Raw genomic sequence first — 72,089 nt, 5'->3', positions numbered from 1 at the left:
AGTATTAAAGATCTCAAGACTTCAGACCAAACGTTGACAAGAAAACCTCATGTTAGTTACCCTCTTATAGCCTTGTTTAACTGATAAGCTTTCTCCTATATTGCTTACAATTTATGGTAAACAACAGGGTGTACAATGCATTGACCAAGCTAACTGACTATGAAGAGACATAGCTGACTGACTGGACCTGAGGCATACGACAGGTGAACCAACACAAGGGCTTAACCAAGTTCACCTTCTCCTCACCAATCAATTTGGAACACTCAGCTTCAAAGTAAATTGCAGCCTTGAGCATGTTGCTGCAGTTAGTGCTGCTGGTTCACAACTCCAGGGACCCAGGTCAAATCCAGACCTCAAGCACTGTCCCTGTAGAGTTTGTTCATCCTCCTGTGACCACGTAGGTTTCTTCTGGGTACTCCAGTATCCTCCCACATTCCAAAGATGTGCTGGCAGGTTAATCCCCTGGAATAAATTGAAACTAGAGAACATAGATTTAAGGTGAGAGGGGAAAGGTATCAATCTAAGGGGAAACATTTTCACTTAGCGAGTGATGGGTATATGGAACGAGCTGCCAGAGGAAGCTATAGAGGCAGGTACTATTACAATGTTTAAAAGACATTTAGATTGGTTTGTGGATAGAAAAGGTTTAGATGGTCACGGGCCAAGCACAGGCAAGTGGGACTAACTTGGATAGGTGATCGGCATGGACAAGTTGGGCCGAAGGGCGTGTTTCCGCACTGTATAACTCGATGACTCCATGAAGACAAAACTAATCAAAGGGGAGTTGATGGCCATGTGTGAGCATGAATAAGTTACAAGGTTACAGGGAAATAAGGAGAGTGGGTTGGTGTGTGATGGATCTAAAATGATTGCTCCCTAGGAGCCAGCATGGATCTGATGAGCCAAATGGCCTCCTCTAGTTTTGCTATAAGATAAGGTAAATACAGGCACAAAAGCTGAATTCCAATGGTGAGGCAAGATAATGATCAATCTATATTGGCCTCTACTGTTCCTGATGTTTCACCATGTAAAAGCAACAGCCACTATACCTGGCCTATTTAGACGTTTATTAACTAAGAAGGATTCTGAAGAAGCTTCAAATCTGCCTGCCACGTAAATTCCCTCCACTCTACATGACTGAATGCAAGCTATGATTCTAATCAATAGATCCATCACGGATCCAATCCCGACGGAGGTCAAGCATGGCTGTGTCACTGCTTCAACGCTTTCCACAGTCATTCCCAGTGGAACAATATTTCCCTGGGGTGGAATTAATGGGAACTTGTTCAATCTCCATCACTTCCACTCCAAAACCAAGATCACTCTAACTTCAGTCAATAATTACAGTATGCACTTGATGTCATTTGTGTGCACACTTGGATCTCCAAACTGTTTTTGATTGCTATATTGAAGTATATAAGAGAATGGTCATTGCACCAGGCATCTACAAAACAAAGGTTTGCACGACACCATCCACCAACAATAAAGGTCGAAATACTCACGGAAAACTTGGATTTATTCCAACACTAAAGCAGCAATCTCTCAATAAAGGCATACAACAATAATGAAATTCACCATACACCTTTATGCCCTTTGGTCACCTGAGGGAAAAAAGTGTTCTAAGTTCAAAACCTGGAATTGCTATGCTATGTTAGTGCCAGAAGAGTGGCGACACTTGCGGGCTGCCCCCAGCACACTTTACGCAAAGGATGCATTTCACTGTGTGTTTTAATGTACATGTGACTAATAAAGAAATCTTATCTTATCTTATAAAAATTGGAATTGGAATTGGTTTGATATTGGTTTATTATGATCACTTGTACCGAGGTACAGTGAAAAACTTGTCTTGCACACAGTTCAAACAGATCAATTCATTACACAGTGCATTAAGGTAACACAAGGTAAAACAATACAGAATGCAGAGTAAAGTGTCACAGCTACAGAGAAAGTGCAGTGCAGGTAAACAATAAAGTGCAAAGTCATGTTGTGAGGTCAAGACTCCATCTTATCGTACTAGGGAACCATTCAATAGTCTTATAACAGTGGGATAGAAGCTGTACTTGAGCCTGGTGGTACATGCTTTCAGGCTTTTAGATCTTCTGCCTGATGGGAGAGGGGAGAAGAGAGAATGTCCAGGGTGGGTGAGGTCTTTGGTTATGCTGGCTGCTTTACCAAGGCAGTGAGAAGTATAGACAGAGTCCATGGAGGGGAGGCTGGTTTCAGCGATGTGCTGGGCTGTGTCCACAACTCTCTGCAGTTTCATGTGGTCCCTAGCAAAGCAGTTGCCATACCAAGCTACGATGCATCTGGATAGGATGTTTTCTATGGTGCATTGATAAAAGTTGTTGTGTGGCTGTGTCATCTACATGGTTGGACCAGGACAGGCTATTGGTGATGATCATTCCTAGGAACTTACACCAAGTTCATGGTCTATAGGACAGTGGTGATCTCTGTCCTCCGCCATACTTTGGATGCCAGGACTACCTGTAGTAGTTACCTTAAAGTACTAGAGAAGCACCGCCAATATAGTCTCTGCAAAATCCTCCAAATCCATTGGCGGGATAAGCACACCAATGTCAGTGTCCTTCCCCAGGCCAACATCCCAACATCAAGGTCCTAATTACACTCAGTCATCTCTGGTCAGCAGATCACGTCACTCACATGACCATCACCAAACTCCAGAAACAAGTACTTTACTCCAAATTCCATTACGGAATGAAATTACCACCAGGACAAAGAAAATACTCAAGGACCTTAATATAACATTATCCTGGAAATCCCTGACCCATAATCGACTAAAGTGAACAAAGTAACTGAGAACCTCTCGTACTAATTGTTGGGCGCATATAGAAGCCCAGATTAGACAGCAGAAGGAGCACATCACTTACCATACCATCCACTCATCTGCCCCTTCAAGCACCTCCTGTGGCAGAGTCTGCAGATCATCCGCGTCAGAAACCCTCAAATCGGGATTCAAAGCAAGTCATCCTTGACCCCAAGGGACATAAGTCAGAGTCCTAGACAATTGACCCAGAGGTATGAATCTGTGGCAGCTGGGCAATTTCAATTTGAATAATTAAATAAATCAATGATTTCTTGGAATAAAAAGTCAAATGGTGACAATACTTTTATTATGAATAAACATCTAGTTTACTAATTTTCCTCAGGGAATGAAATCTGCTATCCTAATGCAGCGTACACCAATGTTCAGGTTATGGAAATTCACCCTTATGGAAGTCACAAATCACTCGCAAAAAATTGTGATGTGGAAGAAAAGTTCACTTAAACAGAATTTATGTAAGAAGAAAAACGAAATAAACACAAAATGCAAAATAATAATGATCTTCATCAATTTTTTGTCAAGGGATTGCGTTACAGAAAATTGCAATATGATGGTTTTCTAGCAATGTCTCCCCTCCATAATGTGGGGTACAAAAATCCATACCAATGTAAATGTCTGAGGACCCAGCACCATTTTTTAAAATTCTTTCACAAGATATGGGTATTGCTAGTAAGCCCAGTATTTGTTATTCATCCCAAGCAGAATGACGTATTAAGCTATTTCAAATGTCAGAGCCAATCCATATTGCTTGGATGAGGACAGAAAATTGAATTCCCTTAAGGACATTAGAGAACCAGATAAAACAATCCAACGGTTTTTTTAACTAGTTATTTATTCCACATTTTTAAAATTAACTAATTGAATTTGGCATCACAAGCTTTGTGGCATGGATTTAAATTCACAATGCCAGATTAATATCCCGAGCATTTTGAGTACCAATACAGGATTTTGCAAATGAATTGAAATTAGAATCGGACTTGGAATTGGTTTATTATTGTCACATGTCGGGAGGTACCATAAAGAACTTGTCTGGCATACCATTCATACAGATCAATTCATTACACAGTACATTGAGGCAGTACAAGGTAAAACAACAACAGAATGCAGAATAAAATGTAACAGCTACAGACAAAGTGCAATGCAGGTAGACAATAAGGTGCAAGGTCATACTGAGATAGATTGTGAGGTCAAGAATCCATCTCATTGTACTGGGGAATCATTGTATAGTCTTTTAACATCAGAATCAAAGCTATCCTTAAGCCTGGTGATACGTGCTTTCAGGCTTTTGTATCTTCTGCCCAATGGAAGAGGGGAGAAAAGAGAATGTCCTGGGTGGGCGGGGTCTTTGATTATGCTGGCTGCTTTATCGAGGCAGTGAGAAGTGTAGACAGAGTCCATGGAGGAGAGATTGGTTTCCGTGATGTGTTGAGCTGTGTCCACAACTCTCTGAAGTTTCTTATGGGGCTGGGCAGAGCAGTTGCCATACCAAGCTGTGATGCATCCAGATAAGCTGCTTTCTATGGTGCATCAATAAAAATTGGTGAGGGTCAGAGGCGACATGCTAAATTTCTTTAGCCTCCTGAGGAATTAGAGGAGCTGGTGTGCTTACTCAGCCATGGTGTCTACATGGTTGGCCTAGGACAGACCAATGACTGATGATGTTCACTCCAAGCAACTTGAAGCTCTTAATCCTCTCAACCTCAGCACCATTGATGTAGACAGGAGCATGTGCACTGCTCCCCCCTTCCTGAAGTCAATGATCAGCTCTTTTGTTTTGCTGACATTGAGGGAAAGGTTGTTGTCATGACACCATGTCACTAAGCTCTCTATCTCCTTCCTGTACTCCGACTCATCGTTATTTGAGATATGGCCTGCTATGGTGGTATCATCTGCAAACTTGCAGATGGAGTTAGAGCAGAATCTGGCCATGCAGTCACGAGTGTATAGGGAGTAGATTAGGAGTCTGAGGACACAGCCTTGTGATGCACTAGTGTTGAGAATAATCGTGTCGGAGGAGTTGCTGCCTATCTTTACTGATTGCGGTCTGTTGGCCAGGGTCTAGTTGCAAAGGAAGGTATTGAGTCCCAGGTCTTGGAGTTTGGTGATGAGTTTGCTTTGAGTTATAGTATTGAAGGCGGCACTGTCGTCAATAAACCATAGTCTAATGTCGGTGTCTTTACTGTCCAGATGCTTCACTGATGAGTGTGGAGCCAGGAAGATGGTGTCCACTGTAGACCTGTTTCAGCCGTAGTTGAATTGCAGTGGGTCGAGGTTGTCTGGGAGGCTGGAGTTACTCCCATTTGAACTGTACCCCTAACGGTACAGTTCAAATCATTCCTTTTAAATTCAGCTACAAAATTTAATGTCCCTACTCTTTGCCTTCCATTGCCTAACCAATCTCCTGACCAGGTCAATTACTTGCCTTGACTTTCATGAGCTTTCATTTCAGCTAATGCTTTTCAGAGTGCACATCAACCGATTAAATTTTCTCAAGCTTGAAATGCCAGCTCATTGAAAGTAAAAATCTCTGGGAGCTTAGTAATTTAACGGGAACTGTGTTCTTACAACTTTATGAAGCACTTAATAAATTTCCCACAGAATGGCTATCAATTAAGTTTGAGGAATTGGAATATCAGAGCAAAATTTGGCCATAGATAAAAACTTCCGCAAAGGGTTGAAAACGAGAAGTTCTGCTGAGAAGGATAATTTTAACATGGGGGAAAATAATATGTCCTGTAAGTCGGTATTCCACCTACATCCTTCCCAAGGGACCCAACAGGAATCCTTCGCCCTTTTCTAACTCATTTCAAATGGGTGGCAGCCATCTTCTGTTCATTTGTTCAAAGATCCATCCTATCCCCTCCAAACCACCCCATACCCCTGCACCCTTTTCCATGAGAAATGTAGGTCAGAAACATGTTCATGATGTTGTTATCTCCAGCATTTTGCAGTCACTGCCTAGAACCTAAACAAAGTTAAAATCAACCCTCAGAATCCTGCCAAATTACCAGCAATGTTACAGCAGTGTTGCAGCTATAAGAATCACTTCCAGCCGTTAATGGAGTGCACTTCTCGCTTGTGGAAGGTCTTGCTTTTATTCCTCATTGTTTTACTGTTTTAGCCAATTAGGAGAAGAAAAGCACTGAATCACTTTTCATTGTTCATAATTGGTAACTGGTTTATTATTGCCACATGTACCGAGATACAGTGAAAAACTTTTGTTTGCATGTCATTCAGACAGATCATTCCATTGATAAGTACATCAAGGTAGTTCAAAAGGAAAAAAAAGTAAATATAGCTTTACAGTTACAGAAAAGGTGCAGTGCAGGTCAACAAATACAGTGCAACGGCCATGACAAGGTAGAGTGAGAGATCAAGGGTTCATCTTTACCATACAAGAGGTCCATTCAGGAGTCTTATAACAGCTGTTAGGAGCTGCCCTTAAGCCTGGTGGTATGTATTGTCAAGCTTTTGAATCTTCTGCCGGTGGTCCTATCTATGAGGCATAACCTACATGTAGGGAGTGAAGAAGATGGAACATCTGTGATTGGATGAGGGTCGGTATGGTTGGGTGTTGGGGTGGTGGTTTATGGAGTATTTATGTGTGTGCGCATGTGTGTGTGTGTGTGTGTGTGTGTGTGTGTGTGTGTGTGTGTGTGTGTGTGTGTGTATACGCCACTCCCAAACAAGCTCTTCACTGGAAGAAAACTAATATACAGGAAGACTGTGAACCTGTTCAGTCTGTGTCACCTCCTCTCCAGAACCTCTGCTCTCAATCTACAGTAAGCCAACAAGGTTTCCTCATGTGAATATTTAGTGGTCCAGCTTGAAATCACCATTAATTGTTTCACTGGGGCATATGAGTGAATAGGCCTTATACCAAACATGTGGAAAATAAAGTTTTTCTACCCACCATCCCCCACCATATTATACCGTTACCCGGAAGTTAAAATCCCCAACCAGAACCTGGATGCTTAATATTACTTCCTATGTCTTGACAGCCACCTCTCAGGGAAGGTGGATGTCAATAATGAAATTCACTTCTAGTATGTACCAGCACAGCCTTTAGCCAACCAAGGAAGACTATGTGCAAAGACCAAGACATCACACGTGGAACCAAGCTCATGGACTATTTGGCATTAATGATTCCCACTTTCCCGTGCACTTCAGAGACATGACCTGTAGCAGACTCTAGCAAGCACCTGAAATTATAGGAGAGGTACTACCAATGCTACCTCTGAAAAACCCTCCTAATCCAGGGTAGATGAACCAAGTCAATGTCCTCTGTCAGAATCAACATCAGCAGGACTAAAGCTCTGATCACATGCAGTCTATTGAGCTGACCACTTCATCTGCACGTCTTACACCTGTCTTCAAAAACAAGCAGTCTACTCCAAACTCTGTGACAGTAAGAGATTTTCTGAAGGACAGAGAAAGCTCTTCAAGGATGTTCTCAGGTTCTCCTTGATAAAAAGTCACATCCTCGGCAAAATGTAGGAATCCCTAGCCCATGAACACTCACATTAATGAAGGAGCTTCTAGGAAGACACCGAGCATCTCAGCTCTGCACAATGGGAGAACTAAGAGACCACATAAAAACAGCAGAAGGAGTGCACAACCTCCCAAAGAACCTCCTGACCTGCCCCATCAAGCAGCACTTGTCCCACCTACTCAGTCACCATAAAGCACAGAGAAATGGAGTGGAAGCAAGTCATTCTCAACCCCAAGGGACTGCCTCAGAAGATGAAAGATAGGATGAGTGTGTTGGCATGAGAGAGCAGTACTTTCAGTGGTCCGACACCCACCTTAACATATCTTGTGAGATCATGACATTTCTTTCATTATTGTTCCATTGTCCAAGGACTTTCAATCCTGGAGGAGACAGTTCCAGCCACCTCTGCCAGGCTCTGCTTATTCTGGTCTTGATGAGTCTGTGACATGAAGGATCTCTCTCCTGGCATCTATCGCCTTCACTGGGACTTCGAACTCTCTCCTTTTCCCCTGCAGACCATATGTGTTTCTGCTGTGTGGCAGTCTTGGGAAGCATGTCTTTAAGATCTGACATCCTTCACTGATTAACACTTTGCTGGTTGGTAGTGACTGCACGGAACTTAGTGTTGTCCCACCAGGCATCATGCAGGATATTCCTTTTTTCTGGGTGTAAAACATGTTGACCCTTTTATACACTATCTTTAACTAACCTCGCCATTTTTTAAGAAGGACCTAATTTGGTGAGAACACTAAATGCAGTGATGCTTCAGCATACCAAAAACAGATACGAGCTAATTTCTAGACATCTTTCTTTTTAGTCTTACATATGGTGAGTGCACAAGATTTAGTTAGATTTATCGAAATAGTTAGATAAGTCTCCTGATTGTGCCCACACACTGCTGTTAGTGAAGGAGATTGGTTTTGCATTCATAATTTATATGTAACAATTCAGTGTATTTTTCCAGGAAGTTGCTGTAGTTTCTGTTTATGCCAAAAGAACATAAGAAATTGGAGCAGGTGTAAGTCACATAGACCCTGCTCTGCAAATCAATAAAATCATGGCTGATCTGATCTTGGCCACAGGACTAAAGAGCTGATTGTTGACTTCAGGAAGGGGAAGGAGGGCGAACATGCGCCAGTCTACATTGGGGGATCGGCAGTGGATGATGTCAGCAACCTTAAATGTCTGGCATTAACATATCAGATGACCTGTCCTGGGCCCAGCACATAGATGCAATCACAAGGAAGCTGCGCCAGCATCTTTACTCTCTGAGGAGGTTAAGGAGGTTTGGCTTGTCACCGAACACTCTGACAAACTTCTGCCAATTTACTATTGAAAGTATCCTGACTAGTTGCATCACGGTCTGGTACTGCAATCGAATGTGCAAGAACATAAGAAGCTGTAGAGAGTAGTGGACTCAGCCCAATACATCACAGGTACATCCCTCCCCACCATCGATAGTATCTACAGGAGGGGCTGCCTCAAGAAGGCAACATTCATCACCAAAGATCCCCACCATACGGGCCATGCCATCTTCAAGCCTGAAGTCCCACACACCAGCAGGTTCAAGAACAGCTACTTCCCTTCAACGATTCAGTTCTTGAATCAACCTGTACAACCCCAATCATTACAGTTGAGCAACGCTATGACCACTTTGCACTAAAATGGACCTTATAGAACCATAGAACCATAGAACAATACAGCACAATACAGGCCCTTCAGCCCACTATGTTGTGCCGACCTCAAAACCACACCTAAGACTATCTAACCCCTTCCTCCCACATATCCCCCTATTTTAAATTCCTCCATATGCTTATCTAACATTCTCTTGAACTTGACCAACATATCATCCTCCACCACCACCCCAGACAATGTATTCCATGCACCAACCACTCTCTGGGTGAAAAACCTCCCTCTGACATCTCCCTTGAACTTCCCACCCATTACCTTAAAGCCATGCCCTCTTGTATTGAGCATTGGTGCCCTGGGAAAGAGGCGCTGGCTGTCCACATCTATTCCTCTTAATATTTTGCATACCTCTATCATGTCTCCCCTCATCCTCCTTCTCTCCTGTTCTTTTTTGTTCCAATTGTGTTCTTTCTTGTAAAAATTGTGTATAATTTATGTTTAATTTATGTTTTTCTTGTGAATGCTGTTTATATGATGCTATGTGCCTGTGATGCTGCTGCAAGTAAGTTTTTCAATGCACCCGTGCATACACGTACTTGGCCATATGATAATAAATTTGACTTTGACTTTGAGTCTGACATATTCTGAAACTGTGTCCCTTATTTCTAGATACCCCCATTAGTGGAAACAACTTTTCAGAATCCACCCTGTCAATCTCCCTCAGAATCTTAAATGTTTCCGTAAGATTACCTCTCATTCGTCTGTACTCCAATATAAGTCCAACCTGCTCAACATCAAAGCCTTCATACCTAGTTGTAGACTCCACCCCTGAGGGGAAACAAGGTACACATGTTCAAGGGCTCTCCACTCACTGCCTTTTCCCTCTAGTATCCACCCTGTCAATCCACTTCAGAATCTCATATGTTTTCACAAAATCATTGCTTACAATTCTAAACTCTTATGAGAATGGAGCTATTTTTTAAACACTTGTAAATTGACTTGTTTGCTGTAGAGTAGATTGTTTGCAGTGACTCACATCCCTTGCCTCTTCTCCAACTCACTGGCAGTTGCAATGTTGTCAATAAACAATCTGTCGTATTTACTTCTAATTCTAAGCAGTGAAGGAATAAAGCCTACAGCAATCTTCAAACTGCCTCAAGATGCAAATGCCCTCAGGTCAACCTCAGCCGTGATTCCATTGATGAACTGAATCCACCATAGACTATTGATTTTTGTTGTCATTATACGGGCTGAGACTTAGCATTCAAGCAAGCCAAATAATATGGATTCATATTGCTGACCTATTTTTAGCAAAAAGTGGAAAAGTTGTGTCTAGAAACTTGAAATCTTTGTAGTACAGTTTCCAACTGTTAGAGCCATCCATTATGTGGCCATAATCTTGCAATCTTGGACATGAACAATTGCATCCTGATATGTCACCTCACAGTATGAAGAAGGACCAGAAAAAACTGTCAAACACTTCAGCATTAGGAAGAATAGTCCTTAACTAATTTTCTACAGTTGACATCAAGCCAAAAGCGAATTGAAGTCACTCTTTTTAATTGGTCTGAAAACCTGTGTCCTACGTTAGTATCAATGACATTGTCAAATTGATATTTATCACATATTTGGCATTCCTTAACAGAAATGGTAACTGTTAAATGTGTCTACTTGATGGTTCCTTAATCTCTAATGAGTGTGTACAACTGATTGACGTGACTCATGCATAGTTCAAATAAGATGCCTAAGCTCCAACAATGTCTTTTCACTGACTGCTTATAGAACTTCCTATACACATTGGTGAAGTCTGAAAGCAATCAAGAGACACAACATAATCCTTAAAGGAGTGACAGCCTTAAGGCTGCAATTATTGCTCACAAGCAGAGTTTCGTTTATTACACAGCTTACCTTTATATAAAAAAACGAGTTTACAAATTTAATCAAGTCACAAGCTTTTGCACACTCTGTGCTATCTTCAAAAGAGCTAGTGTTACTTTTGGTGAGTTTCAAGAAATGCTACAAGTAGATGTTTTCTGGTGACACAAGAGACTACAGATGCTGATATCTGGAGCAACAAACAAAATGCTGGAGGGATTCTGTGGAGGGAAATGGACAGTTGATGTTTAGGATCGAGATCCTTCATCTGGACTGGATGTTTTCTGGTAATATTTGATCAGCCTTCCATGATCTGTTTCTTCAATGCCTTTTTCACTTTACAGACTGGTTTTCCTGCTTCCCCATTGGATGGAAAGGAGAAGTGAACAGATGCTTTATAAAACTCTGGTTAGGCCGCATCTGAAATATTGCATTCAGTTCTAGTCACTCCATTATAGGAAGGATGTGGAGGCTTCGGAGAGGGAGCAGAAGAGGTTTACCAGGATGCTGCCTGGATAGAGGGCATGTGCTATAAGGAGAAGTTGGACAAACTTGGACTGTTTTCTCTGGAGTAGTGGAGGCTGAGTGGTGATCTGATAGAGGTTTATAAGATTATGAGAGGCATTGGCAGAGTAGACAGCCTGTATCTTTTTCCCAGAGTTGAAATGTCTAATAATAGAGGACATGCATTTAAGGTTAGAGGAGGTAAGTTCAGTTCAAAGGAGATATGCAGGGCAAGTGTATTACACAGAGAGTGGTGGGTTCCTGGAATGCGCTGCCTGGGGTGGTGGTGAAGCCAAATACGATAGGGGCATTCAAGAAGCTCTTAAATAGGCACATGAAGGTGCAGGAAATGTAAGGATATGGATGTTTAGGCGGAAGGGATTAGTTTAGTTGGACCTTTGATTACTAATTTAATTAGATCGGAACAACATTATGGGCTAAAGGGCCTGTTCCGTGCTGTACTGTTCTATGTTCTATGTTTATTCATTGTTCTTCAAAAGTTGCTCAAACTGACATGAACTAACTATGACTATTTTTCGTCTGGATATCCATGTATGGCAAGGATTAACTTCTCTATCATCCATTAGTGATGGTATATGGTGCCACAATGTCTGTGCCAACCATGATGTCAATCCAAACTAATCCTGTCTGCCTGCACATGGTCCATATCCCTCCATTCCCTGCCTGTTCATGAGTCTGCCTGAATGCCTCTTAAACATTGCTGCTGTATCTGCTCCCACCACTTCTGGCAGTGCTTTCCAGGCACCTATCACCCTCTTTCTGCTGCCAAAACTCACATCCTTGTTTTAGACTCGCCTGAGACCGTGCCCTCCCTGTCCCAACATCTGACAACTTGAGCTCAGTCAAAATTCGGGAATTGCATCCTCACTCACAACATTGAGTGTGCTCCTAGTCCACCAGTGTCTTGACTTTAAAATTCTTAACCCCATTCTTAACTCCCTTTCTGACTTTGCCCCTTCCGATCTCTGTAAACTTCTCCACCCCTCCAAGAACTCTGCATTCTGCCAACATTAGCCTCTTGCACATCCCTGAACTCTGATGGCCCTTATGCTCTGATCCCTTGCAACCCAGGATCTTGTACTCCTTCTAAAATATCTGTGTCTTTTTTTGTGCCTCTCACCTTTTATCTACACTTTTAGAGTCCTGCCCTAATGTCCTTTTATCTGGTTCATGGTCAATTCAATTCGATAATATTCCTATGAAGAGGTTTGGATTGTTTCACTGTATTAAGAGAAAATTGCCTTTGTTTTGTAGTAGGAACCTGTTTTACAGGACAGCCTTTTAAGTTGGGGAATAACAAACAAATGAATGAAAAACTCATCCAGTAAAATCAGTTATTTCTATTCTAAATCCTCTGCATATTTTAGCCAGCAGCATCAAGCAATTTGACAGCGCCAACAAAAGCTGCTAATGGTGTCTCTAAAGCAATTAACAACTGTTCTTATTCACTGGAAGCCAACCTCTTTGAAACATATCATTAATTTGTGAGTGGGCTAACAAAATGAATCACGAATCAAACTAAAAATCTGGGGGACTTAGCGAGTCAAGCAGCATCTGCGGAGGCAATGGGATGGTCAACGTTTCAGGTTAAGGCCCTCCATCAGGATTGAGTGTGGAGGTCAGATAGCCAGTAGAAAGAGGTAAGAGGGAGAGGTGAGACAGGGGCTGGTAGGTGATAGGTAGAAGAGGGTGAGGTGAGGGATGATGGGCAGATGGAGCCAGGTGAGGGAGGGAATAGAAAGGGTAGGCCAAGGGAGAAGAAACCCAGGTAGATGGTTGTGTGGGTAATGGGCAGATGGTACCAGGTGAAGGAGTAACGAAGCCAGGTAACGGGGAATAGAAAACGTGAATGAAGGGAGAGAGAGAACCTAGGTGGGCCAGTGGATTTGGCAAAGGAACACAGGGGAAAGTCAATGTTCACTAACTGGACCACACTGAGATTAGTGGATTTTCTTGATTGCCACATAAAACATTTGGTAAAGTATTTGCATAAAGCATTCGGTAAAACATTAACTCTTTTTTTCTTTCCACAGCTACTGTCTGACCTGCTAGGTGTTTCCAGCATTTCCTGTTTTGCTTTCAGATTTCCAGTATCTGTAGTATTTTATTTCTCCAGTACAGTCAATGAATCTGCTGCTAGCTCGTGGACCTGAGATATCCAGATTGGGATGAAGGAGTGGCTTGAACTTTTATAGCACCTTTTGTTATTGAATCATTTGTGTCCTCAGGAATTCTCAGAGCATTTTATAGTCAGTGAAGTACCTTTGAGGTGTAGTCATGTTTGAATGCAGATAATACAACACCCAATTTTCACACAATAAGCTCTCACACCAATTGAAGGTTAAATATTGTCCAAGATACCTGTGGGAATCAGGTTGCTTTTGTATATGAGGTATCATTCACCTGTCAGGACAAACATTTCCACAGTTAATGACTCACACAAACTCATCTCAGAGAGTGAAGCACTTCCTTCTTTCTGTGTCAGAATAGCTGCCTGCATTGTGCACTAATGTGCAACATGAACTTGCAACTATTAAGCTCAGAGGAGAGAGTACTGCAACTGCTCCACAACTAACATGCACCTCTGACTCCTTGTCTGTGCTGAATTAAATTGTCTGGATGGCAGTAGGAACATTAAATGTGCCTCAACATGCCAGGTGATGACAAAGGAAAATCAGCCACTCTGCCCCCACCTTGTCCACAGGAGGTATGGAAGCCCAGTAAGAGCAGCACACAGGATTTTTGATGGCTCACAATGTGCATACATCTTCCCAATTCCAAAACCATAGGCAGATTAGAACAGTCATGTTTTTTGAAATATGGTCATTATTTCCGGGGCAATATCTGATGATTGGAACATTGGTCACCCTGTTATAGGAAAGACATCATTAAACTGGAAAGAGTACAGAGAAGATTTACAAGGATGCTGCCAGCTCTCAAGGGCCTGAGTTACAAGGAGAGGTTGGGCAGGCAGGACTTCATTCCCTGGACCATAGGAGACTGAGGGGTGATCTCATAGAGGTGTATAAAATCATGAGGGGTATAGATAGGGTGAATGCACATAGTGCTTTTCGCAGGGAAGGGGAATTAAAAACTAGAGGGCATAGGTTTAAGGTGAGGTCGAAGATTTAAAAGGGACCTGAGGAGTAACTTCTTCAATGCAGAGGGTGGCGAGGGTGCATATATGGAAAGAGCTGTCAGAGGAAGTGGCTGAGGCCAATAATTGATGGACTGGACCATATTCAGGAATTCATCTTCTGATCTGAATGAATATGCCATGGCTGTCACCGACTTCATCAAGACCTGCATGGATGAGTGTGCGCAGTCAAAAACAGACCGAGTCTTCCTAAACCAGAAGCCCCGGATGAACCAGGGGATTCACAGTCTGCTGAGGGCTAGATCTGTGGCGTTCAAGACCGGCGATCCAGAACCCTACAAGAAGTCCAGGTGCGACCTACAGAAGGCCATCATGAGAGCGAAAAGGCATTTCTGTATGAAGTTAGAGACACAATCGGACTCACGACAGCTGTGGCAGAGATTGCATGCCATTACTTCCTATCAGACGAAACCTACAGCATAAATGGCAGTGATGCTTCACTGCCTGATGAGGTTAACACCTTTTATGAATACTTTGAAAGGGAGAATAACACTACAGCTGTGCGAATCCCCACAGCATCTGGCAACCCTGTGATCTCTGTCTTGGAGGCTGACATCAGAACATCCTTCAAGATGGTGAACCCTCGCAACGCATCAGGCCCCAACAATGTACCTAGCAGGGTATTGAAAATCTGTGCCGACCAACTGGCTGGAGTGTTCAAGGACATCTTCAACCTCTCACTGCTGCAATCAGAGGTTTCCACCTGCTTCAAAAGGGCCTCAATCATACCAGTGCCCAAGAAGAGAAGAGTGAGCTGCCTCAACGACTATCGCCCAGGAGCACTCACATCTACTGTGATGAAGTGCTTTGAGAGGTTGGTCATGGCTGAGCAAGGACCTGGACCTGCTGCAATTTGCCTACCGCCACAACAGGTCTACAGTGGACACAAACTCACTGGCTCTTCACTCGGCTTTGGAGCACCTAGGCAACAGCAAAACATACGTCATGCTGCTGTTTATCGATTACAGCTTGGCGTTTAACACCATCATCCCCCGAGTACTAATCAACAAACTTCAAAACCTGGGCCTCTGTACCTCCCTCTGCAACTGGATCCTTGACTTCCTTATCAGGAGACCACAGTCAGTGCAGATCGGTAGTAACATGTCCTCCTCACTGACAATCAACACAGGTACACCTCAAAGATGCATGCTTAGCCCACTGCTCTACTCTCTCTACCCTTGTGACCGTGTGGCTAGGCACAGCTCAAACGCCATCTATAAATCCACCGATGACACCACTGTTGTTGGCAGAATTGCAGATAGTGATGAGGAGGCGTATAGGAGTGAGGTAGATCAGCTGGTTGAGTGGTGTTACAACAACAACCTCACACTCAACATTAACAAGACCAAGGAATTGATTGTGGACTTCAGCAAGGGGAAACCAGGAGAACACACATCAGTCCTCATTGAGGGGTCAGCGGTGGAAAAGGTGAGCAGCTTCAAGTTGGTACTGGTATTGGTATTGGTTTATTATTGTCACTTGTACCAAGGTACAGTGAAAAACTTGTCTTGCATACTGATCGTACATGTCAATTCATTACACAGTGCAGTTAGTGCCTGGGTATCAACATCTCAGAGGATCTATCCCGGGCCCAACACAATGATGTAATCATGAAGAAGACATGCCAGCAGCTCTACTTTATTAGGAGGTTGAGAAGATTTGGATGTCACCAAAGACACTTGCAAATTTCTGTAGATGTACGGTGGAGGACATTCTGACTGGTTGCATCACCACCTGGTATGGAGGCTTCAATGCACAGGATCTAAAGAGGCTGCAGAGGGTTGTAGACTCAGCCAGCTCCGACACGGCCACAACCCTCCCCACCATCGAGGACGTCTTCAAGAGGTGATGCCTCAAGAAGGCGGCATCCATCATTAAGGACCCTCACCATCCGGGACATGCCCTCTTTACGTTATGACCATCGGGGAGGAGGTACAGGAGCCTGAAGACCCACACTCAATGTTTCAGGAACAGCTTCTTCCCTTCCGCTATCAGATTTCTGAACAGTCCATGAACACTACCTCGTTATTCCTCTTTTGTATTATTTATTTATTTTTGTGCCTTATAGTAATTTTTATGCCTTGCACTGTACTGCTGCCACAAAACAACAAATTTCACAACATATGTCAGTGATAATAAACCTGATTCTTTTTCTGGTTCTATACCATTTAAAAGACATTTGGATAAGTACATGGATAGGAGGGGTTTAGAGGGATATGGGCCAAACACGGGCAAATGGGACTAGCTTGGTGGGCACCATGCTTGGCACGGACCATGCTGTATTACTCGATGACTCTGACACTTCCTACCAAATGGCTTTACATGAAAATTAATTGTTATAGCAACCTCAAACACCTGAATATGAAATGTGGTTCACCATTCATTTAAGGAAAATATTAGAGTCTTCCTAAATCAGATGACACTGGTTGCAAGCGACTATATCGGAAAGCATTTTATTGTTCTTTTATTATTGGTCTTGGATTATTATTGTCACTTGTACAGAGGTACATTGAAAAACTGGTCTTGCATACCGTTCATACAGATCAATTCATTACACAGTTCATTGAGGTAGTGCAGAGTGCATTGAGGTAGTACAAGGTTAAAACAATAAGAGAATACAGAGTAAAGTGTCACAGCTACAGGGAAGTGCATTGCAGGTAGACAATGAAGTGCAAGGTCAAACAAGGTAGAATGTGAGGTCAAGAGTCCATCTCATCGTATAAGAGAACTGTTCAATAGTCTTATCACCATGGGATAGAAGCTGTCTTTGAGCCTAGTGGTATGTGCCCTCAGGCTCCTGTATCTTCTGCCTGATGGGAGAGGAGAGAAGAGAGAATGACCCAGCTGGGTGGGGTTTTTGATTATGCTTGCTGCTTCACCAAGGCAGCAAGAGGTATAGACAGAGTCCATGAAGGAGAGGCTGGTTTCTGTGATGCACTGAGCTGTTGTCCACAACTCTCTGCAGTTTCTTGCGGTCCCGGGCGGAGCAATTGCCATATCAAGCTGTGATGCATCCAGATAGGATGCTTTCTGTGGTGGATCAATAAAAATTGGTGACTGTCAAAGAGGACATACCAAATTTCTTTAGCCTCCTGAGCAAGTAGAGGTGCTGGTGAGCTTTCTTAGCCATGGCATCCATATGCTTGGAACAGGACAAGCTATTGGTGATGCTCACCCCTAGGAACTTGAAGCTCTCAACACTCTCGACCTCAGCACCATTGATGCAGACAGGTGCATGTACACTGCCCCCTTTCCTGAAGTCAATGATCAGCTCTTTTGTTTTGCTGACATTGAGGGAAAGGTTGCTGTCCTGACGTCATTCCACTAAGCTCTCTATCTCCTTCACATCATTATTTGAGAAATGGCCTACTATAGTGGTGTCATCTGCAAACTTGTAGGTGGAGTTAGAGCAGAATCTGGCCACTCAGTCATGAGTATATAGGGAGTAGAGTAGAGGGCTGAGGGCGCAGCCTTGTGGGGCACCAGTGTTGAGAATAATCGTGCAGGAGATGTTGCTGCCTTTCCTCACTGACTGCGGTCTGTTGGTCAGAAAGTCAAGGATCCAGTTGCAGAGGAAGGTGTTGAGTCCCACGTCTCGGTGATGAGTTTGCTTGGAGTCGTAGTATTGAAGGCAGAGCTGTAGTCAACAAACAATACTCTAACGTAGGTGTCTTTACTGTCCAGATGCTCCGGAGATAAGTGTAGGGCCAGGGAGATAGTGTCCACTGTAGACCTGTTTCAGCAGTAGGCGAATTGCAGTGGGTCAAGGTTGTCTGGGAGGCAGGAGTTAATGCATGCCATAACCAGCCTCTCAAAGCACTTCATGATGGTGGATGTCAGATGTCAGAGCCACTGGTTGGTAGTCATTAAGGCATGTTACCTTGTTTTTCTTTTGTACCTCTATTTGTATCTATAAGCATTTGAATCTATAAGGCACCTTGTATATTCCTGCAAGCTTCAAACGGGTCAGCTACCTTTTGATCGCTGTGACTTTTGTTTTGTGAGCAAATGTGACAGCCATTTGTGACAGCAATATCTCACAGTTATGAGATGAATTGCTAATTCATCTGTTTCTTTCTTGTCAGAAACAAAAGATGCTGGAAGCGCTCAGTAGGTTAGGCAGTGTCAGCGGGCAGAGAAAAACAGCTGACATTTCAGGTGAAGGACCCTTCATCAAAACTGGAAAAGTGGGCAGAAGAGCATGTTCAAAGTTGCAGAGAGGGGAATGGTGGAGACAACAGAGGACATGTCTGTGACAGGCTGCTGATCAAAGGTTACAATGTAACAATTACTTTAAAAAACATCAGTTTAGTTTTAATGTCTCATATAAAGGATGATTCTTCCAACAATGCCTCATTTTTTCGTGATCAAGTCCTGTTGTAAAATTTTTCCCATTATTTCAAAGTAAGATCTGCGTGCATCATAAGATCATAATTTGGATTCCTCAACACTTAATACCGTTAAAGATCCTCAAGTCAAATTCGATGAGATGGACTATGACCTCACAATCTACCTTGTTGTGACCTTGAACCTTATTGCACTGCACTTTCTCTGTAGCTGTGACACTTTACTCTGAACTGTTATTGTTTTTACCTGTACTACATCAATGCACTCTGTACTAACTCAATGTAACTGCACTGTGTAATGGATTGACCTAAATGATCAGTATGCAAGACAAGTTTCTCACTCTACCTCGGTACAAGTGACAATAATAAACCAATACTAATACCAATACCAATAACAATATTTCAGTGTTTCATGATGCAATATCCCTCCTGGTGCTCATGAAATTTGTGTTACCTTTCCATGTCAACCACATCATTGCCTTCCAATGCCTCTCTCACATGGTGGAGCACAGTGGCACTTCTTTCACCTAGGCCTACTCTTACTTGCCTTATTATAATAAAAACATCATTTCCAATGGCTTTTCTTTTCATTCGTGCCCAGACATCTCTCCTGGGGCTGCACACGTTCATACCTACCAACCACCTTAGGGCAATATCATTTGTAAATATGGCTCAGTTTTCACATGCTTGCTTTAGATAGTCATGTTCTCCTCTGCAAGATCTCACTCAAACTCTGTACTGCATCTCTTCAAAGAAAGAAATAAAACTTATTCTTATCCAATATCCAATCTTAAGTGAATAAACATTCCCAGATAAACAATGGAGTACCAAGGTAAAAGTCTTGGGGCCAGATTCTGCTCTAACTCCATTTAGAGGTTTGCAGATGAAACCACTGTAGTGGACGGTATCTCAAATAACAATGAGTCGGAGTACAGGAAGAAGATAGAGAGCCTAGTGACATTGTGTCATGACAACAACCTTTCTCTCAATGTCAGCAAATCAAAAGAGCAGGTCATTGACTTCAGGAAGAGGGATGGTGCACATAAGTGGTGCTGAGGTCAAGAGGGTTGAAAGCTTCAAGTTCCTCAGAATGAACGTCACCAACAGCCTGTCCCGGTCAAATCACGTAGATGCCATGATCAAGAAAGCTCAATGACATGTCTACTTCCTCAGGAGACTAAAGAAATTTGGCATGTTCCCTTTGACCCTCATCAATTTTTATCTATGCACCATAGAAAGCATCCTATCCAGATGCATCATGGCTTGGTATGGCAACTGCTCTGCCCGGGACCACAAGAAACTGCAAAAGGTTGTGGACACAGCTCAGCACATCACAGAAACCAGCCTCCCCTCCATGGACTCTGTCTACACTTCTTGCAGCCAGCATAATGAAAGACCCCATCCACACCAGCCATTCTCTCTTCGCCCCCCTCGCATCAAGCAGAAGATACAAAAGCCTGAAATCATGTAGCATCAGGCTCAAGGACAGCTTCTATCCCACTGTTATAAGACTATTGAATGGTTCCCTAGTACGATAAGATGGACTTTGGACCTCACAATCTACCTTGTTATGATCTTGCACCTTATTGTCTACCTGCACTGCACTTCCTCTGTAGCTGTAACACTTTACTCTGCAGTCTGTTATTGTTTTACCTTGTACTACCTCAATACACTGCTGTAATGAAATGATCTGTATGGCTGGTATGCAAGACAAATTTTTCACTGTACCTCATTACATGTGACAATAATAAACCGGTTTACCAATTTATCACAAATCTTAGACCCCTATCCTCCTTCTCCCTTGTCAAGTAAATTCCTTTGAAGAAATCTTCTTTACAGATCTAACTTAACAGCCTCACCACCAGAAGGTGATGACTTCCCTTTCTAAAGTTATTTATCTTCATCCTAAATCTATCTACTTCTTCATGGCTAAGTCACTTCTAAACTTAACTGTTTCAATGATCTCCGAGCTGGTGTCCAATGCTCCAATCTCCAGTTAAGATAAGATAAGATATCTTTATTAGTCACATGTACATCGAAACACACAGTGAAGTGCATCTTTTGTGTAGAGTGTTCTGGAGGCAGCCTGGAAGTGTTGTCACGCTTCCAGCACCAACATAGCATGCCTGCAACTTCCTAACCCGTACGTCTTTGGAATGTGGGAGGAAACCAGAGCACCCGGAGGAAACCCACACAGACACGGGGAGGACATACGAACTCCTTACAGATAGTGGCTGGAATTGAACCCAGGTTGCTGGCGCTGTAAAGTGTTAACTTTGTTTCAAGTATTTCCTAGCATCAGGTCATGCTCCCATTTCATCTTTATCTTTAGTGACATACACTGGCACCCAGATCCCACAATGCAGCAAATTAATATTCTCATCTTTATCCCTATCCTGGCCTCACTTCTCCTTCCCTGCCTCCTGTCTAAGTTCCCCACACTTCTAATTTTAGCCTAAAGGGTAATAATGTTTTACCCTTTTTCTCGAGCGTCAACAGCCACACTGTCATTAACCTGACTCCAAAATTTGCAATTCCTTCCCCCAACCTCTCCTCTTTCATTAAAATCCACCCCTTTAACCAAATATTTGGTCTCTCCTATTAATATTTTGTTTGCCACTTGTTTTTAGCTGAAAATTCTATGGAATATGAAAATAAAAAAAACGGATGTTGGAACTTTGAAACAAAAACAAAATATGCTGAAAACACCCATCAGTGAAAAGATCTGATGAAGGGTCTGGGACCTGAAGTGTTAACTGGATCTCTTTCCACAGATGCTGCCTGCCCTGCATCATTTCTTTTGTTATCGATTCTGTGCAACAGCATTGGCCATTCTTTCCTGCAATGAAAATTCTAATAGAAACACATGTTATTGTGGAGAAACAGGCATAAAGGAATGCACTGGAGTGGAAGGAAATATCGTATTCCATCTGTCCTCTCCTACTGAAATCCTTTTTCAGGCCTTTGCCTCTTCCAGCTGTCACCTCCCAGCTTCTTACATCACTCCTTTCCACCTCCCCTTCCCCACACACCTACCTTCCCCCTCTCTCCTGGACTCACCTATCCCCTGCCAGCCTGTACTCCTCCCCCTCCTCCAGCTTTCTTGTCCTGGCTTCTGCCTTCTTTCTTTCCAGTCCTGATGAAGGGTCTCAACCTGAAACATCGACTGTTAATTTCCCTCCATAGATGCTGCCTGACCTACTAGTTCCTCCGGCATTTTGTGTGTGTTGCTCCAGAACAGAACCTCTTGTGTCTTCAGTATTCATCCAGTCAGCTTCAAACCATAAATCACATCCGTGAAGTCCTGACAACTGTGTAACCTCTGTTGGGTTTCCAGCTGGGGAACTAACTTCAAATAGAAGCATCCAGGAACAAATTTAACATAAAAATAGGAAAGCATTGGTTTTGGTTTATTGTTGTTACTTGTACCGAGGTACAGTGAAAAACTTGTCTTGCATACCGTTCGTACAGATCAATTCATTACACATTGCATTGAGGTAGTACAGGGTTAAAACAATAACAGAATACAGAGTATAGGTGTAGCATTTTTTTAAATGGTGTATCAACAAGTATTATTGTTTAGAGAAACTTGATGCTCCTTAACATTTTAGTAAGACAAATAGTCTATTTGCCTGGATGAGTGCAGTGCCAACCCCTCTCAAGAAGCTTGATACCATCCAAGACCAAACCTGTTGGCAGTCCATCCACCATAGTCAATATTCATCCCCTCCGCCATTAGTGCATGGAGGCTACAGTGTGTACCAGTTACAATATGCCCTGTAGTTACCTGCCCAAGCTCCTCTGACAGCATTACCCAAACCTGTATCTTCTACCAACGAGAAGGACAAAAGCAGCAAGTGTGTAGGAAACACCACCACCTGAAAGTTTCCTTCCAAGTCGCCATTTGGAAATATATCAATGATCCTTCGCTGTCACTTGGACCTATATCCAGGAACATTTTTGCCAACAACACTTTGGGAGTACTCTCACCAGAAGGACTGCAGCAGTTCAAAAAGGCAGATCTCCATCACTTACTCAATTAAGGATGGTGAATAAATTGGCTTTGCCAGTGAAGCCCAAGTCCCAAAATTAAATTGTTGGCCTTCAATACAAGAGGATTAGCATACAAATGTAGAGATGTCTTACTTCAATTATCTAGGGCCCTGGTGAGACGACAACTGGAATATTGTGAACAGGGCCGGTCACCCTTTCTAAGAAAGGATACACCCTGTGGCAGAGGAAGTGCAGAGAAGGTTTACGTAACTGATTCCTGGGATGACTATGGAGATGGAGCATGGTGACCTTTTGCGAGCTGCTCTCTGCAGATCCATTCATTACTTCTATTATAATTACAGGACTGTTTTGTCATATGAAGAGAAAGTAAATCAGTTGGCCAATCCCCTCATGAGTTTAGGACAGAGCGGAGAAGAGATTTCATCATCCAAAGGCTGGTTAATCTTCATAACTCACTACCCAAGAGGGCTGGAGGTTAATTTGCTGAGCATATTCAAGTCAGACAATGACAGATTTTTAATAGTAAGGGAATAGAAGGTTATAGACTCAGCCAACTCCATCACAGGCACAACCCTCCCTACCATCCAGGACATCTTCAAGAGGCGGTGCCTCAAGAAGGCGGCATCCATCACTAAGGACCCTCACCATCTGGGACATGCCCTCTTCTCATTACTACCATTGGGGAGGAGGTATAGGAGCCTGAAGACCCACAATCAATGATTTAGGAACAGCTTCTTCCTCTCTGCCATCAGATTTCTTAATGGTCCATGAACCCATCAACACTACCTCGTTATTCCTGTCTTTGCACTATTTGCTTATTTTGTAATTTATGGTCATTTTATGCCTTTGCACTGTACTGCTGCCGCAAAACAACAAATTTCATGACATGTAAGTCAGTGATAATAAACCTGATTCTGATTCTGATATAAGGATATGGTGCTGAGGTAAAAGGCCATGACCTTATTCAATGGCAGAAAAAGGCATACCGGGCCAAATGTTCAAATCCTGTTTCTATTCCTTGTATTCATGTGCAGATATGGCCTCAGCACAAAATTCCTTGCACTAGGCATGTCATTTGAGCTGAAGAGTTTCCAAAAAATAGCTAACATGAGAATTAAACAATTTTTATGTCTCTGAACACAGTAATTTCATACCTCCAAATGCTTGAAAAACGGTTGCTAAAGAATAAATATATGTCAATCTTCAACCTACTTTCTTTTTTGGTCACTTAGAAATTGATTGTGCTATTCTGGAAGGTTTCCTTTTAAATTTTCCATAAATTCGCCAGCATTATGAATTGCAGCTACCGCATTGCTGTAATAAGTCAACAAGCCATAATGATTCTGCACCTTAGCAACAGAAGAAGTGTTCCTAAACTCAGCTAAATGTCAATGGCTTTCTGCTGACTGCATATCAGAAAACAAAAAACAATCTTCAAAACCCAAGAGTAAACATTACACACTTCACAGGAGCCTAATGGAGTCCAAGCTCCCCCTGCTGTGTGAATAAGTAACTGATTTATTAAACATTGAACAGCCTAAAGTGGGGACTGCCTGTAAAATATGTCTCGATTTTTCAACTCCAATTCACAGTTACAGTGCTGCATCATTGATTTCTAAGTCCATCTAGCAGGAATAATAACCATTGACCATAGGCAGTTTCACTCCACTCTTTACTTGAGTTCACATGCACCTGTAAGACTGGAACAGTTGACTCTTGAAAGGACAAGTCAGGCAGCTACCAATAGCTTGTATGAAGATCAAGAGGTCATTGAGAGCCAGGTTCTGCACTGAACAAAAGACAATCATTGATAGGTGTTGCATCTCTAGAATTTTCTATCTTGGAGATCTGTGGAGACCATAAATTGGAGGCATTTAAGGAGATAGATAAATTTTTGAAAGACCAGGGAATTGAAGGCCATGTAGAAATGACACAGGGGAGGAGCTGAGGCATGGGGCAGATCAGCCACGAATGAATGGCAGGGCAGGCTTGAGGGTTTAGGTGACCACTTTCCCCCTCCCTCACCTACCTATCTTCCCCCTCTCAACTGGATTCACCTGTCACCCGTCAGCTCTTGCTCCACCTTCTCCCCCTACCCTTTTATTCTGGCTTCTGCCCTCTTTCTTTCTAGTCCTGATGAAGGGTCTCGACCCGAAACATCAACTGTCTATTTTCCTTCATAGATCCTGCCTGACCTGCTGAGTCCCTCCACCATTTTGCGTGCTACTCCTCCTCATATTGTTTTGGGTCCTTCCACTTTATTGAAGAGGAATTTATACATTATCGCATTTCTGCAGCATTTCCTCAGGTAAATACTGAACTAAAGATCCTTATCAAAGTTAAGAGAAACACCAACAAGTATATTGTTTACATGCTAGAAACTCATTTCCTTAATTTTTGGCTTACACAGTCACACTTCTCATCATGCCTTATGATTAACTTTGACAACTATTCACAAAAAATACAGAGAGGTCTTCAACACCACACACCTGACATGGCAAAAGTCCAAAATGAACTCTTTCTCTCAAAGAAACAATACACATTCAGGTATTTCTACTTCATTCTACTTTGACACCTTATATATAATCCCATGACTTTGTTCTGGTTTATCCATGCAAAGCAAAGACTTCTTGTTAAAATGTTAGACCATGATAGTTAAAAATCTGGAATAACAATTTAGTAAATACACCTGATATAGACTAAAACAGGTGAAAAATGTAAATAGATCCCTGACGTTATTTTTTAACAATTTTTGAAGTTGCTAACAATTGCTGGAAGTGTTTCACTGGTGGAAGGTGTGGAAATATTGGCAGCTTGTGGAACTGGATTGTAACCACAGGCAACACAATTTGGAGCAAGGGAACACAGAAAATGGAATAAAGAAGGTGTGTAATGAATAAATTAAAGCCTACTCAGTTGGCATGAGCATTATATACTGAAAATTTAAAAGGTGATCTCTTGCAAAGATGCATCTCCACTGGATGAGCTCAATGCCTACTATGCATTCTGAGCAGGCAAACAAAATTCCACTAAGACATGCCCCCTCACCTCCTACTAGCTCTGTCCCTCACATCTCAGTGGCAGAAGTCAGATCTGCTTTCATGAAGGTAAACTCTCAGAAAGCAGCCGGCCCGGCTGGCGTCCCTGGACCAAATCTGAAATCGTGGCCAATCAGCTGGCCACTATCTTCACTGACATCTTCAACTTCTTACTCAATCTTCATCTGCTTCAAGGAAACCTCCATCATTCCAGTTCCGAAGAAAATTGTCCTGCCTCAATGATTACCAACCAGTAGCTCTAACATTGACTGTAAAGAAATGTTTTGAAAGACTGGTAATGGCCCACATCAGCGCCAGCCTCCCAGACAATCTGGACACCTTACAATCTGCATACACGATAACTAGCTCTACAGAGGATGCCATCTCTCTTGCACTACATTCAGCTCTGGATCACCTTGCCAACAAGAATACCTATGTCAGGATGTTATTCATTGACTACAGCTCAGCCATAAGACCATGAAACCAAATAAACTCATCTCTAAACTCCTAGACCTTGACCTTGGGGTAGCCATCTGCAAACTGGCTTCTAGACTTAACTGGTGTCCCCAGGGCTGGAGACTCAGTCCCCTGCTTTACTCACTGTACACCAATGACTGTGTGGCCAGATACAAGGCCAATTCGATCCTTAAGTTCACTGATGATATGACTGTTATCAGCCAGATCAACAACAATAATGAGACATTGTACAGGAAAGAAATTGAAAGAGTTGAAAGAGGTGATGAAGAGTTAATTGTTGACCTAAGGAAGTTGGGGGTGCTGGGGGTAGAGTGAACACAACCTTCTTCTCATCAACGGAGCTGCTGTAGAGATGGTGAACAGCTTCAAGTTCCTTGGCATCCATATCACCAGCAACCTCACCTGGTCCCTTCACACTGATGCGGTGATCAAGAAAGTGCATCAACATATTTTCTTTCTCAGGCATCTGAGAAGATTTGGCACGTCCACTAGGATTCCCTCAAACTTCTACAGATACGCTATAGAACGTATCCTGATGGGTTGTGTCTCAGCTTGATATAGCAACTGCTCTGCTCTGAGCTGACGAAATCTGCAGAGAGTGGTGAACACAGCCCAGTCCGTTACAGACTTGTCATTTCCCTTCATCCAGTTCATCTTCACAGTGCATTACTTCAGGAATGCTAACAGTATCGTCTACTGGGAAAAGATACAGGAACTTGAAAGCCAAGACGTCCAGAGTTAACAGCTTCTTCCCTGCTGCTATCAGATTTCTGAACCTGTCACCTCTTTCATGCCTGCTTCCCAGTGATGCTGCCACGTTCTTGGACTCTTAATTCTACCTCACTTGGTTATTCTGTGATTGTCACTTTAGCATTTCTTCTTGCACTACTTCAGTTTGCACGACGATCTTTGCACCATTCTGTTGTTCTGCACCTGCCATTGTATTTATTTTTGTATTGATTATTATCATCTATACTGTTTACACTGTGAGCTTCACATGTGCAAAGACTTTCATTGCACCCTGGTGTATATGATAATAAACTAATCTAAATCTGAATCATTTTTTATTAATGAAGATACAATTCCCCCAATTCCCTTCAGTTGAAACGTTGCAATCTGAGAGGTAAAGATGCAACCATAAAGCTATTAGATAGGCTGTTGCAGGACATTGACCCCAGGACATTGAAGGACTGGTAATACATTTTCAGTCAGGATCATGTATGACTTGGCAGTAATAGTGTTCTTATCCACTTTCTGTTCTTGTCATTTCAAGTGTTGTGTGAGAAGGGTTTGGGAAGTTCCTGTAACCAACTCTGGAGCGAGAGATGATTAATTATAGTCTGAAAATTTCCATTCCTAAGATTTGCATCCATTTAAATTAAATGCTAGGTGTCTGGAGGAACAGGGATGTGGAAGGTCTGTAGCTGAAGGAAGGTGGAAACAGGTGGTAGCAGCTGGTTTTTTTTAGAATTGATCTTAAGCCAGGAGGAGCACATAAGCTCATAAATGTCCTCAGCTAATTTTTCAGTTACATTTGCTGATGGTGTCACAATATTCAACAATTTAATATATTAGTCTTTCCTGTTTGTATCAGAACATCAAACATAGAACATAGAACAGTACAGCACAGGAAAAGGCCCTTCAACCCAATATGTCCGTGCCGACCATGATGCCAATCCAGATTAATCCCATCTGCCTGCATGTGGTCCATATCCGTCCCCTCCCTGCCTGCTCATGTGTCTGTTTAAATGCCTCTTAAACATTGCTACTGTATCTGCTGCTCGCACTTTCCCTGGCAAGTGTTCCAGGTTCCTATCAGTCTCTGTGCTAAAATAGTTGCTTCTTAAATCTCATTTCATCTTTGCCTCCTCTCACTTTAAAGCCATGCCTTCCAATATTTGACACTTCCACCATGGAAAAAAGACACTGACTCTCTACCCTATCTATGCCTCTCATAATGTTATAAACTTCTATTGGTTCACCCCTCAGCCTCTGACACTCCAAAGAAAACGATCCAAGTTTGTCCAACCTCTCCTTATAGCTGATACTCTCTAATCCAGGCAACATCCTGGTGAATCTCTTCTGCACCCTCTCCAAAGCCTTCACATCCTTCCTTAATGCGGCAACCAAAACTGCACACAGCAGTCCAAATGTGGCCTAACTGAAGTTTATCCAACTGTAACATGACTTCCCACCTTTATCCTCAATGTCCCAACCAATGAAGACGTATTCATACCTTCTTTACCATACTAACTACTTGTATTGCCACATTTAGTTCATCAACGTGCAACAGGTTTTTACTCTCCACAGATGCTGCCTAATGTTCTGGGTATTTCCAGCATTCTCCACCCTATCAGAGACACTGATGAGCTCGTTTTTCAGTTGTCCAACATTTTTATTGCATCAAACCTAATGACAAGGTTTACTGAAGTTTACTTACACTTGGGAGGAGGTCCATGTGCAATGTTAGTGCCTGTCCTGTAATGTGGAGAAGGAATTTGGTCCTTCTTGGCCTCTCAGGAATGATTTCTCACCACTTTGGGAATCTTTGGAATCCTTTCCTGCAATTGTATTGGGATTTCTCCTCATTCAATGTTTGTGTTCACCATGTAGAACCCCTGGAATTTTTTTTAATCCACAACTGTGCTGTTATTATACAGTACTATGATAAGAGTCATCTGTGGCTCCATTGACAAACAGTTATTAGCTAAGGTTTTACTCTCAAGATTTGAGAACAAAACCCTGGGCTGAGACTCCAGCAGAGTACTGAAGAAATACTTCACTGTTGAAGGTTCAGCCTTCAGGCAGAAGTAAAGGAAAAATCCTGTGCCTCTATTTCAAAGAAGAGCTGCGAAGGGTCTTGGACCATCTTTATCACTCAGTCAATGCCACCAAAATAATTTTTCTACTCATCTGTTTTGGGAAGTTTCCTGTGCTGCATCATCCTTCAATATTTGCTACACAGCAGGAAGTATTATCTGTGAAGACGCCTGTATTGTGAAAGTTGCTGTGCAAGTGAAAAATTTTGTTTTTTTCCCATTTAGTGCAGTGATGTTGCTTTTTGAGTTGGTCTTTAAGCGCAGCCATTTCCTTCTTGTATATACCCACATGAGTAGAAACATCGACATATTTTGGTGCATTATCACAAGAATTCCCTTCAAGAATTAACATTTCAATGTTGATGAAATGCAACGACATGAAACTTCAGCTTATATGACTTTTACTCCGGGTTTCAGCTTCAAGACTATTTCACTTTTGTTTTAAAGCTCCAATGCACAGGATCGCAAGAGGCTGCAGAGAGTTGCAGACTTAGCCAGCACTATCACGGGCACAACCCACCCCACCACTGAGGACTTCTTCAAGAGGCAGTGCCTCAAGAAGGTGATATCCATCCGGGACATGCCCTCTTCTTGTAACTATCATTGGGAAGGAGGTACAGGAGCCTGAAGACCCACACTCAATGATTCAGAAACAGCTTCTTCCCCTTCTGAACAGTCCATGAACACTACTTTGTTATTCCTTTTTTTGCACTACTTCTTGTAATTTACGGTAATTTTATATCTTTGCACTGTAATGCTGCTGCAAAAAAACAAATCAAGCACCTTTGCTCCATCTGCCAGAATAGCCAGGATCTGCCAGTGACCAGCCATATTAATTTCACTTCCCATTCCCACACTGACATGTCTGTCCACGGCCTCCTCTACTGCCAAGTTGAGGCTAGACACAAATTAGAGGAACAAAACCTCATATTTCATCTTTGTATTCTCCAACCTGAAGGCATCAACATTGATTTCTCTAAGGTCTGGTAACCACTCCCCTCTGTCCCCCACACATACTTCTGGGCCCCTTTACCCCTTCTCTTTCCCCTCCCCTGCCCTCACGACCTGCCCATCACCCACATCTTCCTCCCTCTGGTTCCCCACTTCCATTCCTTTATTCCATGGTCCACTGTCCTCTCCTATCAGATTCCATCTTTGCCTCTTCCACCTGTCACCTCCAAGCTTCTCACATCATTCCCACTCCCCTACTTCCCCCACCTACCTACCTTCCCCCCCTCACCTGAACTCACCCATCACCCACCAGCTCACGATCCTCCCCTTCCCCACCCTTCTATTCTGGCTTCTGCCCTCTCTTTTTCCAGTCTGATGAAGGGTCTCAGCCCAAAACATCGACTGTTCATTTCCCTCCATAGATGCTGCCTGACCCGCTGAGTTCCTCCAGCACTTTTTATGTGTTGCAACAAATTTCAAGTCATTTAATTCAGTGATAATAAATCTGATTCGGATTCTGAAATATTTTGTACCATGCTTTACAATGGACTTCAAATAATTATGCCAGTTCCTGTCAAGGCAAACCAGCGGTCCATTAAGAACTGTTGGCAACAGATGTTTTGCCCTTCACTGCGTGGGCTTACAATGCATTAAACAGAGAGTTGGAAAATGGAACTCTGCTGCCCTGGGTTCACACTAGGACGTTGGAAAAATGCACTGCATTGTTGTGCATTTTTCCAACCTCCTAGTATTGCTGCCTCAGCTCCAGGTTTATACAAATGCAATGAACAATGTTATAATGTCACTGTTAGGGACCCAGAATTTTCACAAAAGTGCTTCATTGTTGTAATTTAGTTTTGCTTACACAAAAAGAAATTTCAAAAGGTCTTTGATAAGTACTACATATTAGTTAGCAAAATTTAAATCCATGAGATTAAAGGCGAGTAACAAAGTGGATTTGATATTGGCTGTGAAATAAAAAGCAGAGAGAAATAGTCAACTTGTTTTTGAGATTGGAGGGAATCTTCTTTTAAATTTTTTTTAAATTTTACTTACAGTGTGGTAACAGGCCCTTCTGGCCTAATGAGTCCGCGCCACCCATTTTAAACCCGAATTAACCTACCCGTACATCTTTGCAATGTGGGAGGAAACCGGAGCACCCGGAGGAAACCCACGCAGACACAGGAGAATGTACAAACTCCTTACAGACAACGACGGGAATCGAAACCCGATCACTGGCGCTGTAATAGCGTCGTGCTAACTGCTATGCTACTGTGCCATACCGTACCGTGACGCAGTCAGTGCCATGGCGGCAGTGGTGTCCACATTTCACTATTAGCACCGATGCTCTTTTTTTTGATATATATCAATGGCTTGGGCTGTGTTACAAGGTTCACAATTTAAAAGTTTGCAAGTGTCACGAAGCTTGGAAACATAGTAAGTAACTGGACTGGGGCAGTCCAGGAGCACAAAGACATGTTAACAGCAGATGACGTATTCCAGAGAAGTATGACATGATATATTTTGGAAGGAAAATGATGTGAAGCAATATAACCTAAAATTTCTTCTTCTTAGTAAGTCCCTCTGGTTTAAGGATGAATTACCTCCATTTTAACTCTGTAGTTCTGAGGTGGCTGATGAGGCCCATGTGGAACCCATAGACTCTGACACAGGTAGGTCAGAGATATTTGATGGGATGCGCAGGATTATTAGAGATGTAATGTGTTATTTTCACCATTTACACTGGTCTGTATGTGCTCCTGAGGATTGAACTTAAGGTTTTCACTGGCGTCCCAAATGCGCACCTCCATTTTGAGTGATCATGGGTCAAGGATTTCTATGAGTCAGTGAGGATATTGCACCTTTGCAAGGAGAGTTTGAGAGCATCCTTGAATCATCTTATGTCTATCCAATAAAACCTTCCTGTGACAGAGTTCGCACTGGGATATTTGTTTCAGGAGTCTGGTGAACAATGTGGCCATCTGAGGTGACTGAACATAATTATAGCCTCAATGCTAAGAAATGTTGGACTGGGAGAGGACACTAAGATTGTTTTGCTGATCCACAAGGTCAACCCACATGCCAGCTTTAGTCTGTAGTACACAGACAATGTTTACGCATGCCCCCATTTCGAGGTTATTCACAGAAATATGTAAGAGAATAAATGGGTCTTACGCTTAATATCCACAAAATAACAATCCCCCTTCATCACTGTTCACCACTGGAGTATAGCATCACCCTCAATAATAAAGCTCCATATTGGAACCCTGGAAAATATGAACTGCTTCCCATACCTCTGGGTCCACCTGCTCTGACAAATTTCTATAGTTGTACGGTGGAGAGCATTCTGACTGGTTACATCACCACCTGGTACAGAGCCTCCAATGCACAGGATCACAAGAGGCTGCAGAGGGTTATAGACTCAGCCAGCTCCATCACAGGCACAACCCTCTCCACTATTGAGGACATCTTCAAGAGGAGGTGCTTCAAGAAGGTGGCATCTATCATTAAGGACTCTCACCATCTGGGACGTGCCCTCTCCTTGTTACTTCCATCAGGGAGGAGGTACAGGAGCCTGAAGACCCACACTCAATGATTCAGGAGCAGCTTCTTCCCCTCCGCCATCAGATTCGTGAACGGTCCATGAACCCATGAACATTATTCCTTTTTTTGCACTATTTATTGATTTTTGTAATTTATATCCTTTGCACTGTACTGCTGCCGCAAAACAACAAATTTCACGTCATATGTCAGTGATAATAAATCTGATTTTGATTCTGATTCATTGATGATAAAATTCACCATTGTCTTCAGTGAACCAGCACAGCCTTTGGCTGACTGAGGAAGATCAAGACCTCAAACCCAGCACAAAGCTTGTGGTCTACTGGACCGTAATGATACCTAACTTTCTGTATTCATTTCAGTCATGGACTATTTACATCATGCACCTCAAGACACTCAGTTATTTCTTCGTCCAAAAAAAAACTTTATTCATAAAAAGTATATACAAGAAATACAAAATATCACATGCCTTTCTTTATTTTCATAGTGTCGTCTAATCTTTACATTCATAGTGTTATCAGGTCTATATATTTGCAGTTTCATCAAGTTAATATATTCTGTGTATAAAGTACTAATGGCACTCATGTGGCCTCTTTGGACAATGTAGCCTTCAAGTGTTTGCGGGGCTTTTTCACAGAACCCAGCTCTAAGTGCCCAGTAACAGCAGGAATTTAGATTGCAGTCCTTCACCACAAAGACGTGTTGGCTGCACCCAGCTTCAGTGCATCCCTGCTGTGTCTAATTCCAGACACCACATTTTAGCCAGGATAAATGCATTTGCATTTCAGTGACGTTATGGCTGCAGTGTTATAGCAATTCAGAGGAAAATCACCATCATAAAGATCAGAAGAATCCTAACCACTATCAAAGAGCAAAACCAGTAAAAGGTTGTGATCAGGCTGTTACAGGACTGGACTCAAAATTGTGAGCACGAATAGATCTGCCATCCACATACTCAGTAACTGGAACATTAGGTCTCTGTCCTAAATGTGGACTGAATCCAAAGGTTAGTATCACTTCTGTAGTGAAGATTTCAGTTAACTTCAACTAACAAAACATTATAGATGTCTGCTTGTACAGTGTCTGCTCACACTGACTTTCCAGCTCATTTGTCAGGTAAATAAATGCTTCTGCAAGAATTACAGCACCAAGGCAGAATTCGACGGTTTGAAAAATCAATGGCTGCCACATAATTATATAACTCTGATCAAATGCATTAAATTATTGCTGTATAGAAAGACCATAATATTCTTCTTGTGTTAGATTTGAAGTCATTTTTGATAAATATTCTTGCCATTGATTTCTTGGCCAAATATAAATGTCAGTAAGGTGCACACACACACGCACGCTCTAACTACACGCCATTAACATGCTCTTGCCCATACTCTCTTCTTGTCCCCTTCTCTCATCACCTCTACCTTAATCCCATCCCGTCTTCTGCCCCCCCCAGTTTCCAGTCCTCTTCCCTCAGTTGCCCTCAGTCTCTTCCCTCAGTCCCTCCCTTGATCACCTCTCCCACTCAATCTCTTCTCCCCCTCAGTCACCCCTTTTTATTCCTTACTGACCAAGGTAATTCCTTCAGCTGTGCATATACAATGCAATGCTCTGCAGGGATTGTTACAATGGATTCATAGAATTCTGCAGCATTGAAGGAGGCTATTCATTCTATCTTGCTGTGCCAGCTCTTTGAAAGAGCTATCAAATTAGACCCACTCACTTATTCGATACCCATAGCCATGCAAGTGTTTTCCATTCCATTCCTATGACTAATTCTCATGTCTGCTGCCATCTCACAAGGACGCAAGTAAATAGGAGCAGGAGTAGGCCACTCAAGCTTGCCCCACCATTTAATATGAGCATGGATGATCTGCCTTGGGCCTCAATTCATCTTCTGTGTACCTCAGTACCTGATGTTTCAAACTTCCTCCTTAAATGCATTCAAAGGTAGAGAACTCGAAAGATTCACTACCACCCTTTCTGACCCAGTACCTGATACAGATATTAGAGCAGGCAATTTGCAAGTGCTCTTCCCCCAGTCTGCAATTGAGTAACATTGGAAGGTTACAAATTGAAGGCATATCAGTCCTTTACAGATTAAGCCCTGGAAACTTACGTTAAAAATAAGATTGAGAAAGAAGCTCAATTTGATTATATTGATGCACAGAGAGAGAGACAGCTTCAATACTGTGGAAATTGTCTCCTGCTCTTAACACATTCACTAACCTTGCTAATACAGCAGCAAGAATGGCATAGTATTTTCAATTTATATTTCCCCCCCCTCTCCTTCTCGACTGAAAACACTGACTCGTCCGATAAAGAGTGACTTGCGTCAGTAATCACTCTTCACAAGCTGCATTGCAGCTGAAGTAGAAACTGCTTTCAATCAACAAAGTTCCAAAAGGTAGCAGGTTTCTGAATGCGATCAGGAACAAAAGTCCTCCTTGATTTTGCCCTGCCACGGATACTGACATCAACTTTCTCCCATCTTCTTCCCTTCTGATTTTCCAGTTTTCATTTTCCTGTACGATCGGTTTGTAAGACAAGCTTTTCACTGTACCTCAGTACATGTGACAATAATAAACCAATACCAATAATACACCAATACCAGTTAGTGAATTCAGATGGAGATATTGCTCCTGGCCTCATGTCTCAGAACAGCTCACGTGACCACTGACCCATTGAGGGAGCTTGCCTTTTATCTGTTTTTCAGTTATTTCTCCACCTACCCCCTTGAGTCTTCCTTTAACAAGTTGTTTAATCAATGTGTGCTTTGGCAGATTTATTTGCATTAACCCCCTCGTTCTATGGAGCAGTGATTAACAGTCTGCTGAAAAAAACCTGATGGAGGCAAATGTAAATTGTAGATTGTAAATTGGTTTATTATTACATGTACCGAGGTGCAGTAAAAATCATTGTTTTGCATGCCATCCATACAGATCATTCATCACATCACTACAGTGAGGTAGTATAATGGAAAAGCAATAACAGAAAGCAGAATATAGTGTTAACAAGTGAAGTCAAGTGGAGTTTATTTTCATGTCTTATCATCCCACTGTGATAAGACTATTGAACAGTTCCCTTATACGATGAGATGGACTCTGACCTCACGATCTACCTTGTGACCTTGCACCTTATTGTCTACCTGCACTTTCTCTGCAGCTGTGACACTTTACTCTGTACTGTTATTGTTTTTACCCGTACTACCTCAATGCAATCTGTATCAACTCAATGTAACTTCACTGTGTAATGAATTGACCTGTACGATCGGTATGCAAGACAGGTTTTTCACTGTGCCTCAGTACAAGTGACAATAATAAACCAATACCAAGACCAATGTGCACAAGTATGGTGAGGTACAGGTACAATGAAAAGCTTGCTTGCATCCACTAAGCCCATGCTATCCTTTTGTAACAAGAAATTCCACTGAACAATGAGATCATCAGTACTATCCATTAACTCTAACATTAAGTAAAATTTAGTTGAATGTGAACCGACTAAATATTTAATGGAGCACTGTTGCTGTGCTGTCAGTTAAACCAGTCATCAAAGGGATGATGTCCTGATCCAACCTTTCCAGAAAGCAAGTCAGGATATCACATTATTTTCTTTCTGTAGAGCACTGGATCTTGGGATTCACTAGGATTCACTTAAAAGTCGGGTACTTTTGCTACTGGACCATCAATCCAGTGAATGTAAGAAAAATTCCCAACAAACTAATTTGTTAAATTCTGCTATTTTAAACTCTGGAAATAGCAAACATTATAAATTTTTGTTGAAATCTAGTAGGTTTATTCACGACTTTAGAGAAGGAAATATTCAGCCTTTAATAAGTCTGGTTTTATATCAGTCTGATGGGGTTGACTATTATCTACCCTCTGAAGGAACTAGCCAATTATCTGCTTGTATTTAACCACTCAATGTAAAAAAGGAAAGAAAGTCAGCCCTCTATCATTCTATCAGACAGTAATTGGCAGCCATGCCCATGATACCCACACCCAAAATGTGGATAATAAAAATGGATCTTGAATCAAATTTTAAATAAATAGAGCAACAAACGATCTGCTGGATCCACTCAACTGGTCAGGTAGCATCTGTAGGAGGAAAGGGGTTGTCAACATTTTGGGTTGAAAATCTGCCTCAGGACAGGGTTTCAACCCAAATCGTCAACAATTCCTTTCCTCCCACAGATGCTGCTCAACCCATTGAGTTCCTCCAGCAGATTGTTTGTTGCTCCAGATTCCAGTGGCTGCAGGCTCTTGTGTCTCCTTTAAATAAATGAATTCAAAATATAAAAATTGAAAACACTAGAACAACTTGGCTGATCAGTGTTATGGAAAGGGAAATGCCTAATGATTTGACTTCCACAGATGCTGCCTGACCTATTGTCTATTTCCAGCACTTGCAGTTCATATTTCTAGTACCAGCAGGATATTTCATCTATGTAAGGAAAATGAAGATGACCACTATACTCAATGCTATGATGCTATGCTATTACATGCATTAGTGTCAGATGATCAGAAACATGGCCATTAAACTGTGCAGCAGAAATATTTCTATGCCCCCATTAATATTTCATTAAAAGTGGTTTCTACCACTGCAACACCAGAGATTAAAATGTACCATTCACATAATGCCAAATAATCAGAAGCATCACTTCCATAAACATTAATTAACGTTATCATTAGCATTCTGTGCTTTCATTCAACCCAGATGGTTTGGACATGTACCCACAATAACTGGACGGAAGGAAATGTGTCAAACTGTCACAAGAATCCAACACTATGGAAAACTGATCCATTTAGATGTTTTAATTTGGACCCAGACTCAACCAAAGTGAATCTGGCACACAAGCTCTATTGAACACAGCTAAGATCAATATGTATGGTGAGCTACTTCTAAAATTCATTACACTTCAATGAATATTTTTCTGCACTTGAGAATGAACCATTGTGTTAGAGTACAACAACCTGGATCATTGCACAGTGATGACACCACATACACATAAATGTTCAGGTTTGATTGTATTCTGTTAAACCCAAACTAGTTTATAAGTCATCAAATTTAGGACATCATTAGTGTAGGTGCTCAGACATTGGTACACATCTAGATGAACTCGAGGAATAATGACAGGATATCATTTCCTGTGTTTCCTGGCACATGACAAAGAAAAGCCATTTTAATACTCAGGTTGGCACCTCAGCAGAAACCACTTCCTGACAAGGAACTTTGCTGAAAGTAAAAGGAATAATGACATTTTAGGGAAGCCAAAAGCCCACTGCGACTGTAACAGAAAGACTCTCAGCAAGAATTTTTTTTTAATTGTATTTACTGCGTGGTAACAGGCCCTTCCTGCCCAACGAGTCCGCTCTGCCCATTTTAAACCCCAAATTAACCTACCCGTACGTCTTTAGAACGTGGGAGGAAACCGGGGCACCCGGTGGAAACCCACGCAGACACGGGAGAATGTACAAACTCCTTACAGACAGCGACGAGAGTCGAACCCCGATCGCTGGCACTGTAATAGCGTCGTGCTAACCACTACACTACCGTGCCGTGTTTTTCTTGATTTAGCCACTGTTGACAAAGCCAGCATTTATTACACGATCCGAATTGTCCTTGAGAGGGTGGTGGTGAGCTTCAAGTTCCTGCGTGTCAACATCTCAGAGGATTTATCTTGGGCCTAACACATTGATGCAATTATGAAGAAGGCACGCCAGCGGCTCTACTTCATTAGGAATTTGAGGAGATTTGGATGTCATCAAAGATTCTTGAAAATTTCTACAGATGTACGGTGGAGAGCATTCTGACTGGTTGCATCATAGGCTGGTATGGAGGCTCCAATGCGCAGGATTGCAAGAGGCTGCAGAGAGTTGTAGACTCAGCCAGCTCCATCACGGGCACAACCCTCCCTGCCATGGAGGACATCTTCAAGAGGCAGTGCCTCAAGAAGGCGGCGCCTCAAGAAAGCGGCATCCATCACTAAGGACCGTCACCATCCGGGACATGCCCTCTTCTTGTTACTACCATCGGGGAGGAGGTACTGGAGCCTGAAGACCCACGCTCAGTGATTTAGGAACAGCTTCTTCCTCTCCGCTATCAGATTTCTGAATGGTCCATGAACCCATCAACACTACCCCATTATTCCTTTATTTTGCACTATTTATTCTGTAATTGTAGCAATTACTATATCTTTGCACTGTACTGCTGCTGCAAAACAACAAATTTCACATCATATAAGTCAGTGATAATAAACCTGATTCTGATTCTGATTCTTGAACCACTGTAGTTCTTCTGATGAAGGTACATCCACAGTGCTGTTGGGTATGGTGTTCTAGAATTTAGACTGAGAAATGATGACAGACTGGCAATCTATTATCCATATTGGTGACTACCAACTCCACCATTCTATCAACGGTTGTTAAGCAAAGAGCTACCAGAGAGAATAGTTGAGGCAGGCACAATAACAACATTTAAAAGGCGTTTGTATTAATAATGGATAGGAAAGGTTTAGAGGGATATGGACCAAATGCAGGCAAATAGCTTAGGTGAGTACCTTGGTCGGCATGGACAAATTGGCCAAAGGGTCTGATTCCGTGCTACATTACTCCACGACTCTATGACTCTAAGCACTAGAAATACATTATTGACCATCAGTTATGATCAATGGTACAGATGGCAATTGACTGAGTGGGGAGAGGAATCTGGGGTGAGTGGCGACTGGAAAAAATATGATACAAATGGTTGAAGCTAATTTACATTGAGACATAATAACAGGATGAGGAACACTTTTGGAGCCACTGTAGTGATTGGAGGCTCAAGTGTTCTCCAAAGCTCTGGTGGCAACAAGTCAACAGATGTTGGATGTTCAAGATTATGAAGGGTTTACCCCTCACAATCTGCAAAAAAATGCAGATTTAAGATAGACACAAAATGAAGGGACTCAAACCTAATTGTCAACTGCCTATTTCCCTCTACAGATGCTGCCTGACCCATTGATTCCCTCCAGCAGATAATTTTTCCTCCAAATTTAAGGTAATTGGCCAAAGTAGATGGAATAGGAACACTATTTTTATACAGCAAGTTGTTATGATCTGGAATTCAGGGACTGAATGCTTGTTGGAAGCAGGATCAATAGTGACATTTTCAAAGGGAATTAGATGTATTCTTGAAATGTGAAAATTGCAGAGCTCTGAAAAAAGAGCAGGGAAGTGGAAATAACTGGATAAATCTTTGAAAGAGCCACGAGGGCCCAATGAACCAGATGGCCAGCTTGTATAATTCTATGATTCTCTGCTTCAGAGAAAGGATTTGTGGATTGACTGGAGTGAAGTGTAATTGCTGGTGACTGCCGGCTCTACCACTCCATGAACAGCTGTTAAATGCCAGAAATATATTATTCACCATCAGTCACTAACTATACAAATAGTGATTTAAATCCCAGCTTGCAAATGAAGGTGAACAAGGTCCTTACAGCTGTCTGAGTGACATCTATGATGACCCTGAACAGTCTGAGTAGAGCCACTCCAAGGTGGCTGACAATTCTGAGCTTTACAAGGTCCACATGGGGCTGAATAGATTGGAAGCCCTACCTGAATGTGGCATCTGCTCATCTCACCAGGAGCTGCTGTTTGATGTGACTAATGTCACCAAAGGCTAACATTTAAGGAAAATTCAATAATGTTGTCTCTTACATAACTATACGCTACCATGTCGGTGGAACGTTAGTGTAACGTTATTACAGCACCAGTGATCCAAGTTCAATTCCACTGCTGTCTGTAAGGAGTTTGTACATTCTCCCCGTGTCTGCATGAGTTTCCTCCAGGTGCTCCTGTTTCTTCCCACATTCCAAAGACCTACAGATTAGGAGTTATGGGCATGTTATGTTGGCACTGGAAGAGTGGTGACAGTTGCAGGCTGTCCCCAGCACATTCTCAGTAACACAAAAAGACGCATTTTACTGTGTATTGGTATTGGTATTGGTTTATTATTGTCACTTGTACCGAGGTACAGTGAAAAGCTTGTCTTACAAAGCAATCATACAGGTCAATTCATTACACAGTGCAGTTACATTGAGTTAGTACAGTGTGCATTGATGTAATACAGGTAAAAACAATAACAGTACAAAGAGTCACAGCTACAGAGAAAGTGCAGTGCAATAAGGTGTGAGGTCACAACAAGGTAGATCGTGAGGTCATAGTCCATCTCATTGTATAAGAGAACTGTTCAGTAGTCTTATCACAGTGTGTTTTGATGTACATGTGACTAATAAATAAATATCTTATAAATATCTTATCTTAAATTATCGATAAGACTGTCCACCTGATGGGATGAACCAAGATTAGGCTCCTCCCACATTCCAAAGACATACAGGTTAGGAAGTTGTGGGCATGCTATGTTGGTGCCAGAAGTGTGGCAACACTTGCGGACTGCCCCAGAGCACTCTACGCAAAAGATGTATTTCACTGTGTATTTTGATGTACATGAGACTAATAAAGAACCTTATCTTATCTTTCTGTTGTAATGGTATCACATGAAAAATTCAAGTCCTTAGAATGTTTATTGAAAAGATCCACATGTTCTGTAAGTGTTGTGTTGTAATATCTGCTAGTGAGGTGCATGCTATTGTACGTTCTTATTTTGCAAACTTTTCATCTCCAAATTGCCTTTATCCTCTTCTTCAAAGCTATTCTTTAACTCTGCAAGGATTCATTTACATTATCAGTAATTTTCATAAACTGAAGCTCAACAGTTACAAAGTGAGACAAGTTGATAAGCAGAGTGGTCAGCATGCATAGGGTAAGCCAAAGAGCCCATTTCTGTGCTGTATGACTCTGTGATTCTATCACTCTAATAGAAATCACTTATCAGCCAAGAAAGTTATGCAAATGTGACCATCCACATTCCCAGTCTCATCTCAATTGTCATCAATCTATTCAGCTAGTGAATTGGATGGTGTATGCTTTGAACGGGTGGTATGACAATTACAAAAGAATCAGGATTTGAAAATCCTGCCTTTCTTTAGGATAAAAATTTTGAGACATGTATTTTACGTCAGACCCTTTCTACAAGACCAAAATGAATGTTTGCCTTCTTTGGAAAAAAAAGGTAAGCTTGGTCATAATTTCTAAATAGAAAAGTGACTACAAGTGGTGTAAAAATCAGTACCACTGACAGCTGGTGATAACATGGTGTGATAGATCGACTTTGAGGTCCCAATCTTAAGTTGGTTGATCTGAAATGGGTTGCCTCAAATAGCATCCAGGGCAACACAGCCAGCAGTTCTGCTTTAGAACATTATGTAGGGGTTTCTTTGATGTAATTTCCTCTCAATCTTATTTAATCAAATGTTCTATATATGATATCTCCAAGTTGTCAATGGAAACAGGGGAGTCATCACCATCTCCAAGGAAGAGGTCATGGTGATAGGGTGCATGAATTCTAGTTCCAACAAAATTGATTTAAATGCCGTCTTTACAGTCCAGAGATAAAGTCCTCCCTAAAATTATAAACCAATGTACATTTCCTGTTCAGCACCAGCAAGATTATGTGGCAGGATCACTTTGTTTTTGCAGCCCCTGGCGATAGTGTGGACAGAACGAATGGATTGTTCACGCACTATTCTCACCATTATACTTTCAGTCAGATATAAGTGAACCGTCTGTGCAGCTTCACAGCCCAGCATAATAATGCTGAAAATACACATTTAATAGCTCAGAGTCACTGAGCCTGTGAATTTCACCCCTGAGTAATGCCTCTAAATATATACAATATTGTACGTGTCCACATTTTTAATTGCGTGGATTTCTCCATTTTGCCACACATTTCTTCCCTTGCACATATTAGAGCACACTAGATTTTGACTTATGAATTCAACTGTGCAAATGTCATGTAGTACATGAATTAGTACAAACATTTATATTAAAGCTTGCTTTGAATCACAATCAATTCCACTGGGGAATTCTTTGTGTCTGTTACATATTATTAAAATAAATAATTTTAGATCATATTATATTTTGGTCATACTTGAACAGCATGTTTATGCTGAAGAAAGAATTCATTAAAATGACTTATCTGATCTGATCCAATGGCCAGTGACTAAATGCAGCAAAGCATTAACAAACTAAAGGTGTTCTCCCAATTTCCTGCAAAATATTTCTCTCCCCTTGTTACTCAAAGAGACCATCTTGTTATGATTGTTATGTGTTTCACTTCAATGTATGATGGGTAGGGAATTCAAGCATTTTGAACCAAAGAAGATGAAAATTAGGAATGTATGTCCAATTTATGTTAATGGATGGAAACTAGAAAATCACATCGTTATAATGGATCTGCTTCTGTTCTACTTGATAGTAGAGTTCAGGATGTCAAGGGATGCTACAAGAGTTAATTGCTGTAGCATGTATGTGAAAATTATATTTGCTACAGCTACGGTGTACCTGTTAGGGAGGAAGAGGTACTGACTGCAAGAACAAAGCTGCCAATTCAGCAGACTGATCTATCGCCGACAATATCAAGCTTCAATTCAAAGAGGAACCAGGGAATATTTCACAACCAATACATTATTTTTGATATATAATCATTATTGTTCTATATGTGAATGCTGTAGCCAATTTGCACACAAAAAAATGAATATTGTGAAAGCTCACTGAAATGTAATTGGGTTGAGGGGGAAGAGGGAGGGGTTTGAATACCTCCAGGATACTGGAAGCATTCAAATAATGGTGCAGGACTTAACCTACAGTATCACTTCATCTGATCCCTCCAACATTAAGGCACTGTTTCATTATTGCATAGATGCATGGGCATGGATTATGGAAGGTAATAAATGATTCTAAGGAAGGGATATGTTTCACTGGTTCATTAGCCCTTGCATTTAATTCACACAAATTTCTCCTGAAAAATGGATCTATTCAATCTTTGCTGAACAGTGCACCATTTCAACTGCCAATTCTGAGCTGATCCTTCAGGGACTCTGAATTCATCAGTAATCTGGGAGTCCACATTATATACATAGTGATAATAGTTGTCAATATGCTATAAGGCTGTTTTACTTTGGCTTGTTTTTTTAATAATCGTTCAAGGGATGTGGGCTTCACAGGCTGAGCCAACATTTAATTGCCCAGCCCTAGCTGCCCTTGAGAAGAAGGTGGTGAGCAGCCTTCTTGAATCACTGAAGTCCTTGAGGTATGGGTATACCAACAATGCTGTTAGGAATGGAGTTCCAGGATTCTGACCCAGTGACGGTGAAGGAATGGTGATATATTTCCATGTCAGGATGATGTGTGGCTTGGAGGGCAACTTCTAGGTGGTGGTGTTCCCTTGCTTTTCCTGCCCTTGTCCTTTTAGCTGATAGAGGTCATGGCTTTGGAAGGTTCTGTCCAAGGAGTCTTGGTGAGTTGTTGCAGTGAATCCTGTAGATGGTAGAAACTGCCTCTACTGTGCGTCAGTGGTGGAGTGAGTGAATGGTTGTGGATGGGGTGCCTATCAAGTGGGCTACTATGTCCTGTATGGTGTTGAGCTTCTTGAGTGTTGTTGAAACTGCATTCATCCAGACAAGTAGAGAGTGTTCCATCACCCTCCTGACTTGAGCCTTGTTGATGGTGGGCAGGCTTTGGGGAGTTAGGAGGTGAGTTACTCACCAAAGGATTCCTGTCCTCTGACCTACTCTTGTAGCATTTTGTACTGTGCTGCAAGACACCTATTACGCTCAGGTCACAAGGACATTGTTGTAATGAGAATTAAATATTCCACAAGACAGAAACTTATGGCATTCCTTTCCATGGTTGGAAAAAATAATTGGAACGTTTTTGAATAGCACGTTTGTGAAAGGAGAAGGCAACAATTTTGAAATATAAAATTAAGTACAGAAGAGAGTTAAAATACCATTAACATCATTGGATCTGATCATGGAGACATTAGCAGCTAATAACAATATAAATGAGTAATCCAGACTATTGCAGAATCACTAAAAAGTGCACATTGCAAAACAAAATATCTTGAAATGGTAAATGTTCCAGAATGGAATTTAACTTGTTGGTACAAATTTTGCTAATATAAACTCCTTGCCTGGAGCTTTACTCGTTAGGACATATTTTGAGAAACTATAGGCACGCTTCCAGCCATTTTCCACCTACTCCATCCCAGACCTGTGCACGCTATCACCTTGAAGGAAGGATGGTAGCAGGTACATGGGAAGCACCGACACATCCAGGTCACTGCTTGTCCTGGCCTGGACAATAATCAAAATTCCTTCATTATCATTGGGTCAAATTCTTGGAATTTTCAGCAAACAAGAATTTCTTCACCACATAGACAGATCAAAAAAGGCAGCTCACCATCAATTTCTAAAGAGATCTGGGGAAAGACAATAAAATGCTTGACTTGCCAGCATTTCCCTTGGCTGCAGAATGAATATTAAAAATTAATAAGATTCCTGCATCCACAGGATTTACTTTCCTGAGTTTAATGCAAAGAAATAGACCTTTTATGAACAGTGGGTTTATTATACTCTTGCAAGCTAAATAAAATCAACATATATATTGACCTGATTAACCAATTATCTTTTGCCTGTCCTCTAAATTTATATTTATTTCTTATTACTGTGCTTGCTGATGAAGCTTAGTTGTCAATACTGGGGAATGACATACCTTTTGGGCACGATCGAAAATGCACTAATCAAGCGTGGCACAGCCAGAGGGAGAGTGAAGCTCCATCTGTCCTCCAGTGTCCTCTTGCACCAATGTGCACATTCCATTTCTGATTGCATTTTTGTTAATCACCTTTAACAATTTACTGCCAATTTGCACCAAAGCGTGTGTATTTTTTTACCTTGTGCTGCCAACTTGTGCATGCTTGAATCAGGGTTGTGGATATTTAATTCATTTAAAGTGGAGAATGCAAATGTTTATCCCATTAGTCTAAGCAGGCTTCAAAATCAATTCCCAGAGGAGAAAAGACAAGTTCACAATCTATCTCAATATTTTTTCGTTGTTTTTCTCTCTGCCTTTAACATCATTTTCTGACTCAGAAGATGTATGGACAATTTGTTCTCAGAACATCTACCAATGTTGCTCTGAAACTGCATCCAAAAAGGCCCACTTGATTTCTTGCTTTGGTTTGGAGAAGTTTCTCAGCTCTACTTGTTGACTCCTACAGGTGTTCAAAGCAACATCACAAAACTCAGATTTGTGACTTATCATTTGACTTCAAAGAAAAATCCTGTCACTTAGATTCTGTAGATAACATAGATCACTGCCTATATGCATTAAATTGTTGATACAGAATGCCACATAAAGGACAGTCAAAACCTTATGCAAAGGAATTCTCTGAACGGGGGTGGAGCAATGGCACAGCTAATAGAGCTACTATCTCACTGTTCCAGCAACCTGGGTTCAATCCTGACCTCGGGTACAGTCTGTGTGGAGTCTGCACATTCGTCCTGTGGCTGCATGGGTTTCTGCATGGCCACTGTCTGTAGGGAGTTTGTACGTTCTCCCCCTGTCTGTGTGGGTTTCCTCCGGGTGCTCCGGTTTCCTCCCACATTCCAAAGACGTACAGGTTAGGAAGTTATGGGCATGCTATGTTGGCGCCGGAAGCGTGGCGACACTTGCAGGCTGCCCCCCAAAAATCACTACGCAAAAGATGTATTTCACTGTGTGTTTCGATGTACATGTGACTAATAAAGATCTTATCTTATCTTATCTTATCTTATAGAGACAGCAAATTGAGAACAGCAGTTTTCCCTGAGCTACTTTCACGTCTCTCATTGGAAGTGATCAACAAACCACATAACCTGTCAGAAACAAGTGGGTCATTTGTTCAGGAAGACATGGAACAGAAAACCCAGAAGGAAGAGAGGAGAAATTCAGCCAAATAAGTGCACGAGAAATATTTCCATCTGAGCATGGTCTACTGCTTTCCCACATTTTAGCTGTGGCAACCTCTGCTTGTTACTTATGAAGTGGTACCAATGCTGCATTTTCACACCTAACTCTGTAATACAAAACAGAAAGCAGAGCAAATGCTTTTGAGAACATAAACAACAAATGAGATTGAGATATTGCCTTGAACCTGTATCCTAAGGAGCTTAGCAGGAATGAAATAAGAAATAAGTTGACTCAAATAAGTGTCCAAAAGCTTGGTTTTAAAGATCATTATGTGAGGCAGAGTGGCTTAGGGAGGAAGTTTCAGAGCTTATGGGCGAGGCAGCTTAAGAGAGACACAAGAGACTGCAGATGCCTGAATCTGGAGCAACATACAAAAAGCTTCACCTTCAGCCCTTTGTCACTTCCATTTTATCACCTCGCAACTTCTGGCACTGTTCCCACTCTCCCCTCCCCCATCTTCTTATCACCTTCCTCACCTAAATCCACCTAAGACCTGCTCGCTCTTGCTCCTCTCCTTCCCCCCACCTTTTTCTACTGGCTATTCCCCTTCTTTTTCAGTCCAGATGAAGGGCCTTGACCCAAAATGTTGACTGTCCATTTCCCTCCATAGATGCTGCCCGACCCGCTGAGTTCCTCCAGCTTTTTGTGTGAAGGCAGCTTAAGAAATGGCCACGAATAATGAAATAATGAAAATCAGGATGTCTCAGAGAAGCAAATAAAATATTCATAAAATCATAATTGCTTTGAGATAAAACATTTTGTAACATTTGACATAAAGAAAGAACAGAAAATGCTGGAAATATTTAGCAGATAAGGCAGCAACTGTGGAGAAAGGAATTTCATTCACTAGGCCTGTATTGCAATGAATTTCTAAGCTAACCTGATGATGAGCTCCTGTAATCTCACCCTCCAACTGCTCTCATTACATAGCTTTTATAAACAAAGGACCATGTTCTCCCCCCATTAACTGATTGACAAGAAGAACTTGTTTACAACTTATCCCCAAGAGTAACCCTGGCAACACCATGTCAGAGATATTCCCTTTGCCCTCTCCAATCCTCCCCCACCTCCCAGCAACTTGATGCAGACTTGTTTTCTCTCCTTTCCAGTTCAAATGAAGGGTCTTCAGCCTGAAATTTTACCTTTGTTTCTCTTATCAAAGATGTTGCCTAAACTGCTGAGAATTTCCAGCAATTTCTGCTTTTATTTCAGATTTCCTGCATCAGTTTTTTTAAATTTGCATTTGTTGTTGAATTCACTGCAACTTCTTTTTCCAGAAATGCCAGCCTTGAAGAAGCTCTACTCCACTTTCCAATGGGACTTCCAATTGTCTCTCATGTCTTGCTCACCTCAGTGGCTTTTGATTCCCTTCTTGTCTAAATATCTTATTTGACCAAAACTTGCTTCCATAGTCGAATTTCTTTCCTTTCTGAAGCATCCAACTCATCCCACATGGATTCTGTCTGAAATTTCATCCTTTGCAATTCAGATCCAGTCAAGGTCACAGTTCCTCATTATCCTTTGCCACATTTAGTGTTACAACAGTCGACTTTCTTTCCTTCCTCTCAGATGACAAAGATCACAAACTCCAACAGGTCTTAAATTTAAATATATCTCTGGATCTTTCACTTCCTTCACTTTCATCTGGCTCTCACTCTCAGGCCAATTCCAATCACTGCACTGTTTCCGCCATCCCTTCTGATCTTCTCTTCCATAATCCTTATCAGTCCTCAGCAGACCCCTCAGCTTTAGCCTCCTCTGTCCCCACTAAATGAATTCATTCCTCTCACTCATTCTAATTTACCCCCTTCTGAACTTACAGAACTCCATCCACCAAGAACAGACCCTGACATCATCATCAAACCTGCTGACAAGAAGGGCACTGTCCAACTGACCTCTATCTAGCAGAGGCCAAACATCAGCTCTCAGTTACATCCTCTTATCTCCCTCTGGGCAATGACCTCACCACTGAAAATCAGTCCAGACAGTAATGGGCCTCATTTCCATGGGAAATCTTGCCCTCAGCTTCCAAACTTATCGTCTTCCAGGCCCACATAGCCCACTTCTATTCCCTGCCCTAGATCCACAAGCAGGAACATCTGGGTTGACCCATTGTTTCAACCTGCTTTTGCCCTACCAAACTTATTTCTTCCTATCTTGACTCCAACCTTTCTTCTCTGTACCAGACCTTTCTCAGTTACATCTGTGGCACCACATCACCCTCAGCCATGCACAGCCAACTTATATCTCTCACCTACGATCTACAAGCAGAATTGTTCTGGTAAACCCATAATTTCAGATTATTCCTGTCGCACAGAATTTCTTTCCTTCTTTCTTTTTCAATCTTTTTATTAGTTTTCATATTAATACAGATTAATATATAACATCAAAATTTGTACATGTAATACAAAGAGATCAGGAGAACAATCATGCATAGATAATCATAAAGAACAACAAAATATAAAAAAAATCTGTAGATCCCACAATCTCTTAGTAAATGAATATAATACAAAAGAAAGGAAAGAAAAAAGATTTATTATATAAATAAAATAAAAGAAAGAAAAAAATCCCCAAATCAATAAGAAAAATTATAAACAATATATCAAACCAAACTAAACAGAAAAATTTCAAAAAAAAAGGACTGGACTGAAATTTCTCAGTAGAAACAAAGCAATATTATGTCGTCAACTCCGTTCCTCTAAATTGAAAAGTTATTGAAAGGGGATCTATATCATGTGAAAATATTGAATAAACGGACTCCAAATATCTTCAAATTTAAGCAAAGGATCAACAGTACCACTCCTAATTTTTTCTGAGTTTAAACATGATGTAGTTTGAGAGAACCATTGAAAAGTAGTAGGGGGTATTGGATCCTTCCATTTAAACAAAATGGATCGTTTAGCCATTAATGTAACAAAGGCAATCATATGGTTAGCGGAAGGAGATAAATGGCCAGACTCTATCCTTGGTATTCCAAAAATTGCAATGATAGGGTGAGGCTGTAAATCAATATTCAATATATTTGAGATAATGTTAAAAATGTCTTTCCAATATTTTTCCAAAAGAAGACAGGACCAAAACATATGTGTCAAAGAAGCCACATTCCATTTACATCTGTCACATATAGGATTTATATGGTGATAAAAAAGAGCTAGCTTATCTTTTGACATATGGGTCCTGTGAACTACCTTAAACTGTATCAAAGAGTGTCTGGCACACATTGAAGATGTAATAACTAAATGAAGAATTTTCTTCCATGTCTCTGTAAGTAGAATTTATTTTTATCCCTTTTTCCAGTTTCTTCCCAACTACATCCATGAGACCTTAGAACATCCTCCACCATTTTGAAGTTTTCAGTTTCCTAGTCCCAACCAGCTCATCTTCATCGTGGAATTCCAATCCCTCCACACCTCCATCCATAACAGGATAGCCTGAGGTTCCTTCACCTCTCCCATAAGCAGAGGCCCAAGCAGCCCCATTCCACCCTCCTTCATAGGCTGAACTTGTTCTCATATTGAACAATTTCTCCTTTTAACTTCAGTCACTTCATCTAAAGTAAAGAGGCAGCAAATTGTCTGAATCCAACCAACACCTGTCCTTTTGTAGGATACACAGAAAAGCCCTTGTTCATTCCTGATGCAGGGTCTCAACGTGAAACATCAAAAATTCCTTTCCCCCCCCACAGATGCGGCTTGACTGAGTTCTTCCAGCAGATTGCTTGTTGATCCAGGTTTCAGCATCTGCAGTCTCTTGTGTCTCCTTGTTCAGTCTGACTCTGGTACCTTCCTTCAGTCCTCTACTCATTGAAAACCAACTGCGGTATTTACAATAACCTGCACACAAGGGTGGTGTTGTTTGGTAACCTCTACCTCTCAGAGGCTGAAGGTTAGCTCTCAGATATCTCCTCATACCTCTTCTCTACATTCATGCTACTTGACCTGCCGAATAACTCCAATATTTTCTGTTTTTATGTCACCTTTCTAGATTTTTTTTATTTTAAATTTTGCTGCAGCTCATTACAAAGAGACCTATGTTCTGTATTGAGGGAAGTGATGTGGTAACATTGCTGCAGGATTATTGATGGTTACCTTCAGGCAACTAAGGAACAAAATAACAATTTAGGAAAAAATAACCTTGTAAATGCTGATACTGCAAGTTTCTCCAGGCAGCCAACACAATGACTGAAAACAGACTATTGTTGGATGGTCTTGGAACTTTGCCTGTTCTGGAAACTCCCCAAACTGGTAACAATGACTCCATAAAACTGCCTTTATCTTTTCATAGAGGGATCCGTAGGATGCTGACACTTTACAAGCCACACGTTTGGCCTTCTGGATAAGTTTAATAGGTTCTTGTGCCAAGAGAAAATGAAAGATAAGAAAATTAAAGAGATACAAATTCAACTTTTCCATTCAATGGCCAATGTGTTACTAGAGCAGTGAGGTGTGGTTCTGTAGCACAGATATTTAATTTAGGGAGTTAAGAGACACAAAGGCAAGCAAGGAAGATCCCAACTGAGTGGAAAGGAACATTTGGAAACAGTCAATTAATGCTGCATTCATTCACCTCCCACAAATTTGGATTAAGGGAAATGTTATCTGAAAAGCAACTCGAGGGTAAACAAAAAAGAGTCATGGAGTTTTAGAGAGATACAGCATGGAAACAGGGCCTTGGCCTATTGAATGACCATCAAACACCCATTTGACACTAATCTTACATTAATCCCTTTCTACCCTTCCCATATTTCCATCTTTCTCCCCAGATTCTACCATTCACTGACACACAAGGGGCAATTTACAGAGGCCAGTTAATCTACCAATTACCTTTGATCTGTGGGAGGAAACTGGGGCAGGTTGAGCATGTCGTCAGAGGGAGAACAGAGAACTCCACATAGATAGCCCTGGAGATCAGGATTGAACCCAGATTACTGGAGCTGTGAGGCAGCAGCACTACCAGCTGCGTCACTGTGCTGAGCTTTGGGGAAAGAAAGGAGGGTGTGAAGGAGCTTTACAAGGATATTGCCAGGACTGAAAAACAATAACTATGAGACAAGATTGGTGCACTGGGGTTGATTTCTTAGGAGTACGGAAGGCTGAAGCATGACAATGGAAAGCTATGAGATTGTCGGTAGGGCCCTATAGGTTATATAGGTTAAGTCGGAAGGGGATAAAAAAAAGGCATGCACTTAAAGTAATTGGTAGAAGGAAGCAAAACTCTTTAACCCTGAAGCTGCCTGAAAGGATAATAGAAGCAGAAACTCTCATCAAAAGTATTTGGACATGTGCTTGAAGAGTTCTGACCTGCAGGTTGTGGACCAAGCTTTGGAAGATGGAATTAGACTAGGTAGATCTGTTTTGACCAGCACAATCATAATGGTCTGAACAGCCTCTCTTAGTGCTGTAAATTTTCCATGTTTCTACAATGTAAAAGCTTTTCATTCTATCAATGGCACTTATTGTCACACTATTTTGTAGTTTATAGATCTACAACAGTGCAATTACTTAGTAATTAACAGGAGATATTTATGTGGAGCATTTACCAATTAGATATAGATATTTTTAGATATTTATTTATTAGTCACATGTACATTGAAACACACAGTGAAACGTGTTCTTTTGTGTCACTGAAAATGTGCTGGGGACAGCCCGCAAGTGTCGCCACTCTTCCGGCGCCAACATAGCATGCCCACAACTTCCTAACCCGTTATGTCTTTGGAATGTGGGAGGAAACCGGAGCACCTGGAGGAAACCCACGCAGACACGGGGAGAACGTACAAACTCCTTACAGACAGCGGCGGGAATTGAACCCGGGTCGCTGGCGCTGTAATAACGTTACGCTAACCACTACACTACCAGCTTTCTTTGGCTTTTCTTTGGATTTGTTCCTTCACAAGTGGACCTCTTATAATCCTGAATCACAAAACTTCATCAACCTAATTAACTTTACAAATGGTTGTGAAATATAAAATAGATTAGACACATGAATGATAGAAAAATAGGGGGCTATGTGGGAGGGAAGGGTTGGATAGATCTTAGAGCAGGATAAAATGTCGGCACAACATTGTGGGCCGAAGGGCCTGTACTGTGCTGTAGCGGTCTATGTACTATGTTCCATGTTGATCAATAGCAGTAGGATTGCTCCAGTGCAAGAATATAAGGATTAGAAGCAGGAGTAAGCCATTCGGCCTCTTGTGACCCCAGTCAATAAGGTCATGGCTGATTTTTTACCTTGATGCCACTTTCCTGCACCAACCCCATATCCCTGTGCAGCACTGTTAAGATATTATTTCCGTTTTAACAGAAAGAAATGAAAGTAAGTTATTAAAAGCTGATAACTTAGTCACACACACTGTAGAACCATCTGTATTGTAATGCATGATAAGACTCAAAACCTCTGAGCCAATAAATGATGGGATGAAGTCAAGTTCCTCCATGCAGTTGCTGACCAATTATCACAACTATACTGGACTTGTCAGGTGAGATTTCTGGGCTATTGACAGTCATCAAGAGATCATTATAAGGCAGTCACTTCTCCAAATATCGTCTTCTGTGACCTAGCATTCATAAGATAAGATAAGATATCTTTATGACTCACATGTACATCAAAACACACAGTGAAATGCATCTTTTGCGTCGAGTGTTCTGGGGGCAGCCCACAAGTGTCGTCACGCTTCCGGCGCCAACATAGCATGCCCACAACTTCCTAACCCGTATGTCTTTGGAATGTGGAAGGAAACCGGAGCACCCGGAAGAAACCCACGCAGACACAGGGAGAACATACAAACTCCTTACAGACAGCGGCCGGAATTGAACCCCGAGTCTCTGGAGCTGTAATAGCATTACGTTAACCGCTACAAATAAAACTGCAGATGCTGGAACATGAAACAAAAATAGAAATTCTGGAAGAGCTCAGCCAGTTAAGCAGCATCAATAGAAAGGGAAGCCAGTTAACGTTTCAGGTAATGTTCTGTGGAAGGGTCCCTGACCCCAAATATCATCTGGTTTCTCTTTCCACAGATGGAAAGCGCACCTCATAAACATCTGCTGCTAATTACAAACAAAACGCACCATTATAAACTGCAACATAGTTCCACATCATGCTCAGCACAGACATCGTGGACTGAAGGGCCTGTTCCAGTGCTGTACTGTCCTAAGTTCTGTGTTCTAGTTCCTGCTTGACTGGTTGAGTTCTTCCAGCATTTCTGCTTTTGTTTCCAGTGTCTATGTTATTCACCTGTGTTACGGACTCAGTGAAAGTCCCTTTAAGATAGAGAGTGTGTGTATGTGTGTGTGGGGCGTGCTTACGTCAATAGAAGATAAAGGACGTAATGACGTTGTTGAAGAAGAAGAAAGAGAGAGAGAGAAGGGAGAGAGACACCAGCCTGCTTGTTTTCTCTATCGATGGATGAGAAACAATAACTGTGTTTGCCACTGAAATCCATGTATGGAAGTTGGAAGTAATCCGGTGGAGTTCACTTTGTTGTTGACCTGTAGAAGGAAACAGGTATTTGTATGTGGACGACCACAGTTCGGATGCTTTTCGGGGTGAGGAAGTCACTACCGAGTAAACACTGAAGTGTCGTTTGGGTTCCATCGTGGAACATTTGGATTTCGTATGTACTCTCTCTATGTTTTTCTACATCTACATCTTATCTTCAGACAACGGTGGTTGTTGAAGAAGCCCTTGCTCATGTTTCACCTTATGGCTTGTGGAACTGAACTTTAAGAACCATTCCGGAACTGGGAGTTTTGGACTTTGTCACACACACACACGAAGAGTTTAGTTTTGGGGTTAACGTTCAAGGTTTAACATTCTTGAATTCTAACATACTAACATTTTTTTTTACTTTTATTTTACGTATTATCATAAGTAGTAATTAATAAAATAGTTTTTAACACTGAATCATGCTCAGTGTATTTCTTTTGTTGCTGGTTTGTGACAAAATTTCTCATCCATCGATAGAGAAAACAAGCAGGCTGGTGTCTCTCTCCCTTCTCTCTCTCTCTTTCTTCTTCTTCAACAACGTCATTACGTCCTTTATCTTCTATTGACGTAAGCACGCCCCACACACACATACACACACTCTCTATCTTAAAGGGATTTTCACTGAGTCACCCCAGGTGCCAGTGAAAATTCTTAGAGATACTGGGGCTAGTCAATCTCTCTTGCTGGACAGTGTTTTAAATTTTGGTGAAGAAAGTGACACTGGTGAAGTAAATCTAGTACGAGGTGTTACAGGTGAGACCATGTCTGTCCCTTTTCACAGGGTGATTTTAAAGATTTGTCTTTATCGAGGAAGGATTTTATGGTGGAACAGACAAAGGACCCTGAGTTGACAGAATTGAAAGAAAAAGCACTCTCATGTGAGGAGATTGAAAAAGTGCCAATTGAATATTAAGTCAAAAATGGAGTGTTAATGAGGAAATGGAGACCTCTTCATGTTCCTGTTACTGAGGAATGGTCTGAAAAAAAAAAGTGGCCTTGGTGGATGGTGTAAAGGTTGTTTCTAGAATGCCTGATGTTGATGTTGAGGAAGGCCAATTTAGACCAAATATTGTTCCATCGAAACTAAAAAACCAAAATATCCCGGACGAGCCCCCATGTTACGGAAAGCATCCGAACTGTGGTCGTCCACATACAAATACCTGTTTCCTTCTACAGGTCAACAACAAAGTGAACTCCACCGGATTACTTCCAACTTCCATACATGGATTTCAGTGGCAAACACAGTTATTGTTTCTCATCCATCGATAGAGAAAACAAGCAGGCTGGTGTCTCTCTCCCTTCTCTCTCTCTCTTTCTTCTTCTTCAACAACGTCATTACGTCCTTTATCTTCTATTGACGTAAGCACGCCCCACACACACATACACACACTCTCTATCTTAAAGGGACTTTCACTGAGTCCGTAACACCTGATTTCACTTTCACTAGAAGACTTGTTTTATCACCTCAGTTGAGCTCTTTAAGCTTTCCACACCAAACCACTACATCACTTTTTTACCGTTTTTGCTACAATTCTTCTTAAAGCCAGCTCTTTCTTTCCAAAATAAAAAGCTTCCATTCACACTTCCAATATTTTGTTATTGTTTGTCCTTTCCAACTTGGTCATGGAAGGTGCCAAATGAATGCAAGTTGCTGTGCTTTGTATTTTGCAGTCAATATTTTGCTTATGTCAGCAAACATAGACAGGCATGACAGTGTAGCAGTTAGCATAACACTATTACAGCGCCAGTGACCCAGGTTCAATTCCGGCCACTGTCCGTAAGGAGTTTGTACATTCTACCCGTGTCTGCGTGGGTTTCCTCCGGGTGCTCCAGTTTCCTCCCACTTTCCAAAGACGTACGGGTTAGGAAGTTGTGGGCGTGCTACGTTAGCGCAGGAAGCATGGCGACACTTGCGGGCTGCCCCCCAGAACACTCTACGCAAAGACGCATTTCACTGTGTTTCAATGTAAATCTTATCTTAAACCTCGTTTGTGAAATGCTATTGTTTTGATGGAAAGGGAGTGGGGGAGAGTGGGAGTACAATGGCATACTGATTACTTAGAGACCTGGGCCAAAGCGCTGAAGACAAGTTCAATGAAGTAGCTGTGAAATAACCTGAAAGTGTTCTGCATCATTTGCAATTCCAATAGTCTTGCCTTTGCATGGCAGTGGACACACTGCAATGTGGTTTACTATTAATTGCTTCCTGAAATAGCCTAGCAAGTTTGGGACAGGTGATAAATGCTGGCTTTGCCCTTATTGCTTAAATGAATATAAAAAAAAATTACATGGTTTGGCTTTGCTCAGGCAGATCGAGGGCATGAAGGGAAATAACAGGATAAAATTGAACATCAGCTGTTGCGAGAGCCGTCAGCTGAGATGTAAACGGTGATTTATAGCTGTTGTCAATTGACCAATGAAGATTGGAAAGTTTAGGAAATTAAATAACAAGGTGGGAGAGGAGACATGGTGGAATTAAAGGGCATAAAAATATATATTATGTAATACTGTGGTTTGTTAGTTTGGTAATTGATGTCTCAGAAGGTTATGGATCAATGTTGCACGCTTGCATAGCGGTTGCTACCGTGAAATAAAACAAGATGCTAGTCGAAGGATTGTCAAACAAGAACTGGTTTATTTTCCCGCCTTGCGCGGGCCTTTTAAGGGAGACTGTTCCCGCCCAGTGCAACTGGCAATGACGTAAATACTACATCATCAAGTCTTTCCAGCGCACAGGTTCTCCCTGTCGCTCGGGAAAGATGAGGCCCACTGCCATCTTGGGCCTCATCGCTCCGACGCCGCGCGACCCGACTGCCGAGCCAGTTCGCCTGACCAGACGGTGAGTCGCTACACAACCCCCCCCCCAGAACCGGCGATACAGTCCCCAAGGTCCGCGGGCTGTGCCAGCCGCCGCTTAGGGGGTCGGCCTCTGCGTCGCGGCGTTGAAACCTTGACCTGTTGTTGCAGATCTAAATGGGCTGGTTTGAGGCGGTCCATCGTGAAAACCTGTTCCCTGCCCCCAACGTCCAAAATAAAGGTGGATCCATTATTCCTTATGACTCGGAACGATCCCTCATATGGTCGTTGCAACGGCGCCCGAGGTGTGCCCCTGCGAACGAAAACAAACTTACAGTCTCATAGTTCTTTGGGCTGGCAGGATGGGGCTTGACCATGCCGCGAGGTGGGAATCGGGGCCAAGTTGCCAAGCTTCTCACGCAGTCTTTGTAGGACTGCTGGGGGTTGTTCCCCTTGGTCTCGAAGGGCAGGTATGAAATCCCCTGGGACAACTAGGGGCGCCCCGTACACAAGCTCAGCTGATGAAGTGCGGAGGTCTTCTTTAGGGGCAGTGCGTATGCCGAGCAGGACCCAAGGTAGCTCGTCAACCCAGTTAGGACCCTTCAGGCGGGCCATCAAGGCTGATTTCAGATGGCGGTGAAAACGTTCCACCAACCCGTTTGATTGAGGATGGTAGGCCGTGGTGGTGTGCAGCTGCGTCCCTAGCAGGTTCGCTAATGCAGCCCAGAGACTGGAAGTGAATTGGGTGCCTCTGTCTGAAGTGATGTGGGCCGGAATGCCAAAACATGAGACCCAAGTTGTGAGCAGCGCCCGGGCACAGGAATCGGTCGTGATGTCAGTCAGGGGGATTGCCTCTGGCCACCTTGTGAACTGGTCCACGATGGTAAGGAGGTACCGGGCTCCTCTTGAAACCGGCAGAGGGCCCACGAGGTTGACATGTATGTGGTCGAACCTCCTACAGGTAGGCTGGAACTGCTGTGGCAGGACTCTGGTGTGTCGTTGGATTTTCGATGTCTGGCAGTGCGGACAAGTTCTGGCCCACTCACTGACCTGTTTGCACAGGCCATGCCAGACAAACTTGCTGGCGACCAGTCGGACAGTTGATCAGATAGACGGGTGCGCCAACCCATGTACCGAGTCGAAAACGTGTCTCTGCCAGGCTGCAGGGACTTTAGGGCGGGGCTGACCTGTCACAATGTCGCAAAGTAGGGTCTGCTGACCTGGACCAACCAAGAAATCTCGGAGCTGCAGGCCCGAGACTGCGGTTCTGTAGCTGGGCAGCTCGTCGTCGGCTTGCTGTGCATGAGCTAGGGCCGCGTAGTCGACACCCAAGGACAGGTTGTGGATGGTCGGTCTGGAAAGTGCATCAGCAACGACATTATCCTTTCTGGAGACTTTGGAGAAGGCAAAGGACAAAGGCTTATGATAGGTGAAAGCGGTGAAAGGCCTGCCTTCTAAAAAGTATCGGAAATGCCGGACCGCCAGATACAGCGCTAGAAGTTCCTGATCAAAAGCGCTGTATTTCAGTTCAGGTGGTCTAAGGTGCTTGCTGAAAAATGCCAAGGGTTGCCAGCGGCCTTCGATTAGCTGTTCCAGTACCCCACCCACCGCGGTGTTGGACGCGTCCACCGTGAGGGCGGTTGGGACATCTGTCCTAGGGTGTACAAGCATCGTGGCGTCTGCCAGGGCATCTTTGGCCTTAACGAAGGCAGCCACAGCCTCGTCATTCCAGGTGATGTCCTTGCCCTTACCAGTCATCAGCGAGAACAGAGGGCGCATGATACAGGCTGCTGCAGGGATGAACCGATGGTAAAAGTTGACCATCCCAAGGAATTCCTGTAGGCCTTTGACCATGTTGGGGCTGGCAAAATGGCAGATAGCGTCTACCTTGGCGGGTAGGGGTGTTGCCCCATCGCTGGTGATTTTGTGGCCAAGGAAATCGATAGAGTCAAGTCCGAATTGGCACTTGGACGGGTTGATCGTGGGGCCGAAATCGCGGAGACGGGAATACAGCTGGCGGAGGTGGGAAAGGTGTTCTTGGTGGTTACGGCTGGCGATCAGTATGTCATCTAAGTAAATGAACACGAAGTCCAGGTCTCGGCCTATCGCGTCCATCAGCCGCTGGAAGGTCTGTGCAGCGTTCTTAAGGCCGAACGGCATTCGAAGGAATTCGAACAGGCCGAATGGGGTGATAATCGCAGTTTTGGGGACGTCATCCAGATGGACTGGGATTTGGTGGTATCCCCGAACGAGGTCCACTTTGGAAAAGATGCGGGCCCCGTGTAAGTTCGCTGCGAAGTCCTGGATGTGAGGGATGGGAAAGCGGTCCGGGGTGGTGGCGTCATTCAGCCTGCGGTAGTCGCCGCAGGGCCTCCACCCTCTGGTGGCTTTGGGGACCATGTGCAGGGGGGAGGCCCAGGGGTTGTCTGACCTGCGAACAATCCCCAGCTCCTCCATGTGACGGAACTCTTCCTTTGCCAGGTGGAGCTTGTCTGGAGGTAATTGTCGTGCTCGGGCATGAAGGGGTGGCCCTGTAGTAATGATGTGGTGTCGTACCCCCTGTTTGGGCCTAGAATTTGTAAATGGAGGTGCCAAAATTGATGGGAATTCAGCTAGGAGCTTGGTAAAATCGTCACCAGAAAGGGAAATGGAGTCCAGGCGTGGGGCTAGTAGGCTGATTTCTCCCAGGGGATAGGTCTTTGAAAGCCGGGTACTTATCTTCCTCCGGAGGCGACTGGATGAAGTCTCCGACCTGGGCGGCTGTCTCTTGGTCCAGAGAGCTAACCACATGGTAGCACTTCGTGGAGTAGGAGGTGATCTGCTGAAGGTGGAATTGCACTTCGGCCTGGTCAAACCAGACGCTGGGCCGAAGTGTCCAAAAGGTGGGCAGCTTGAGGGCCACTGCATTGGCTGCTGCGTTGTCGTCCATTGCGCGGGTCCAAAATCCGTTTGGACCGTCGGGGTCACCAATGTAGCGGTTGCTACCGCGAAATAAAACAAGACGCTAGTCGAAGGATTGTCAAACAAGAACTGGTTTATTTTCCCGCCTTGCGCGGGCCTTTTAAGGGAGACTGTTCCCGCCCAATGCAACCGGCAATGACGTAAGTACTATGTCATCAAGTCTTTCCCGCGTGCGGGTTCTCCCCGTCGCTCGGGAAAGACGAGGCCCGCTGCCATCTTGGGACTCGTCGCTCTGACGCCGCGCGACCCGACTGCCGAGCCAGTTCGCCTGACCAGACGGTGAGTCGCTACACTTGTGTATTAGGCCATTAGTTATGTGTTAGTAATTTTCCACAATTGGTTGTCACTGTTTGAGTAGAGAAAGCAATTTTAACAAAACCGAACATAGCATTTGTCATTCAGCTGGCTCACTAACTAGCCTTGGATTGGCAGGTCTGTGATGAGTGTCCTGCATACAAGCCACACAGGAAAGAATGTCAGCGAGCAGACCCTTCTGAATTTTCTGATCTGTAACTTTTTTTGCTCAGACAGCTAATTTAAATTCTAATCCAAATGTCAAACATGGTTTGTGTGGAGAATTTATTTTTAAAGGAAACAAAAATTTTCTTAGTTGGAAACTTCCCTCTGAACAAGAATTAAAAATATCATAGATATTAATAAACCTCTCATGAGTGCCTGAAATTGATAATTAGATAACCACTGTCAAAAACTGCACAAAAGATGCTTATATATCTATTATGCGTCACTCAAATATTATTCTGTATCACAAGAGGTATAATTTTCAATACATTATATGAGTTAATATTGGTTCTGTCTCACTAATCTTTTCATGGTGTGGATCATGCTCATGATGAAACACACATGGTAGTTCAGATGAAAATTATGAATTTGAGATCTGGAAAAGGGCCCAGATGTGCCAAAGATGTTTTATTTCCTGTTCTAAGCAATCATAGCACAATATCAGTGAAGTTTCAGACAACAAAATGAAAGAGCTCATGGACTAAATAAAGAAACTTCTTTTCAGCTTGTTGTTGTTGATGGCAGGACCAGTATTTGTTGAGAAGATGGTGATGGTGAGCCGCCTTCTTTCATTACACCTTCATATACCTGCATGGTCTGCCAGGCCACTTCTGGGAACTGTTAAAAGTTAATCCAGTTCTGATCAAAGATCCACCACCGTGAAGTGCTTCGAGAGGCTGGTCATGGCACGGATTAACTCCAGCCTCCCAGAACACCTCAACCCACTGCAATTCGCCTATCGCCGAAACATGTCTACAGCGGGCACCATTTCCTTGGCCCTACATTGATCTCAGGAGCCTCTGGACAGTAAAGACACCTACTTTAGACCAATTTTTATTGACCACAATTCCGCCTTCAATACTATAGTTCCAAGCAAACTCATCACCAAACTCTGAGACCTGAGACTCAACACCTCCCTCTGCAACTAGATCCTTGACTTCCTGACCAACAGACCGCAGTCAGTAAGGATAGGCAGCGACACCTCCAGCACGATAATTCTCAACACTGATGCCCTACAAGGCTGCATCCTCAGCCACCTACTCTACTCCTTGTACACTCATGACTGCATGGCCAGATTCTGCTTTAACTCCATCTACAAGTTTGCAGGTGATACCACCGTAGTGGGCAGTATCTCAAATAACAATGAGTCGGAGTACAGGAAGAAGATGAAGAGCTTATTGACATGGTGTCATGACAACAACCTTTCTCTCAATGTCAGCAAAACAAAAGAGCTGATCATTGAATTTTGGAAAGGGGGTGGTGCACATGCACCCATTTACTTCAATGGTGCTGAGGTCAAGAGGGTTGAGAGCTTCAGGTTCCTGGGAGTGAACATCACCAATAGCCTGTCCTGGTCCAACCACATATATGCCATGGCCAAGAAAGCTCACCAGCACCTCTACTTCCTCGGTGGGGGTGGGGGGTGGGGGGGTTGATGTGGAATCTAAAGAAATTTGGCATGTCCCCTTTGACACTCACCAACTTTTATCAATGCACCACAAAAAGCATCCTATATGGATGCATCACAGCTTGGTACGGCAACTGCTCTGCCTGGGACTGCAAGAAACTGCAGAGAGTTGCGGACACAGCTCAGCACATTATAGAAACCAGCCTCCCCTATACCTCTATACCTGTCTATACCTCTCGCTGTCTCGGTAAAGCACCCAGCATAATCAAAGACTCCACCCACCCAGGACATTCCTTCTTCTCCCCTCTCCTATTGGGGAGGAGATACAAAAGCCTGAAAGCACGTACCATCAGGTTCAAGGACAGCTTCTATTCCACTGTTATAAGACTACTGAATGGTTCCCTAGTACGATAAGATGGACACTTGACCACACAATCTACCACATTATGACCTTGCACCTTATTGTCTGCCTGCACTGCACTTTCTCTGTAGCTGTGACACTTTACTCTGCATTCTGTATTGGTTTACCTTGTACAACCTCAATGCACTGTGCAATGAATCGATCTGTACGAACAGTATGCAAGACAAGTATTTCACTGTACCTCGGCACATGTGACAATAATAAACCAATTCCAATCTTTAACCTGAAGTGTTAGCCCTATTTCTCTCTCCATAGATCCTCTAGGTATTTCTGGCATGGTCTGTTATATTTTTGAAGTTAATCACATGGGGTGTGTGGCTGGAGTCACATATGGTTAAAGATAGAAGGTCAATTGCTTAAAGAATATCAGAGAACCATGCAGATTTTTATGACAGTTTCAGACAGAGACCTTTTGAATAAACCACATTCGGAATTGCCTTGTCAACTGGTGTGAACATTTGTTTTTGAAAAGCAAAACACTGTAGGTACCGGAAATATGAAATAAAAACAGAAAATGCTGTAAATAACAGCATCTGTCTGACCTGCATCCATGGAGAAAGAAACAAAGTTAATATTTCCATTAGATGACCTTCCATTAGAACCATTCTGTCTGGTGAAATGTTGTTGACCTGAAAGGCTAACTCTGTTTCTAATATTGTGGATGCTGTCTGACCTGCTAATGAATTCTAGAGCCTTGTAATGATTGTTTTTTAATTATTCATCCATGAAATGTAGGGATCCCGAACAATGCCAGCATTTATTACATAATGTGTGAATGATGATGTAAATACTGGATCAGAAAGTGCAGAGTTTGAGTTGAGAGGAAGATGCTCATTAGGGGAATGGAGAAACTAATATGGCCAATGGCACATTAGCAGTTTCTAAGAAATAATCAGGGAAACATATGAGATCAGGGGCAAGAGCTCAGCAGGAACGTGGAAGGTCTCTTAGTGTCAAGAGTGATTATGAAGATAGTGGAAGGAATGCTACGTAAAGGACACAACAGAAAGATAGGAAAGTTGTGAAGAGGATATAAGGAGGCTACAAAGGCATATGGGTGGGTCAAGTGAGTGATGAACAATCTAGCAAATGGAGCAGAATATGGGAAAATATGAAATTGTCCAGTTTGGAAAGAAAAATAAAAAAAGACTCATTTTACCTAAATGCCAAGAGACCGTAGAGCTCTGAGGAGCAGAGGGATCTGGTTATCCCAGTGCTGAATTCACAAAAGGCTATCAATCAGGTACAACAAGTGATTACAAGTCTGACAAAAGGTCATGAGTCCTGATGAAGGGTCCTGTCCCGAAATGTCAACTGTTTATTTCCCTCCATAGATGCTGCCTGACCTGCTGAGTTCCTCCATCATTTTGTGTGTGTTGCTTCAGATTCCAGCATTTGTAGAATCTCTAGTGTCACAGCAAGTAATTAGGAAAGTTAACAAAATACTTGTTGTTTATTTCTCGGAGAATTGAATATAAAAGTAAGGAAGTTATACTTCAGTTATAAAGGGCATTGGTAGTGCTGCTGCTTCCTGGCTCCAGTGACCCAGGTTCGGTCCTGAGCTCCAGTGTGGAGTTTACATGTTCTCCCTATAACCATATGGGTTCCCCCCAGAATGATCTGGGTTTCTCCAACATCCCAAAGTTGTGCTGGTTGGTAGGTTAATTGGCTGCTGTAAATTACCCCTGATTTGTGGTAAGAGAATTGGAGTGGAGTTGTTGGGAATGTTAAAGGGAATGGATTAGAGAGAAATAAGTGGGAAAACAAGATTGATTAGATTGCTCTGAGACTTGGCATGATTGAATAGCATTCTAGGTCATAAGAAAATGTGAGATATGTGACAAATATGGCACATTTGGAGCATTGTGTACAAAATTGGTATGGTTATTTAAGGAAGGATGATAATGTATTGGAAGCTGTTCAGAGAAGGCTTACCAGCCCAATGCCTAGAATCGGTGGTTGTCTTATAAGGAAAGGTTGGACAGACAAGGCTGGTATCCACTGGAGTTTATAAGTGGTGATTTAATTGCAAGGTAATTTGGTGTCTGACAGCATAGTTGTGGAGGGGACATTTACTCTTATGGGAGAATCTGGAACTAGGAGTTACTGTTTTATCAAAATGGGGTCACCATTTACGACAGAGATGAGAACAAAAAAATTTCTCTCAGAATGTCATAAATCTTTGGAGCTCTCTTCAATGGGCAGTGGAAGCAGACTCTTGCAATATTTTCAAGAAAGGAGTAGATAGCTTCTTGATAAGCAAGGGGACGAAAGGAATTGGGAATTGACAAGAGAATTGACAATTGACAAGGGAAATGACACCTGACAAGAACTTGGGAATGCAGAACATGAGATGACATTCAGATCATCCGAAGCCTTATTAAATGTTAGCAGAGGCTTAAGGGGCTGAGTGACCAATTCCTGATCCTAATTTGTATGTTTGGGATAAATTTGAGGATGCATCACTTGGGGTCAGAAAGGGCAGAGTTGAAAAGATCAGTGAAAATATGATAAAATGTGAAATTGGAGGAAGGGATAAAATGAGAGGAAAGTAAAAAGGATAAAGATAAAAAGTGAAAAAGGGTCTCCTTACAAGTTCATGGAGCTTGCTACCCAAAAGTTGGGAAAGAAGTTTAGTTCTTAAGTAGGTGGATGAGGGAAAACTGGAATCTTTATGAAGTGATCAGAGTTGGAGATTGAGTTGAGAACATAATTTATAGGTGAAGACTGAGAAAATAAGTTCTAGTGAACAAATGATCAAAAAAGTCCTGACTGGTGAGGTACATTGAAACACCTAAGATGCAGATAAAATGTTTCATTCAGATACAGTACCAATATGACACAAGCACCATCTTTGAGCACACTCTGCCCCATTTCACAGAAGATGTCAGTGTGATTTGAATTTCTCCTCCAAAACCAAGAGGATTTCACTGATGTGTCATTACTGGATCACGGAGTACCATACCAATCCACTGCCCTCCACATCAACTTCATGACCATCAACCTCGTACTCTTTCTATGGCTATCTTAGAACATAGAGCATTGAACACTACAGCACAGTACAGGCCCTTCGGCCCACAATGTTGTGCTGACATTTTATCCTGCTCTAAAATCTATCTAACCCTTCCCTCCCATATAGCCCCCTATTTTTCTATCATTCATGTGTCTATCTAAGAGTCTCTTAAATGTCCCTAATGTATCTGCCCCCACAACCTCTGCCGGCAGTGTGTTCCATGCACCCACCACTCTCTATTTAAAAAACTCACCCCTGACATCCCCCTTATACCTTCCTCCAATTACCTTAAGATTATGTCTCCTCGAGTTAGCCATTGTCGCACTGGGAAAAAGTCTCTGTCTACTCGATCTATGCCTCTTATCATCTATTACACCTCTGTCAAGTCACCTCTCATCCTCCTTCTCTCCAAAGAGAAAAGCCCCAGCTCACTCAACCTATCCTCATAGGACATGCTCTCCAATCCAGGCAACATCCTGGTAAATCTTCTCTGCACCCTCCCTAAAGCTTCCACATCCTTCCTATAATGAGGCAACCAGAACTGAACACAATACTCCAAGTGTGGTCTGACCAGAGTTCTATAGAGCTGCAACATCACCTCGGGGCTCTTGAACTCAATACCCCGACTAATGAAGGCCAACACTCCATACGCCTTCTTAACAGCCTTGTTGACCTGCGTGGCAACCTTGAGAGATCAATGGATGTGGATCTTCTTGTACTTAAATGAACCTTCTCTTAAAGCTAATACAACCAGGAGTGAAAAACAGTAGAAAATATTTAAAAATTTTGAAATCAAACATGACACCTTTCTTTACAGTCACCTCCACATCCCCACAGTGTACTAGAGTTACGTGACATTCCACTCCACTTTTTACCCTTGAAATCCAATTATTGCTTCCACAACTCTTATTCATTTTCTGTTTATTCCCAGATATCTGGAAAGGCAGACAACACACAATCCCATCTCTCCCACATCCAGCCAGTTAAAGTCACACATGAAAATTTTAACTGAGTTCATTATGTTGTATGTTCAGCCACCTTTTAACTTTCCCTCACTTTTGACAAGTTCTCAATAGTTTTCAAGATGGATTGGTTGTTTTTTCTAGTTTTAATCTTTCCTTTCAGATGCATATAAGGACATAAGAAAAGAGGAGAAGGAGCAACCACTTGACCCTTCAAGCCTGCCCTGCCATTCAATATGGATCAGCAAATTTGCAGATGACACCAAGATTGGGGGCATAGTGGACAGTGAGGAAGGCTATCAAAGCTTGCAGTATGATCTTGACCAGCAGAGCAAAATGGGCTGAAAAATAGCAGATTGAATTTAATGCAGACAAGTGTGAGGTGATGCACTTTGGGAGGACAAACCAGGATAAGACTTACACAGTGAATGGTAGGGCACTGAGGTGTGCAGTAGAGCAAAGGGACCTGGGAATACAGATCCATAATTCCTTGAAAGTGGCATCACAAGTAGATAGGGTCGTAAAGAGAGCTTTTGGCACTTTAGCCTTCATAAATCAGGGCATTGAATACAGGAGTCGGGATGATATGTTGAAGTTGTACAGGACGTTAATGAGGCCAAATATGGAATATTATGTGCAGTTCTGGTCACCTACCTGCAGGAAAGATATCAATAAGCTTGAAAGGGTGCAGACAAAATTTACACGGATGTTGCTGGGACTTGAGGACCTGAGTTATAGGGAAAGGTTGAACAGGTTAGGACTTTATTCCCTGGAGCGCAGGAGAATGAGGGGAGATCTTATGGAGGTTTACAAAATTTTGAGGGGTATAGACAGGGTGAATGCATACAGGCTTTTTCCCTTAAGGTTGAGTGAGACTAGAACTAGAAGACATAGGTTTAGAGTGAAAGGTGAAATATATATAAGGGGAATCTGAGGGGAAACTTCTTCACTCAGAGGGTGGTGCGAGTGTGGAATGAGCTGCCAGCAGAAGTGGTAGATGTGGGTTCAATAGTAACATTTAAGAGAGATTTGGCTAGGTACATGGATGGGAGGAGTTTGGAGGGATATGGTCTGGGTGTAGGGAGATGGGACTAGGCAGAAGATCAGGTTGGCATGGACTGGATGGGCCAAAGGGCCTGTTTCTGTGCTGTAGTACTCTATGACTCTGTGACTCTAATATGATCATGGCTGATCATCCACAACCCTCTACTCCTCTTCTGTGCCAGTTCCCCATAGCCCTCAAATCCCTGATCGTTCAAAAATGTGTCTACTTACCCTTACATATTCCACCTGTCATCTAAGGTGTGCAAAAAAGATCTAAGAAAAAATTCCTTGGGGAATTCTCCCATTAACTATCCAATATCACTAAAGATGTATCATGGTGTCATTGATGTTTGTGGGAATTGCATATCATATATTTCAACAGTATTAACACCTCATGTGCTTTGGAGCATCATAAGGACATATGTAAGCAACACTTCCCTTCCTTAATTTTCCAGTGTGACTTCACCAGATCTTAATTCAAAATTCACTTTGTCCAGTCATTAATGAATGTCTGGGCTAAAGGTATCAGAAAATTGCCATGGAATGAAGTATTTTCTAAAGTTCCCTCCTCCCATTAAAATCTAAGGTACCAATTACTCCAAGAAGCAGAGACTCAAGGCGCTTAAGTATTCCTTTTTCTAAACTGCTGCTTGATGCTTTGAGCAATGATGGAGACCATGTCATGCCTTCTTAATTGGAACACTTTTGCTAACATCAGCCAAGCATTATCAGTGTAATTAATGATATTTAAGTCAGACTTCATCACGACCGTGACAGCAATCACACTGAGAAATATTTTGCACATGTTTATTTTCTCTGCTTGTCCAGAGGCCTCTTAGAAGCATCAGTAAAATTCTCAGATGCTACATAACATATTTAAATAATCAAACATGGACAAATTTTAAGATCTTGCACAATTAAAAGAAAACTGGGATGTGTTACATACACTTGTGTTGGAACCCTCATAGTGATGTTAAGAGTGGACAGATTGTGCTTGTATCTTCAAAGATTAGTATGTTTCATCTCAACATGAAAGAAAGACAGCACTATGTTGAGGTATATTACTAAACCATGCAGCCAGTGTTTCACTGCTTTCCACTAAGAACAAGCATTTCCTAAAATCAGCAACAAGCTATATTTATATAGCATTTTAAACATAGCTAAATATCTGAGGTAATGCACAGCAGCATAGCCAATCAAAAGCACATAACAAGCATGTTAGGGAATGCAGCGAAAAACTTGGCCAAGTCAGAAGGTTTTTCTTAATTACATTGATTAGATGTGGAGTTTGCTAGCAAGGTCAACATTTATCTAATCTTTAACTGACCCCAGAACTGAGTGTCTTGACATTCTCTGCACCCTCAGGACATTAGTGAATTAGGTTTCTTTTTAACAACAATCAGTGGGTTCTTGGTCACCATTACTGATAGTCGCTTCTTCCTCCAGATTTACTTAACTAATTAAATTCAAATTCCCCAGCCAGCAAAATCCAATCTCCTTGAGTCGAGCTGAGCAATGTAACCATGATGCAACTGTATTCACTTCAGGCAATGTATTTAAATAAAAAAGAGATGGGAAAGCGAAGTGATTTAGGAAGGAAATTTAGATGAGGGTTCATAGACTTTGAAGACATGGCAGATAATGGGAGGAGGCCAAAGGAACTGGGAGATGGACAAGATGCATGGAGTGCTGAAGGAGATTTAGGCTTAGGAAGGACTTGAGGATCTAGAGAGATTTGAACAATAGGATTACTAAACATTAACTGATTGGGAGCTGGCTGGGGATGTGAGTTACAATATGGAGTGCAACTTGGGATGTTTCAGAATTCTGTTCCGTGTAATATTCAGCCCAATTCTGGATAAGGATGTGTATTATTCTCTTGACCACCCTTCCTTTCAAAGCACAAATAAGGACACATGGTTGACATTCACAATTAACCCAATGAATTATGGGCTCCTGAACTCTCTTGGATTTGTGTACTGAAGTTGATGAAATTGATTGCAAGGATCGCTACCATTTTACCTTGTCCCTTAAGGGAAAACAAAGCACATTTATGAGGTAAGAAAATTTCTCCCCTGCACAAGAGGTTTTGTGCACTCATTGCATATGGGTAGTTAAATCTGGTTTCTAAAACAAAGCTAGTCTCAGTATTGGTAACCAAGGAATAACTGGACTGTTGTGAAACCTTGCCTGGTTAATTTAGGAAGGGAAAATTGCCATCCTTGCCAAAGCTGTCTTATTTGTGATTCCACAACTAAGTTAACACTTAACTTATTTCAGGGCAATTAGGGATGGAAAATAAATGCCAGAATTGCCAAGGTCCACAGCCTGTGAATGAATAAATCAGAAGTTTACCTACCCAGAATGTCAACGCTTGTAACACTGGGATATGGGTTGTGTCAAGAACTGCAACAATGAAGTATATAGAACTTGCACAATACTCATTATCTGTCAGGTAAAGGACGAAATTGTCATAGAGTCATACAGCATTGAGAAGTGCCCCTTGGTCCATTAAGCACCCATTTTATTTTCCCTCCATCCAGATACTACTGCTCAGCAACAGACTAGGCACAATTTACAGTGGCCAATGACCTACCATTTGGGATGTGGGAGGAAACCAGGATACCCAGAGAAAACCCATATTATCACAGAATGAGCAAACTCCTTACAGGCAGCACCAGAGGTTGAGATTGAACCAGGGTCACTGGAGCTGTGAGGCAGCAGCTCCACTAGCTGTTTCACTGTGATTAGCTGCAAATGTTGACCTCCCAAAGGATCTCACTGACTACCAAACTGATCAACCAGCTGTCAAGTGTATTATCTTCAGCTCTTCTGGCCAGATTTCTTACCCTCAGTCATCGATGTTACTACGCAGGCTGATTAGGCAAATTGTCTACCAATGAGGGATATTGTGCAACTATTGTGCAATTATCAACAAGCATCCATAATTCTTGTCCTTGCAGTGCCAACTTCCCTCCTCCCTGTTGCTGAGAGGTGACATCAGGAAATTCCTCCCACACCCCCCCTCATCTTTCATGAGTTTGGACTTCCCCTCACCTCATATGCTCCAGCATTCCCTCCTCTTCTTCCTCTGGCATGCCTTTGCCTGTCTGTCACCAGGTTGTGTAACATACAGCATACAAGGATGATTAAATCTGTCCATGTATAAAAAAATATACCAGATGGTGACGACCATGATCTGGTGTTCCCATTGTTGTCATTATAGTGGTGCACTGCAGCTATTTTAGTGGGTCACTTCCATCAAATCCTAGGGGGTATCATTAACCAGAAACTCAGCTGGACTACACAAATAACTTGCGTACAAGAGCAGGTTAGGGGCTGGGTATCCTATGGCAAGTGACTCACCTCCTGACTCCCCAAGACCTTTCTGCTATCTGCAAGGCACAAATCAGCTGTGTGATGGAATACTCTTAACTCGTTGAAATGAGTTCAGTACCAATACCTCTTTAGAAATTCAACATTATCCAGGACAAAGTAACCCACTCAATTGGCAGCCCATCCACCATCCCAAGTATTCATTCCCTCCACTACCTGTGCACAGTGACTGCAGTGACAGCATCTATAACATGCATCCCTTACTCATCCAGGCTACTCCAACAACAAGCTCCCAAACCCATGACCTTGACTGCCAAGAAGGATAAGGACAGCATTTACATAAGAGAGCCTCCACCTGCATATCTCTCTCCAAGTCACACAACAAACTGATTTGGAAATATATTGCCAGACCTTCACCATCACTGGGTCAGAATCCTGGAACTCCCAGCCCTGTAGCACTGTGGGAGAACCTTCAAGAGCCTGAATGCAGTGGTTCAAGAAGATGACCCTCAAGGCCAATTAGGGATGGTAATTAGTTATGGCAACTGCTCTGCTCTTGAGTGAACCTGCAGAGAGCAGCAAGCATGGCCCAGTCCATCACAGGCTTGAAACTTCCTTCCATCCACTCCATCTTCATGGTGTGTTCCTTCAGGAAGGCTAGTAGTATCGTCAAAGATGCCTGCCACCCTGGCTATTCCCCTTTCTCTCTTCTACCTTTTGGAAGAAGATACAGGAGCTTGAAAGCCTGGATGACCAGACTCAAGAACAGCTTCTTCCCCACTGCTATCAGACTTCTGAACCAATCACCTCTTTCACATCCCCTTCCCGATGGTGCTGCCATGTTCTCGTACTCTTAACTCTACCTCTCTCAGTTATTCCACTATTGTCTCTCCAGCATTTTCTTTTCCACTACCTCAGATGGCATGATAATCTTTGTACCATTCTGTTTTATGCTTATCATTGTTGTATTTATTATTGCCATGTATACTATTTACACTGTGAGCTTCATGCAAACAAAGAATTTCATTGCACCCTGGTGTATAATGACAATAAACTAATCTGATCTAATAATTAAATGTTGGCCTTGTCAGCAACATCTAGATCCCAAAAATCAGGCAGGAATGAGGAGCCAGGAAAGGTTAGGATAGCCCTTCTCCCTGGAATCCAACCGTTCAAGGCGATAGCAGGCAACAAATATGTCCAGCAATTTACTCTCCGCAAGGATGTATTGGGCACTATCAGGAAACATGGCATTGACCATGAAGTAGAGCTGACACAAAGTGGAGGTTTTGTGAGTGGATTCATTTTCTGCTCTTGTGGGCATGCAATCAATGGTTGGCGCCACTTGTGCAAAACCAATGTCTGGGATGATAGCTGTTGCTCCGAAAAACTAATGTCATCCCTCAGTAAACAGAGTTCCTGGGTGAACTCTCTAATTTTGCAATGAGCTGCAAATTGTGATTTATAGCAGAGATCTGCTGTGGCTACTTGGATCCTGTGACAAAGGTGTAACTAGGAGGTTCAGAGTCAG

The sequence above is a fragment of the Pristis pectinata genome, chromosome 2 (genome assembly GCF_009764475.1).
Source record: "Pristis pectinata isolate sPriPec2 chromosome 2, sPriPec2.1.pri, whole genome shotgun sequence".
NCBI lineage: Eukaryota > Metazoa > Chordata > Chondrichthyes > Rhinopristiformes > Pristidae > Pristis > Pristis pectinata.
The sequence above is the reverse complement of the archived record's forward strand: the minus strand, read 5'-3'. Positions refer to the sequence as shown.